Source organism: Cornus florida, unplaced genomic scaffold, assembly GCF_030987335.1.
Source record: "Cornus florida cultivar Cherokee Brave unplaced genomic scaffold, ASM3098733v1 CherokeeBrave_3.0.0_Hap2_Chr11, whole genome shotgun sequence".
NCBI lineage: Eukaryota > Viridiplantae > Streptophyta > Magnoliopsida > Cornales > Cornaceae > Cornus > Cornus florida.
In genome coordinates, this window is record NW_026775581.1 from 67,727,103 (window position 1) to 67,799,191 (window position 72,089).

Here is a 72,089-nt window from a genome sequence, read left to right on the forward strand (position 1 = left end):
AAAAAAAAATGCTACTTTGGACATCAAGACCAAAGACATTTGAAGGCCTGTTCAACACAACATATCAACACCACATTTACTTGTTATTGTTTTTGTTTGAGCGTTAAAAACATATTTTCCGTGTTTTATGTTGTTTGATTCTCATAATATTTTTATGAAGAAAAAAATAAAAAAATAAAAAAATAAATAAATAAATTATTCATCAATTTTCGGCAAACTATTATTTTACATGTCTCACGAATGGACTTGACTTTAACCTAAACCTTTACCAAACACCGAAAGATAAAAATAAAAAAAATATTTTACTTAAAAAAAATAAATATTTTCTAAAAAATATATTTTATGTTTGTTTACAGAGTCTATTTTTTTTTTTTTTTTCCCTAGTTGTCGGAGTTAGTTTTACATTCATTTCCCAATTAATGAAGTTAAGTACTTCAGTTCTTCAATTCAGTCTTTCAATACTGCTTTCATTATCTAATTCTTCATCCTTTGCGACAAGGCAAAAAGAGCCAGCGGAGAGTAGTCATTCTAGACTCTTAAAACAAACGAACAACATTCTGAAATAAAAAATAAAAAAAATTTGTAGCAAAACATAAAGATTTTCAAAATATCCACTCAACGTATTGTCCTTTTACGAAACTAATCAAACTAGATATAAATATTTACTTTATTGATTTGAAAATATTTTTGAAATCTAAGTACAATTTGACAAATTTATAATTATGTAACGGGTAATTTACACATAAGGATGGTAACGGGGCGGGTTTGGAGCGGGTTTTCCTAAATTCTGCCCCATCCCTTTTATTTTTTGGCAAGTCCATGCCCGCCCTGAGACCTTCGACGGGTTGGATTTTCATGTTCAGCCCCGTCCCGTTGGGAAATACTGTGCCCCTGTGCCCGCCCCACTAACAAATTTTTTTCCCACTTTTTGGAACTTAAGCTTCTGCTATTTGAATGTGGAAAGCCTGAGAATGGCACAACATAAATGAAATTATGTATCCCAACAAAAATAAAAAAAATAACATGCACATAATATAATTTAGATAACATAATAAACAAAAATAAAAGTTTAATATAACAAAATGACAAGAAGTTCTAAATTCCAACTTCCACCATAACCAAAACAAAAGCAAATTTAATACCAAATATATATATATATATATATATGCTTAGCGGGGCGGGGCGGGGCTCCTAGGATATGTATACTGAACCCTTACCTGCCACGTGACCCGCGACGGGTACAAAATTTGTATCCATGCCCGCCCCAACGGTATAAAACGTGTTTCCATATCCGTTATTAACGGGGTGGGACGAGACAGAGTTACGGCGGGGCGGTAAAAATTGACATCCCTATTTACACATACCTTTTTTTATAGTTTGCTATAATTACAGGAAGCATTTTTTTTGTTTCGAAAATTACGCGGACCTCCCATACTTTTGAAAATATCCTACACAGACCTCCCTTCCGTTAGAGTCAACGGCAGTCAACGACGGAAAATGATGATATCAGTTACTATTTTTTATGAAATGCCGAAAATAGCCTTGTCTATATAATTAGATATTATATTTAAAAGATATATATATGTATGTGTGCATATATATATATATGTGTGTGTGTGTCAAGCCTTCGTCTGGTTTAGTCAGTGGTGATGGCGGCGAGGATCTGTGATGGTGACGAGGATCTGTGACGGCGACGGGTTGTGGTGGTAGGTTTGAGATGGTAAGGCTGTAAGATGGCGACGGCGAGGCTGTGAGATAGCAACGGTGAGGATCTGTGACGGCGAGGTTGTGAGACGGCGACGGCGACGGCGACGACAAGGATCTGTGATCTGTGACGGCGAGGTTGTGAATGTATGATCCGGCCGGCATTAATGGTGATTGAATCGGCAGTGTGATTTTGGGATCTTTTGTTTTTCACTAAATAGGCATGATAGTATTCAACGTAGGATCTGTGATTTTGGGATCTTTTGTTTTACACGCAAATTTATTCCATGGTCATCATCAAGATGTAGACAACTATAACACCTTGATTCCAAGAGAAGTTCATTGGAATTAAGTCCTTGTAATATAATAAAGACTCAAACATGAATTAAGTCCAATGATATATTACTAATAGATTAAACAGAAGAAATTTACAAAAGGATATAATGGAAAATCCTTTAATAAATTAATAACAACGATCAGATGGTAATCTTATTTGAAAGTTTTGAAAAGATTCACATCTATATGTGTACTTTTAGTTTTGAATTTCAATCCCGGTCATCAATCTTACAATACCAAATTCCTCTCTGCCCTCTGCTCGGAAACACAATTCCCATGCTCACAGTCAGTTACAGCAAAAAATCCACTCCTGTCTTTCTCCACCTCACTCTCATACATAAATCATAATAGTTGCCCTGGATTGAATTTCAGGGATGAGAATTTGGTGCCAAATCAAGGTCTCTGTAACTATTTTTAGCCACCTGTAATACTCGGACTGAATCAAAAGCTCACCGGAGTTGGGCTTATATCCCATTGGAAACAATGGTTAGGTACATAAGTAAATTCATCTCATTTATATATATATATATATATATGTAAAATATATTATTTATATGGGTATTTTAGTCATTTATCATAGAAAATTGAGGGCATTTAAGTAAATTTGACGTGTCTGTTAGTGTATTTAACGGTCAGTTACACATAAGGAAGGTCCGTGTAGAATATTTTCAAAAGTATGGGAGGTCTGCGTAATTTTCGAAACATGAAATGTGCTGTCTGTAATTATGACAAACCATAGAGAAGGTCTGTATAAATTACCCTGTAACACCTTGTAAAATAAAATAAAGTGAATACTTATTCTCCATCAAGATTTACGAAATCTAATAAAAACAAAACATAAATATTTATTTAACTGATTTGAAAATATTTTCAAACTCTAAATACAATCAGGAAAGGTTAAAATTATGAAACACCTCAAAAATAGGAGAGTGAATTCTTATTCTCCAACATCTAAGAAAAACTACGAAATTTCTTTTTGGATGAAGGGAGAACAGAGTTTAAAGTAAATAAATTATTTTAATCATTCTCTTTTTAACGATCGTGTCTAAACTAAATTCACATAATGGCAATAAGATGAACTTAGAGCTCATGGATTTGTATCTAATTATTATATATGTTGTAGTAGACATCAGCGGCACCGGTGTGGTCCTACAAAATAAAGGGCTTACATCAATTCGTAGGGCACGATTGTGGTCCTACAAAAAATAAAGGGATTACATCACCTCTTAGGCACCGGTGTAGCGTCGGATGAAGACGTTTCCATAAAACTAGGAGTTATAGCTCATTAGGTCCGTTTGGTTAAGTAAGAAGTAGCAAGAAAGGAAAAAAAAGAAAAAATTTTAATTTTTTTCAGTAATTTGGTTAGTTGGAAAGTGAAGATTTTGGGGAATGTAAATTTCTCACATCTAAAAATTTTTCTTAAATTTTTTCAAGCATAAAACATACGAATATCAACTTTCTCAAGTTGTGCACTTCATTTTTTGTTTCTCCTATTTCACCCATATCTATTGTCTAAACTAGATAGACTTCATTGAAAATGAAAGATTTCCTAGTTCTGTAAATTACTTAATTTGTCTATTACTAATTTAATTGTTTGTAATTTTACGTGTGTCTGTAAAATTAATTTAATTTTTCCTTCCATTATTAAATTATTATTTTTCATTATTTTTCGATGATGGCGGCAATTGCTCAATTTTTGGCAATTGATAATACTATTATCTCATAAACCATGTCATCGCAAGACAACATATAATAATAATACATACATATATGTATATATTAGCTAGAGTGTTCCACTCATTAAAATACATCCAATGACTCGAGATTTTGTTAAAAATAGAACAGAGTTAGCATAATTTCTTCGTACTAATAATAATCAATATTTTTTCATAAACACAAGTTAAATTAGTCAATTATATTGATACTTAAAATTCGAGGGTTCTAGTCCTTGTAAAAAAATACAAAAAATTATATATGATATCACATATTATTTTATTTCATATTTCACTATTTGCTTACTAAAATAAATAATTAAGTATAAAGAATATTAGTCTAACTCAAATTTATTTATTTTATTATTATTTATAATTATAAGGGTATTTTTGATAATTAGAATCATTTTCTTTTTCTTTTCATGCGATCCAAACTAACAAAATAATATTTTCCTACAACTTTCTTCAAAAAATTTCTTGCTAACCAAATGCACGATAAAAACTTGATTTTCCTTTCTTTCACATCACTTTTTTTCACTTTCACTTTCTATTAAATTTCCCGTCTAACCAAACAAATTAATGTTCGGGAATGTGTTTTCACGTATCTCTTTTAACGGCCAGTCTCCTATCTATTGTAGTCTTGTGATCTCAGTCGGTTGTGAAGACGAAGGTAGAGAAAATGAATCTTATTTCTATACCAAAAAAAAAATTGTGATTCTCAATATTTTCTAGAGAAGTTATTTCATGTCACACGTCAATTATTGTTGGACACCTAAGCAATTATATTAGAAATATATAAATTTTTATATAAATTTTTATTGACAAGACTTGCCTACGTATTCTTATTGACAAAACTTGTTTATCCATTAATGACTACGTTATTTTTATTGATTGTTAATGCGGTGTGGTCCAATTACAAATGCACACAGTTCAATTACAAAATAAGAAAAATAATAAATAAAAAAATTAGAGAAGGTAACTGAATTTATTAAAAAAAATAAAAAAGAAGTTATTTTCCTTATTTAGCACTGATTTTGTAATTATAAGTTATTTGTGTAATCACATTAATTAATTACTAAATAAGTAAGTCTTGTCAAATTTTTATTAATTATTTTAATTACATATTCATTCATTCATTCATGATTAATCGGACCGGCCCATATAAAATTTATCATATTTACTACGCTCGAAGAATACAAAGAAGGTCAAGTGGGTGTCAATTGGGTGTGACTTTGTTATGTTGCTGAATAAAATAAAATAAAATAAATAAAGAACAAGGGCATTTTAGTCTTCTGGTGCCAATTAATAAAAGTCCGTTACGTTTCGGGTCTTCCCTTATATTAATTGTTAATTGCTGTTACAAAGTTTCAGTTGTTTGTTTGCAAAGAATCTCTCTATTACATGTTGTTGTTGGCAGATTTAGCTTCGAAGCTCGATCGATTTTTCAATCGAAATAGATCTATCTTGTTCCCAAAATTAACAAAATTCTACTACTCTCGTCGATCTTCCATGAAAATCACCTGAATTTCTCTACATCACCTCTTTCTCTCTCTAAATCGGAACCGCATCGGAGAAGAAATGCATAGCCGGGCATCGAATAATCAGCTCTCTGGTTCGGGTTTTCGATCTCGAATTTTCGCTCTATTGTTCTCTATGTTCGCAACCATGGCTTCCTTTTATGTCGCCGGCCGGTCAGTTCCCCCTCTCTACACATGCACTTGTGTGTCTGTGTGTGTATAGATATAAATCTCCATTTGCTTGAATAGTTTTTTTTTTTTTTTTTTTTTTTTTTAGGTTGTTTACTTATTATGCTTAATTTATCTGTTATCTGTAACTATCCCCTGGTCTAATCAGCCTCCACTACTCAGATTTGAAAATTTATGTGATTTTTGTTTTTTATTTTAAATTTTTTGTATAGTCAACTAAAGTTTTTTGGATGATATATGTACTGTTGGTAGGCTATGGCAGGATGCAGAGAACAGGGTTTATTTAATTAAAGAACTCGATAAGAGAACTGGTCAGGTACATTTTTTTATTTTTTTTTATTTTTAATTTTGGTATGATGTTACTATCCCTCATTTGTTTGCAAGTCTAGTGACATTTCCTTATAGCTTAGGTTTTATAATTAATATTGTGTAATCATTTTTGGTGCCAATGTCAAATACATATCTGTAGTAGTAATTTGCATTCAGTTGAGTTTGTTTTTATGTTTCCTTAATTTGATTGTCAAATTGCTATGCAAAAACCTAGGCTCTCACGCTGCTATTTTGAATATGCAAACCAATGCTGTGAAAAACTATCTATATGCCCATTGAATTTAACCCAATCCTTAAAAATTACCCAGATTTCAAAAAACCGATCCAATAGTTTAGTCTTTTAATCTTCACAATAAGACCCCGACTTAGCTTATGGAGGATAGCAAAGCAATAAGTTGTTCGATTCCTTGGTATGTGCAGCGTTTGATGTGAGGCCAATTTGATAGTTGTCATTTACTTATACATCTGTGCACCATTTCTTCCATATATCTGTAAGTTGATCTTGCCTTGGAAAATTCAAACATTTGATTTTCCATTTTCAGGGGCAATCTGCCATATCTGTTGATGACACACTGAAAATCATTACTTGCAGGTATGTTGAATCTGGTGCCTTTTTACTTTTTAACAATTATATGTTATCTTAGGGGAATAGTGATGCATCTTTTGTTTGCCAGGGAACAACAGAAGAAGTTATCGTCCCTTGAGATGGAGCTGGCTAAAGCTAGACAGGAAGGTTTCGTGTCAAAGTATTTATTAGGAGATAGTGGGACTCATACAAAGAAAAAGCTTCTAGCTGTTGTAGGAATTATTACAAATTTCGGCCGAAAGAACAACAGAGATGCGATCCGTAAGGCATGGATGCCTACTGGTAGAATACCCTTCCTTTTTGTGAGTTTCATCCTTTATTCCTTGCATGATTGCGTAGATAATGACCCATACTGCTACAATAGACATCGTTTATTTATTTATTTTTTCAAAACCATGTGTCGATTTTTTACTGGATTAATGAAGGGGTTATTTAAAATATGCCCATGGAAAAATGTAGTCTATTTGTCACGTCCACTTTAATGATATAAATCTCAAGTGGTACTAGTTAAGTATGAATAATGATACTATAATGCAATCATTCTTCTCTTGTTTTAGTGTTATTGGGAGACATTGTCGGTGCAGTGACGAAAGTTCGGATTATCAAATATGATTACACGGGTTCTTAGCATGAGGACACTCATTTGTTGCAAACAATGTGCAAAATGTTAGGTTTATACCAAAGGAAATAAGGATATCAGATGGTAAGCTATGATACCACTTGAGAGTAATGCCAACGGAAGCTTAGAGAACTAGAGGGGTGAATAGGTCTATTTTATCTTTTGATTGATTTTAAATTTTATTTTACCGAGTGGATAATTTTATTCAATTATTAAATCAATCAATCACACATGTAATGAAAACAATAAAGTAAAGAGTAAGAGAGAAATATACAGATCTTTTACGTGGAACACCTCAGCGAGAAAAAGAACACGGAGACCAGCCGTCTCAGTCAACCAGAGAACGAGTACAATGGGTTCTAGTGCCTTCGGATTTGCTATCCATGAGTTGCCGATTCCAGTGCTTTTGAAATCACCTGAAGCTGTATCTCCGTGCTCAGCTTCCTCCGACTTAAGTTCCTTTGGAATTATCAACGACACTGATCCACGCCAACACAACTACCTCACAATGATTCGCTTCTCTTAGTAATCAATTACCTTCTCTTTCCACAAGTACGTCTGAAGAATCTGAATGAACCTGCTACTTTGATTGCTCTAGATACGCTCCGTAGTATAGCTCGAATACTCACAATCAGGGATGAACAATACACCACTAGCACTCTTACGTAAAAGTTTGTGCTTCAATTGAAAGAAATAAATCTCAGAAAATTCAGCTCAAAAAGGTCTCTGATTTTCTCTTCTACTTTGAAAAACGTTTTAGCTGAGTTTCCACACATAGAGACTTCTCTTCCTTGTTGAAAACTCAAAAGTCTTCAAAAATAGATGGTAGATGTCTCTTAAGAGTTTGAATATTGGGTGCAAAGACATATTAGAATTCACAGTCCTAGTTGAAATGGGGGAGGTTCCACCAGTACAAGGTAATTTACTACAAGTACAAAAGCCTACTTGAACTAACAAATTCAACCAGAAGCTTGTTCTATCGGGACAAGATAAGGCCCAAGCGATACAACAGATTTCTGGACCAAAAATAATTCCAACAAAATCCTATTATACCTGTATAAGAATTCTCACTACTGGTACAACTGCTCTCTGAAATCAAACATACTTCTTGTTATCCAGTAGCCTTAACAGCAGGTACAAGAAATAAATAAACCAGTGCAACCTTTTACTGGTAAAACACTTGGTCAAATTTACACGATGAACAACTTCAACCAACTTTCACACTTTTTACAAACACACTCAACTTACCTGGCCTAATTATGTGCTCATATCTATGCATCTTCAGGTATGGCATCTTCGAAGATCTACCACTCTTTGACACTTGAATCAACTAATTCAAAACTTAAACAAAAATTACAACTTGATAACATGGTTTTTGGATACGAAATATGCAGACAAACAATTACATTCCTAACACAGACCGAGTCTATCCTCATGGAACCCTCAATCAATGTCGCCCATCGCTAGATAATGGCATTGTCTTAGTGTCATTAGTCAATTACGAGGTTGCTAAATGGGAGGTTCGTTAAAATAATATTGGTAACTGAAACTATATTTGTACTCAACTATATTGTGGGAATTCACATTAGAGTAACTCATATCCAGTCCCTTGCTATTCTGTTGAACAATTTGGAGGGAACTAGCTACTAGACGGTTCAATTAATCTTTCACCCATACACCTAAATTAAACAAATGATTTGCACATAAGTATAGTTGTGGGCCTCACAAGTATTTTCTCAGCTTCGCCCTTCTTTTGCATAGTTCACCATCTTTTGGGTAGTTACAAGAATGCTCTCAATTGAACTATCCTCAGAAGATAGGTTGGTTGGTGGTGCAAACCACAGGCAAGGTTATACGATTAGTAGTTTGAATGCTGCCTGGATGGCATGGTTAGTTTTAAAGGATCATGAGATCGTATTTTCTCGGGATTCTAACACCTTACAATTTACTTTGGTGTCAATATTCAATTGTGTATTATATATATATATATATATATATATATATATATATATATATTCATTTATTTATCAATTTAAGTCTCAATACCTGTAAACTGACTTGCGGAGGTTGGTTTCGTTTTGGATTTTCACAGTCTGCATAATTTTCTATATAAAGTTCCTTTAAATACTCAAATTTAATTACAGAAATGAGCTGTGATACCTAAAAATAAGTCTGATTAATATTCTGAAAAATGATCTCCTTGTCCTCTCTATCAGTTACTCAAATTTATAAATTGAGGGGTGTTTGTTGATTGTTTCTACTGCTAAAACTCTGTTTTAGACATTTTTAATTATATAGAGGATCTTGCTCCCTCTCTCTAATTTGTTTACTCAACATGGCTATCTTGAATCCAATATGTGCAGGTGCAGCTCTTAAAAAACTGGAGCATGAAAAGGGCATAATTGTACGATTTGTCATAGGAAAAAGGTTTTTATTTTGAAGAGTTAAAATTACATGTTAGCATTTTCGGTGGTTGTATTTTTATTAAGTTTATTTCTCTTGCAGTGCAAATAGTGGCGACAATTTGGACAGGGACATCGACAGTGAAAATCAGCGGACTAATGACTTCATTATACTTGTATGTTCCACTTTTAACAGTCATATTTTAAAAAGCTATGATTTCGTAGTAATATATTCTGGAAAAACCAAATGAAACTATTAATACCTTGCTTTTCTTGGAGAAAGTAATTGTTGTGAAAATATATCCAAGCATTTGAGATTGACTATTTGAATTTGGAAATATGAGGACCTACTACGCTAGGCCAATCCACAGCCTCCCACAAATCAAACTATCAGCGGCTCTCTCCTTTCTCCTGACATGTATATTTGCATGTATTCAGTGAACTTGCTATGTCTTTGATCGTATTGGCTACAAGTCAGAAATTTCAAAGTTATTCTTGTTCAAAGGATCAAATATATCACTTCCTTTTCTCTTTTCTTTTCGAACAGAATGATCATGTGGAGTCCCCTGAGGAGCAACCAAAAAAGTCAAAGTTGTTCTTTGCTCATGCTGTGGAGCACTGGGATGCTGAGTTTTATGCTAAGGTCAATGATGATGTTTATGTCACTATTGGTATGTGGTCCATCTTGTTAGATTAGTAGGAACAATATTGTGCCTCTGTGTTAATTTATTTCACCTCTGCATGAGTTTGTTTCGGTTTGAAGGAAAAGGAAAAAAAGGATAAATGTTTTGTAGCTTGAAACTGCATTGAATTTCTATCTATTTTCTGTGATTATCTTTTCTAGTTTTCTTAAGTCGTCTTGTATATGTGGCATATGAAACCATACTGCACTTCTTCTGCTCAATTTCTGATGATTCTGGAGACTTGCTTGCATAGATATATATAGGTTTTCATTATTTTATGAACGAGAAATCAACATTTCCTATCATGGGAAAAAAGTGTGGGTAAACTGCACTTGTAACAGGTTTTTTGTTTTTTTTTTTTTTTTTTTTTCATGAAATGAATCCCTTGTTTTGTTTTAGCCATTATATATATTAAAATACTAGTTGGACTTTTGGCCTCATTTTCCAAAAGGGCAGGATAGTTACCAGAGTTCCTCTAATGCTTCAGGCTTTTGACTAAAACTGAAATAGTCTAGAAACTCAAAAGCAGTTTCTCGAAATAACCCCATACTGTAGATAATTTAGTTCCTATTATACTTTGTTCATAGACAAATTGCTGTGATTACTCATTTATCTCCAACAAACGATACTATATATAATTGTGGCCTCTTGAAAGAGTCTTGGAAAAAAAAAACAGCTCTTGCAATTGTCCAACCCGTTATTTAATTGATTGTGTTTTTAACATTATAAGATAATTGATTTCCTATTATTTTTGTTTATAGGACCAAATAACCAATTGCTAGTGATGTCGAACAATAATATGGAGGCTATGAAAGGTAGTAAATCACAGTCCATTTCTCATCTATTTTAGTTGTTCTTTGTTATACAGATGCCTTGGGAGCGATGCTTACTTCACATCTGGATAAGCCTCGTCTTTATATTGGGTGTATGAAATCAGGCGAAGTTTTCTCTGAGCCGTGAGTCTAATTAGAATGTTTTATTTCATTACTTATTTTTATAAGTTTGCCACCTTTTTTAGAATTTCATTTATCATCTGTTTATTGCTTGAATTATACAGGACTCAGAAATGGTATGAACCAGACTGGTGGAAATTCGGTGATGGAAAATCGTGAGTATTCCTTCCTTTTATTCACCTTGTGGCTATGTTTAAAGATAGATGATCATCTGATCTATTTTCTTATGAAGTCAGTGGCGTAGCTGTAGCCTACTGTAAGTTAGAAGACGTATCATTCTGCAATAGTGCTATGCCCATTTCTTTTTGCTTTCTGATTGGAAAATCTCCACAGTACCATTACCTGTTATGAAAATGAACTTAGGCCCTAGAAGTTCCATATTTAAGTTGTTAAAATAAGGGTAATGTCCAGCCATAACTTAGAATGACACTTGATTGACTGAAATCAGTCCAATATTCATCTAGTAATAAAAGTTGGGCTTGATATATGCCTTTAAATAAGATAGATGAAATAATGCTCGAACTAGGAGTATAATTAATTATAAATTTAGCTCTGCAAATGATGTCCTTGGAAATACAGTCCTGCTTCAGTGTGCGGTTTTAGGCAGCAAGCAAGATGTCCTTGGAAATGCAGTCCTGGTTTGCTTAACAAATGACTTTATTGAATAATGAGTTGACATGTTCTTTCTAGGATAAAAGATGTAGATTATTCAATGTTGGTTATAAATTGTAGAACTAGTGTAAACCAGCAAATTTTATGAATGAATGTTATGTGGTTAGTTAAGAAGTCATTATTTTATTCTTGATTCTATAAAACTGAAGAACTACAAACAAGATGCACTATGCTGCCTTGTTTGAGACAAAGTTGTGCCATGCACAAATAGACACTCTGGTTCTGACCAACATAAACCTTAACTCAAAATCATGAAATTGGAATCATTACAAATCATGAAATTGGAATCATTACACGCATAGGTGAATCCCATTCACAGAGACAGAAGAGATTGGGGTGTTAGGTGTTGCACCATTTCTTTCCTACTAGTTATGAGCTGCACATTATTCCATTGCTGGCGTAACAAGAGAAAAATTATAATAGATTCATAAATGACAACTGAAGCTGTGACTGTTGTAAAAACCCTAACATAGAATCACAATATTACACCTTAGATACGCGCCGCGGTGGGGTGGGGTGGGGGGTTGAAATTCAACTCAACAAGTTTAATCTTTGCTTTCCCCAGTCGAGTCTCTGTAAAGCCACTGTGTAAAAATCAAGCGCAATCTACACGTCCTTCCCCATGTTCTTTTGGCACTTTCAACTTGGATCACCCACTCCTTTATACCATTTTATTTTCTCATGTGGACTCTTTGTAAAGCCATCATGGGTTAAATCAAGGGTAATGGACTTGTGTCAACTTGATTACTCCTTTTTATTATTGTGCTGATCTGTGTAGCACATGGCTAAAACATCTCACATGATTTCCATGTAGTTCTTATGAAACAAAAAGAATCGCAAGAGGAAAAGGCATAATGATTATTGTCAGGTTATTACTTGGAGAATTATTTAGATGGAACTGCAGGAAGTGAAAGTTTGGCAGGCGACGTTTTCTCATGATGATCTTCTGAAATGAGGAACTTTTGACACATGGACTTTTTGAAATAGATGGAGGTAGTTTAGGTTAGACCTTTCAACGGATTGGATTTGGGCCGGATCACAGTCGATCCGATTTGAATCCGATAAGCACAATAGGCGATCCAATCCGATAATCCAATGGATTTTGAATTAATGAATCCTTATCCGAAACACACTTTATCGGATGTCCGATCCGATCCGTTAAAATTATAATTTTGCACAAATCAAGCAATTGATTACAATTATCTCCCTCCTCTTACTAATCAAACAAAGTAAAAACCAAATCTAAGCCTGGCATGGTTTAACAAACCAACACTAATATTTTTCAGTTATAAGGTACTACAAAGAGGATAACAATTTTTTGTACTGGTGAGATAAAATCACCATAAAGAGACGTGATAAAATCACCATAAAGAGCCAAAAAGGAAAATGAGAGAGATGAGGGGGAGGGGGAGGGGGAAGAAGAAGAAGATGATGGGAAAAATTTGAAATAATGTGAAAGAAAGAAAGAAATTTAGGGCAAATAAAATTAAGGCTTCTAATGGAGAAGAAGAACAAGGAAGAAGAGAAAGAAAAGGAGAGGGTATGCAAACAAAATACTCACACGCGTGGGTTCCAGCAAGATTTTCAGTGGCCAATCGACGAGCTCTGCACTCTCCTCCCCTTCGTCGTTTTTCCGGAGCCTTTCTGTAACTTTCACTTTGCTGTGTATTGATTTTTGAAGGTAAAGGGTAAACATTAAGAGAATTATAACTATGCAGGTGAGAACACCGTGATTCTATACCCATCAGTCTCTTTCATTGAGTGTTAACAAATCAAGTGGTTGATATTTGAAAAATATAAAAAAAAAAGAATTATAATATGTAATTAATTGGATCGGATTGACCCTAAACCAAATCTGATTTGTTAAGTTATTGGATTATCGGATTCGGATCCTTATTGGGTTTTCGAATTTGCTACTCCATCCATATCCGACTAAATGGATCGGATTCGGATCAGAATCCGATCCATTGACAGGGCTGGTTTAGGTGCCATATTACAATGTCAGAACAGTTGACATATAGGCATCTTGCTTTAATGATAATTAATTATAGATGGATTTAGAAATTATGAACACAATCCCTAACACAATTTTTACTTTTGATTCCCAATTTTAGAAATTGACAGCAGAAATCAGGAATCCATTGACAGGGCTGGTTTAGGTGCCATATTACAATGTCAGAACAGTTGACATATAGGCATCTTGCTTTAATGATAATTAATTATAGTTGGATTTAGAAATTATGAACACAATCCCTAAAGGATTCGTTTATTTTCATATTGTTCTTGGAACACAGTAACAATTTGAGTTCTAAAAATCATTTTGGAAATATACTTCTCCCCATAACAAAAATTATGAACACAATCCCTAAAAAATTTGTTTATTTTCATATTGTTCTTGGAACACAGTAACAATGTGAGTTCTAAAAATCATTTTGGAAATATACTTCTCCCCATAACAAACGTCATCGATAAGTGTTAGAGCAGCTTGTCATAAAGGTGCCATATTGCAATGTCCATCTTGCTCTAACGATATACAATTATTGATGGATTCAGAAATTATGAACACAATCCCTAAAGGATTTGTTTATTTTCATATCTGCTTGAAACACAGTAGAATAAAAGTTCTGGAAATCATTTTGGAGATGCACTTTTTCCCAAAAAAACGTGACAGTAAGTGTCCACTGTTCACTCTACAGAAGTCATAAATCAATCTGCATCGTCATATACAACTGCCTTCTTGCAGCTCCTTGTTCTCTAAATATAAGTTCTTATGCGTATCTTGCCACCGGTATACAAAAGTGACTTTTTCAATGCGCAGATACTTCCGACATGCTTCTGGTGAAATATATGCCATATCAAGAGCGCTAGCTCAATTTGTTTCAATGAACAGGTCACCTTTCTCTTTGTTTAATAATAATTTTCTTTTTGCTTTCAACATAAAATTACAGACATACAAAGCAGTTAATGGGTTGACTGTCTCTTCCATTTGCAGATTAATGCTTCGAACATATGCCCATGATGATGTCAGTGCTGGATCATGGTTTGTTGGGCTTGATGTGAAATATGTCAATGAAGGGAAATTTTGCTGCAATTCGTGGTCGCCAGGTCTCTCTCTCTCTCTCACACGCTGATTGATTTTCACTCTAAAAATAATAAAGAGCGGTCATAGGGCCTTTTTTATTTACAGCATGCTGTGTCTTCTGTTTAAGATGAGGTGAACATAAACGTGATTGCTAAAGTGGGGATGTGCAAGGGGTCCACATTTTACCCACCCACCTCAATCCCCCCACCACCACAAGTTTTTCTTGCCCAACTGATCTCCACCAGTCTCGTTTACTTAAATCCAATTTACAGGGATGTATAAGCAGTTCTGGGAAGAAGAAAAATGATATTATCACTCTCTTTTGTACTACTTTCTTCCACACTATTCCGGTGACACTTGTCAAATTTCTTTATGCCGACTTCTCAGTTTTTTAATGCCCATATGATTCCCTCAGTAAAAGCCATCCCACAGTAAAAATTTCACTTAATGTCATGGCACCTTTCGTCTCCTAGGGGGTCTACAGCAGTTGAGTGGCAGGGTCTGTATTAGAATGATTGAAGAAGCATCTCCTAGTTTGGTTTTAAGGTGGTGAACTAATTCATTCAATAAACATCAATGATAATCGTAAAAGACTAAACGTGGGGTATATGTGCCTGCACAAATACTATGTCCTTCCTCTATCTGCTAGAAATTAACACCATAATAATATTAATCTTCTAATTACGTCAACTGAATGCCCAACTCATGGCAGATTCCTTCTCAGAAATGGAAAACAAACCTCCTTTAAATTTTTCTTAGTGACTTCAGGTGAAGAGGGGAGAAACCAAGATTGATAATAATTGGGATTGCGAAGAAGTTCTGTTGTTCTATTGCCCATTTGGGTGACAGACTACTCATTTATACGTGAAAGTCTACTCATTCATACAATGACAGAAGTGCCTGTTCTTGCCCCTCCTCGGCATGATAATTTATTCTCGTGTACAAGGTCGGGTCAAACTGAATTTATTTTATTTTTTAAATTTCAGGGGCTATATGTGCAGCTGCATGATTTGGCTCATCTCAATAATAAATGTCAAGATAACAGGTATGTATATAGCTGTAGAAGCCATTCTTTACCTGCACCATCTGAGACGCTAGTTTGATGTAAACTCGGGAAGAGTTCAGCGGTGTTTCTTCTGAAAATTGATACTGGCTGCCTCAGAAAGTTTTGATGATTGAAGAGGTTTGTGCTGTAGATGCTTACAAACTAGTCAGAATTTAACCAAACGCTCTGGTTGCAGGCAACATTTTATAAGTCATTCACATAGATTTTGAAAGATCGCTTGGGGAGTTTCCCTCCATTTTATGATGTATTCTGATCAGCAATATAATCCATTTTCCCTTGTCATGCCATTGATATTTTTTCTTCTATTGTGAAATCAATGAATTGTGATTCTTTTGGTTCATGGAAATACAGAAGATCTGATTCAAGCTTGAAGGTTACTGTAGTTTCACATGGTTCCTTATTGTTCTGTGATGTTAGATACATGATCGTTTGAATTTTTATTTTATTTTTTATTTTCCCAGTCATATACAAACATGAAGACACCCACCTATACAAAGGGCATCTCAGTATTTTGTAACAAAGTAATGCTACAAAAATCGATCGGTTTTTTAGTTACTCCAGTAAATAGAGTCCAACACTATGACTCTTGTCGGCTTTTAAAACAACAAAATTTCATTTCTAGATACTTATCTCAATTGCTAACTGCCGCATCAAGACAGTGTAGTCGGTAAAATAAGGAGAATATTTAGCTGTTTGCCAGTGAGTAGCTTCAACCTACTCACCTCTAACGTGTTCTAATAACAATATAACACGTCATTTTTTATAACAAAATTAACAAAATAATAAACAAAGAAAAAGAAAGTCGGATCGACCCGTTTTAATTGGGTAACTCTTTTCTTTCTCCTCTTTCATCGATTCCCAACCCACGTCCACATCTCTCTCTAGGGCTCTTCGCAAATCCACACCCTCCTCTCTCTCCACTCTTCTTCTCACCTTCATGGAACATCATCAATCAATGAGCAAACATATCTAATTCGTGTTTGGATTATTTTTCTTTTTCCTCTCGTGCTCCACTGAACATCATCACTCAACACGCATTCAAGAATTGTGGGTTCAACTAGGTCTTGTAGTGGAGGTATGATTTAATTATTTGTTTTGCGCATTTATGGAGTTCAAGCATCTAATATTTTGACTCAAGTAAAACACTCTTACTAAATTACTAGTTTTTATTATAATTATTTAGAGTAAAAATACTAGCTGATGTTTTAATTAATGTATATAGGAATCTTCAATTTTTGGAGGCAGTTTACAACAACCAATCGAAATGGAGAAAGATTTTAGTACCTTGATACCAAATCATGTATAGAAAATCCTTAATGTTCCTTTTTATTTACTCAAAATGATTTTTCAGTGTTGAATTACCATCTTATTTACATTTAACAGTAAATCTATTTTGAGAAAGGAACTCAAGCTCGAATTTTAAATCCTGCGACGATGATCTCTATGCATGACAATTTGGGTGTGAAAACAAATTGGCAGAGCAATATGTATTTTACTCAACTACTTCAGGTAATCATGCATACAGTTTAACTTTTAGTTGTTTATTTGTGCCAAGTTTGTCATAACAATAGCTAAATATTTTGTAGGAGGCACATTCTACCCACCCCACACAAAGTGCAGAAGGCAAAAGGCGTCGAGATTAAGCATCCTTTTGATATGGTCGGAGATATTTTTAGGCCCTGGTAGTTGGATGAAAGTATAAAAGTTTGACTTGATTTTTTTTTTTTATTCTTTTTAATGGGTCGTTAGTATTTACTTTTGGTTATCACAAAACTGAATTATTTTTATTAAGATATGCTTTTGAGAGAATGGTGGTTTTTGCTCTATTTTTAATACTGTTTGGATTTTTGGGTGTAACTTGTGGTGGGTTTTGCTTATTTAGTGAAGTTGTGGTTTTGATGACTTGTATTTTTTTATGGGTATACTCCAAAAAGAATGAATCAGTCATTCTAAATTTTCTTGATCGACTCTCCCCGTCGATGTTCCTTTTGTTGTTATTAAGCAGTTTATTCACTCTGTAGCCACTCAGGCCGAATGAAAGTATGATAGGGGATTGAGAAACTTCAAGTGGCAGGTCTGGCCCATAAAGGGAGGCAGGCGCTCGAAATCTGTTGTTGGGAACATGCATTTCCTCTGTTGGTGGATTGGAAAAATCATAGAATGAATGAGCAATTATGTGAATCGGAGTCTAGAGGCAACTCCGCTTTGCTTTGGGCACCGCCCTCACCTTCGCTCTTGCTTGGACTTAAGTCCTTAGCCCTTCTTACATGGTATCGTTGCAGACTTGATTCCATTTGATATCACACCTAATCTTCCCTCTATTATAAAACTCAACCTGAGCCATCAAGAACAGAAATTAAAAACCAAAAATAATAATAATAATAATAAAGGAAAAAAGTGAAAATTTTGAGAATATTTATTGAATGATGATTGAAAGCCTCTTTCTAAATATTAAAATCCTAAATGCGCAAAGCAAAGAATTAAATCATACCTTCACTACAAGACCTAGTTGAACCCACAATTCTTGCTTACCTGTTGAGTGATGATGTTAAAATACAGGGAAAAAAAAACAAAAGTAGAAATTGATATGAACATTATAGTACAAAAAGCCACAAGGGCATGCCTTATAAAGCAAAATAGAATAGAGAAAATTCTTTTTCTTTTTTTTTCCTGAGGTAAAGTAGAACATTACAGTACAGAAAGGCACAAGGGTGTGCCTTATAAAACTCAACCTGGGCATTAAGACCAGAAATTAAAACCCCCCCCCCCCCCCCCCCCCAAAAAAAAAAAGAACAGAAATTAAAACCAAAAAAAAAAAAAAAAAAAAAAAAGTGAAAAATTTAGGAATATTTATTGAATGATGATTGAAAGCCCCTTTCTAAAAAATAAACCCTAGATGTGCAAAACAAAGAATTAAATCATACCTCCATTACAAGATCTAGTTGAACCCACAATTCTTACTTGCCTGTTGAGTGATAATGTTCAATGGAGCACGAGAGGAAAAAGAAAAATAACCCAAACACGAATCAGACATGTTTGCTCATTGATTGATGATATCCCATACAAGAGGAGAAGAAGAAGAAGAAGAAGAAGAGTGGCGAGAGAGGAGGGCGTGGGTTTTGGAAGGGATGAAAAAGAGAAATAAAAGAGAAAGGATGAAGAAGAAGAAGAATCGTGGAGAGAGAGAAGAGTATTTTTTTTTTTTTGAAGTTGAGAGAGAAAAGAGTTACCTAATCGATCAAAGAGTTACCTAATCGATCAAAGAGGAGAGAAAAGAGTTACCCAATTAAAACGGGTTGATCAAACTTTTTATTTATTTATTTATTATTTTGCTAATTTTGTTATTAAAGAGTACGTGTTATAATGTTATTGGATACATCAAAGGTGAGTCGGTTGAAGCTACTCACTAGTGAGTAGCTAAGTATTGTCAGTAAAATAATAGTCTATAATTATATTATTTTCCTTTGTAACACCACCACACTAGAATTACCACAAATACTCGCAATGCCTTCTTAGTTCTTAGTGGGATTCAAACTCTGAAGCTCTATCCGGATCGAAAAGATACTTATCATTTGGTAGGGTTGCAAGTTGGGCGGGCCCAACCCAGCCTAACCCTAACCCAACCTCAATTTGAATCGGGTTGGGTTAGGTCAACCCAAACTATACCCAACGTGGGTTGTGGTCATAACGCGGATCAAATATTTTCGGGTCGGTTGGGTCGGGTTGACGGGTTGAGTTTTTTTTTTTTAATATTAAATTTTTTTTTCAATAATTTATATATATTATATATATTTGATTATATTATTATTAAAAATATATATATTTTTAGGGCAAAACACTTCAGCCTCCCCAATGGCCTCCATCTCTATTCTCCTTCTCAACTTTGAAATTGCCCCGCCCCCCCCCCCCCCCCTCTCTCTCTCTGCCACTGCAAACTACAAAATCAACAAGAATCAGAACTTCAAAACCGATATATTTCAGTTTATCTTTCTGTCTGCAAGAATCAAAAGTTCAAAACCTATTACCTATATCAAAACCCATATCGGCATATCATTTCAGATTGTTTAAAAATTTAAAACCCATATCTTTCAGTTTCCATCGCTCTGTTCCAGTTCGGGTTCGTCGTTTGCAAGCTTCAGTTGCTATCTCTCAACTCTCAAGCTTGCCCCCCTCTCCCTCTCTGCAATTGCTAATTTGTATGTATGGGTTTTGTTTTAATTTTTTTTCTTTCTAAATCAACTAATCAAGGTCTGTAATTCTTGTTTTGCAAACTAAATCCTATTTGGTGAAATTTTTTATGATCTTTTTAAATATATATATATATATATATATATATATATATATATATATATATATTACAATATAAAGTAACAAAATTTGCATTGCATTTTGAGGTAATCACCGTAATCTACATTTTATTTCAACAAAACAAATATATTTTTTTATTTGTATAACTTCTATTTCTGTTTATTATTATTATTATTTTGTTGTTGTTGTCAATCATGATTACAAGAAAATGTGAATCTGGGCATGAAAAAAGAAAAACAAAGAATCTGAATTGGATTAGAAATCTGCAGAGATTGAATCTGAAACAATTTTTATCAACATGCCAAGCTTTTTGGAAGATGGAAATCTTTTCAGAACAAAAAAAAAAAAAAAAAAAAAAAAAAAAAAAAAAAAAAAAATCTCATAACAAGAACTTTGACAAGCAAAAGTACTTAATATAGAGTAAAGCTCTAAAGTTACTTCTTGAAAATTAAAATACTTACAAAAAACATGCTTTTGAGTGAATTCCATAGTGTTGGAAGGGGCTTGCCATGAACTACCTCACACTCTGCTTCCACTAGTAGATTCTCAAATAGGATTAGTAAATTGGTCAAAAGAAGAGGTAGGGTACTGAGTGGTGAATTGTTCAAAAATAAATTGCTAATTTTTTTTTTTTTATTAATTACCCAAATAGGATTTTCTATGCTTAATTAGTCAATTGTCTAAAGAAACATTGTTAGTTAACTAAAATTGAATTAAATAACAGTTGATTTTGGTTGATATATTTTGATTTAGCCCACAACATTGAGAAATCCTGGATGTTTTGTTTCACATGGATATATTCAATCTTTCTGCCATATTTTTATTTTCAACTTTTGGTTTTTGATTTTCTTTTGTTATTAGAATGCAGAATATCATGATATTGATTTGTTAATTTTGAAGATTATTCCTAAACTGATGCATTGTACTTTGTAATTGGATTAATTTAATATAAGAGCTGAGTATAATATGTGCTAATCACACCTATCCGTAATCACACCTCTTTTACAGATAGGCGTCTGGTGCGACCATGCGTGTGCACAAAATAATGCACAACACTTTAGGTTTAGAAATAATGTCAAGTGGGCACCATATTTTAAAATTTATAAAACTACTAAACACTTATACTATGGAGTATGAAGTGAGCAGGGATCGTCCCAAGAGATCTAAACAATTATAGGTTTTTCAGAATTGAATTATACTTTAGTGCTTATGTGATTACTAAAAAGGTTTGGTTTTGTGATTAAACTAATTTTAAACTTAATAATGCAAATAAAGAGTAGAGTATAAAAGATTGGAAAGAGACTTAGGGTGTAGGATTCACCACTAAGCACATTCCTTAACTCACTCACTTTCAACTAATTGGGGAAATAATTAAATGTAATTCTAATGTAGCTAATACTTGCAAAGAAAAGTATGAAGTATCAATTTCAAGCTTGAATTGCATACCTAATGACAAATAAACTAAGTGTAGTGCAATTCACCAATCCAAAGAATGGTCCATCAATTTAAGTTACAATTCTAGCTTACATTAATCTAGAAGATAATGCAATTGTGACAAAAAGTATAGGATTCAAACATAAGTATGGATGGTCTACTTATCTAATAATTGAATTGCAATTAAATTAATTAATCTTAAATTAAACTAATTAAATATGAATTTAAAACTAATTAGACAATAAATTAACCTAAACATGTATTGCCATCCATCAAATAAAAGTAATTTTCCATCAATTTGAACACGATTACAACTAATTAACCACATGCATAGACATCACAAGAATCAATTTACAAGGAATTCAAGTGTTTAGCTTGTTTATTCATCAATAACACATAAGACAACATGAGATTAATACGAATAAACAATTGAAAGAATTAAATCATGTTATTCAAGCCTATACATCAATTACATAAATAAATTCCCAAAAAGTATGAAAAGAGAGAGAGAATAGGTTACATGCTTAGGGTTTATCCAACCATAAATAGGAGAATTAGCCATTCATGGTTGATGTAGTTGAAGACAGAATAATCTCCATCCTTGGATTCATCATCTCTGAGCTTTTTCTCAAAACCCTAGACTGTTCTTGCTTTTTCTCCTCTTTCCCGTGTTTTTCCAGAGAGAAAAAAAATATACAATACAGAATATTAAAACTTAATAAAACTTTTTTTCTAAAAAAAATAATAAAACTCTCTCCTAAATAAAATAAAAACTAACCCTAAACTAAGGGCTCACTGGGCCATAAGTAATAACCCTATTAAAGCCCAATAGTTCACAAAATAAGCCCAAACAATAAGAAAATCCTATAATGTTGCCAAGTCCTGGGGGATTGATCCCCCACCCTAGGGATCGATCGCCCAAAAGTTGGAAATTTTCTTTAAGCCTTATTTAGCTCCATTTTGGCTCCAGGCTCGTTGGTTTACTTCTTCATCTTTGAGAACATCATTAAAGACCCGAGATTGACCATTTTTGAATAATAAACACACTATACGAGCAATGGGCTACGACCTTTTTTTGCCATTTTTTTAAACTTTTTCTGAATGTCTTTGCTTGACTCCAAAGAGGCTTTAATGGACCATTCTTAGCTCATTTTAACTTTATTGCCCTGAAATACACATAAACATAAATTAGGACTAAAATATGAAATTAAGATAGATGCAAAGACTGAAATACCCTAGCTTAGGTGCTGAAATGTGTAACATTTAAGCACTTATCACGCCCCCAAACTTAGATATTGCTAGTCCCTAGCAATGAACTACAACATGGAAATGAAACAAACATATATACAACAATGAACTAATAAAACAAATAAAGATAACACCACTTTCGTAGGGATCACGGTTGCATTTAGAATATGCAACAAGCCTTTTAAACCTCTAGGTTACCCCTAGTGGACGAGTGAAGTCTCGTGAGGGTTTCCAGAAATGGTACCCATAAACATCAACAACTCTTTCTTACTTGAGAAGCAACGACACATATTAAACAAGTGTTAAAAGTAGACTACCTCAAGTATGCAAATTTCTGCCATTTCTAAGCTATTATCAACATTTCAACATCATGTAAGCAAAAATGGTCCTCCACACATCAATCAATTAATCATGCAAATTGAATCAATTATATCATCCTTTTTTAGTGAACCGGCATCAAAATGTGTTGCTATCCTAGCAAATCAAAGTAATGGCATAGCCTTACCCTCAAACTAGCATACAGATATAGTACCAGACATCAAGACATTGAATGAACCTTATTATTCAATCATACATTCTTTTTTTTTTTATTTTTTTTTATTTTTTCATTTATTTATTTATTTATTTTTTTATTTATGTATGACCATGTGCAATGTCTAAGTTCCTTAAGCTCTCTAATCACCCCAAGTAACAAGCGTTAAGCCAATGACTCCCAAACCAGATGGTCTTAGGGCATTAAGTGTAAAGACACTCCTAAGGGCGTAATGACTCGGAATGGCTAGGCTACGAACTCAAACTAATCATACATCTTACATTCTTTCCTTTTCTTCCTTTTTAATCAGTTGACATGTTGAAAGAATGCAGTTTTATTTTATTTTATTTTATTTTATTTTTTATTTTTTATTCCTCACCTTTGGTGAGTGCTTTTATTTCTTTTCTTTACAAGGTCATTTTATCAAGAATGAAAGCTTTTAAAGCATACTAGCTCAATTGGGATAAAGCAAGACAATAATCAACTAAGCATGTACCCCACAAATTGAATGCTAGTGTGCGCAAGTGCAAGTGTAGAATTTTAGAATCAACTTGTAATACCCTTAGTTTTTAAAAGGATAAAATGGGAATATTTTGGTTTGTTTTTCATTTTTATTTAAAATATTGGACTTATTTGTTATTTGGTTAAATTAGTTGATTTATTATTATTTGTGTGTATTTAATTTAATTGTTATATAATGAATTGGTTTGTTTAATTGATTAAGTGTGAATTATTTGTTTTAGATTAATTGATTTATTTTAATTATTTATTGATTTTAAATTAATTGTTTAATTGAATTGGTGTTTTAAATTAATTATTTATTTATTTTAATTTAATTGGTTTTAACTGACGTGTCTTGTTTATGGCTTATATGGTTTATATTTTAGGGTTATTTTAATTTAAGTTAGGGTTTCATTTATTCATGGTGTAGCCGACTTGTAAATTTAATTGAATTAAACATAGGTTAAATAATAACCTATATATATATAAAATTGTATGGTCTGCTAGGGTTGGAGAAACAAAAACAAAACCCTATTCACGGAATAGTATTTTGAGAGGAAAACAGAGAGGGTTCTTGAGAGAATCTGTGAGGCTAATGGAGGAAGGATAGAGGACGAGCAGAGGAGTTGCTCATGGGTAAGTCAAGAAGCAACAGAGGAATATAAGGTTTATCAAAGGAGGAAAACAATCTGGGGAATTCTGAAACGTAGAGACGGCGTAGAGGTTTTAATTCAAAATCTTATAGGCAAGTTTCAGACTATCTCTTTCCCCATAAACTTGTGTTCTGTGCATCTTATATAGACTCCAGGAACTTAATTAAACTATTAAAAACGGATTTTATGCATTGCTAGATGATTTCTGAAATCTGTTCTATGTTTTTAAAGTTTAAACCCGTTGTTGCTTAAACTATTCTGTTGTGAGTTTAATTTCTGTCGTTTGATTTACACTGGAGTATGAGAGGTTCTAGGACTATAAGAACTTAAATAGAATCCAAAGAATGCTACAAAAATTTGGGATATGACACTGGACTTTGCCGGAAGCGAAGAAGAATTGAATTGGTTGTTTGCATAAACTGTTTTTGTCTTCAAATTAGATTTTTGCCAAACTATTCTTAGGGAAATCAAAGGAGTTTCTAGGAGTATTAGGGCTTAAATTGAACTCTTAAAATCCTTAAGAAACTTAGGACAAACAGTTGGAACTTCTGTCGGAAGCAAAGACGAAGCAGTGAAGCAGAGAGGGGCTCTCAGGGGTGAGAGCCGGCTCCTAAATGGTGGGAGCCGGCTCCCATGAAGAGAGAGCTGGCTCTCCATGAGGGAGAGCCGGCTCTAGAAGCCTAGGAGCCGGCTCCAATAAAGGGGAGCCGGCTCCCATGGAAAAGAAACCCCTACGGGTGTTTTCTGTAATTTTTCTGAAGTTCAGAGGCTTAAAGGTAATTACTGGAAAGTGATGGGGGGTTTTAAATGATTAAAATTAACTTGTTAAAGCCTTCAAATAGTTGGTTTATGCTAAGGTGCTAAACCTAAATGCATGTCATAAAACATAAGCTTATAATAGGCCTACTGTCAAGGAAGGAGGAATGCTTGTTTTGCTAAGTTGTTTTGACAACTTAATTTGGACTGACATTATAATTATTATTAGAATTTATATCAATGATATATTTAGCATAGTTCAGTTCCAGGAATGTTGGTTATGACGTCATGTACTCGTATCTAATAAGTTGTATATTGTCGGGAGTAGTGGAAGGTTAGTTGCTAGTTTCGTGTTAGCAAATTAAATGAAACTGGTATAAAATACTTTTGAAGTTTCATATGATGTACTTAAACTTTAGAGTGTCATTATATCCGACACAGAATTTATAATGGGGAATTACATAGATGCCATGAGATTTAATTATAGATTTGCATGCGGTAAAGGATTTGGGAGGATGTGAATGCTAGTCATTATTTTAACATTTAAAACGAACTAGTATGGATGTGTTAATTTGGAATTCTAGTATAATGTGCAGTTTAAAATTCTGATATTCATTATATTATGTTATGGAGGATAATTGCTGAACTATCTTAATTTTGATTCTGTCAATTACATGGAAATGGATGGTTTAAATTGTTTATTCTTATTTTAACAATTTAAAAGGAGGATCTATGATTATAAACATATACTGGATGCATGATAGGATCTTATCAATATCTGATTTCTATTATGTTGGTTCTGGATATACTTGATGTTCATTTTGAGTGTGCATCATGTGTGGATTATATGCATTATATGTACCGGTATGGGACGGTGACATATTAGGGATGGATTAGATCAAAAAGCTAAGTCCTACCCCTTTCATACATACGGAATGTATTAACTAAAATAGTTAAATCCTACATGGATGCATGTCCAGTCAACTAAAACAGTTGAACGATATAACGGATGTTTGTTTTATTTTTCTGCATTAGGAAAGAATTTATATATATATTTATGGTACCGTGATACGAGCTTGAGTCTCCTGATCACAGTTAGGGTGCGTATATTGCAAAGGTTGAGTAGCTAGATATAGCTAATGTTCCCTGGTAGGTCTAGGTACTTGGCCGCTGAAAAGCGTGTTTTATATGTCACCTTCTACCCAGGCTGAACTATGTTATAAGCTAGTGAGCATCCTATAGTGTGTATTTATATATCTATGGACTATTGTAGATATTACCGAGCTATCTAGGATGTATCTGCGTATCGGGTTTATGTACGGATTGTAGTAGGATGGAACTTGCATGTGGGCCTGACCCACCTTTATTTTTCAGGCGTTCGCGAGTACCAGGCTTAGGGTTTGATCGTGGTGATGCAGATATAGTCACTCACTCTTCCGACTAAATAGGATTTTTCTTTCTGGTTTTAGTTTTGGATTTTATTCTGTAAAGTTTTATCAGTTGAGATTATTAGGGGTCCACTAGTTGGATTCCCGAGTTGTACGGATTGGAAAGTTTAATTTATATTAAAACTTTTATTTTTGGAGGTTTTACAATTAGAATTCTTTTCAGCATATCATTATTTTATTCTTAATTCAGTTTTATTCCTGCTTGTTTATATATTGATTGTCTGGTATCCTTCGGATCTGTGCCCGGACTTGATCACCCGTGGTTCTAGAATCGAGGGGTATCACACAACTCTCAAAGCATTTTCAACCAATAAAATGATGTGTACCACAAGAGCAAACATGATATCAAAAATTAAAAATTTACTCCTAAATAGCATCCTAGAGCATACAAGAAGTATTAGACCCTAACAACTTGCTTTTCAAAGGAAATATACTTCAAAAGTTCGAAATCATTGCCAAACACATCTCAAATCTCATCGTGCATTTAAAGCTTAACTTAAATAGAATGAATCATGATGACCTTATCCCCAAACTTAAATTGTACATTGTCCTCAATGTGCAACGAGAACAATGAAAAATAATGGAAAGAGTATACCGTGATGGTAAAGATTATGAAATCCGGCAATGATCCAGTAGGAAAGATGTCTCCCCCAAACTTGGATGCAAAAACCTATCTGTATAACCATACTAGCAAACTCACATCAAATATCACATGGGATAAGCAATTCATACAATTCAAAATAATATATAATACATTGCAAAGAGATATAAGATGAAACCCTTGATAAAATTTGAAAACATTCCTAACCAATCAGAAGGGCATACTGGAAACACATATTTTTGATATTTTTATTTATTTATTTATTTCAAGAACGGATTGATCTCCCAGATGTTTTTTTTTTTTTTTTTTTTTTTTTTTTTTTAACACAGAAAAATATGCTAAACTAGAAAGAAAAATATATACTAAAATAATATATATATATATACACACACATAATAATAAATGGAAAGAAAATTAAGTTTTTTTTTTTTAAAAAAAGAAAAAGAATATATATAGACAACCTATAAAATAAATAAATAAAATGAGCTAAGTTTAGAGACCGAATGCTACTGATTTTTTTTTTTTTTAATATTTAAAATAAATCAATTCAAAATTTTATATTATTATTTGTTTATTATTATTTTTATATTTATTTATTTTAATTTTCTTTTATTTAATTTTTTCCTTTTCTTTTTTCTTTTTTTATTTATTTATTTTTATTTATTTAATTTTTTCCTTCCTTTTTTTTTCTTTCTTTTTTTTTTTTTTTTTAAACATCACAAGCTCGCCGGAGAAGACAACCGGCAACGCTGGGTAAACCCAGTCCAAGAATCGTCGGCGAGACCCAGCAACCAAGCCGCGACGCCGGAGAAGAACTACAAACAGCCGCGAGAAGAGCCCAGCCGCGTTCGTTGGAGAGAGAGCAGTCGCGATGGCGATCAGAGAAGAACCCGGCGATTCACAAGCTCACCGGAAGAAAACGGCAATTCAGAAATTCGCCGGTAGGAAACGCAACCCAGAAAAATCAGCGAAGAACAGCGACCCATCGCGACCCAACCGAGATCTGAAGCAGAACCAGTCGAAATCCAGCCAAAATCGCTGGAAAGAATCCAGCCGGTGTCGGAAATCAAGAAGAGAAGAACCCAAATCGTCGGAAATCGCGGCCGGAGAAGAACCAGCCTTGATTGCCGTTGGAAAAAGCAGCCGTAATTTAAATCGCCGGAAAGAACAGCGAACAGCCGCGACGCCAGAAAGACGAACAGCCGCGATCGCTAGAGAAAACCAAATAAAAATAGCCGAAAGGAAAACGGCGATTCACAAACTCAAACCGCCGGCCAAATCAAAATCGCTGAAAGAACAGCCGATTCGCGAACAGCCGCGAATCGCTGGGAAGCTCGCCGGAAGAACCCAGCTGCGACCGAAGAAGAACTTAAACGTCGGCGCTGCTGTTTTTCAGGAACGGCAACCCCACCCTTGTAATCACACCCAACAGCGTTTTACAAAGGAAAACAAAGCCGCCAGAATTGAAGGCCTGCCACACCGCGAAAGAGAAGAGCGAACCGTGAGGGTTGGACAATGAAATTGGGTTTAGAGATTTTTGGGGGAAGAAGTTGAATTTCAAGGAACAGAGAAGATAAGAGGAATGTATTCATGGTTTCAAGGCCTAAGGGGCGATCTGCTTTGACGGGGGATTGACAATTTTAGGCAAAAAAATATCCGGAGAAATATAAGTAAAATGGGATGGATCCCTTTGGATAGGGGATCAATCCACTTGGCTTATTTTTTTTTTTTTTTTTGCTCTCTGTCAAGTAAATGGGATCGATCTCCTACCCATTTTGGGAATCGATATATTTTTTTTTTTAATTTTTTTTTCAAAAAAAGTAAAAACAAAACAAAACTAAAAAGAATATATACACTAAAATAAAAAATAGATAAAAAAATAAAAATAAAAATAATAATAAATAAAATTAAAATAAAATCACTTATCAACCTATACTAACTAATACTTTTTTTAAATTTTTTTATTTTTTTATTTTTTATATTTTTGAATAAATCAAAACTAACATGAAATATATATATAATAATAATAATAATAATAATAAAATAGAAATAAAATCAAACACCAACCTACATTACTCATTTACAAATTTTTTTTTTTTTTTTAATTTAAAAATGCATAAATGTACAAAAGGAAAAATAAGAATAAAATAATAATAAAATGGAAATTAAAATGCAACGAAAGAGAAACTCGATACAACTAGTGTTTAACGTCGCTAGAAATACGTGAGATGTTCTCAATCTTCAAAGTAAATGGGATCTACCAAGAGGGCAGATTCCACATTTCTTTAAAAAGTTTGTCCATCAATTTATGGTTTAAGCCTTTGACCATTAACTTTGAAGGTCCCTTCATCTTTTAGATTTTTAAGTTCAACCGCCCCATGAGGTGAGACGGAGATAATTTGATAAGGGCCTTCCCATATGGTTCGAAACTTTCCAGGAAAAAAATTGAGTCTAGAGTTGAATAACCAAGCCTTTTGACCGGCTTCAAAGGACTTTTTCACAATATGTTTATCATGAAATTCTTTTGTCCTTGCCTTGTAAAATTTTGAACTATCATAGGCATCATTTCTCAATTCCTCTAGCTCATTGAGTTGGAGTAAACGGTCCTAGCCTTATCAAGATCCAAGTTGAGCCTTTTTATTGCCCAAAGTGCTTTGTATTCTAGCTCAACCGGAAGATGACAAGGCTTCCCGTAAACAAGTCTATATGGAGACATGCCTATTGGAGTCTTGTAAGCTGTCCGGTAAGCCCACAAAGTATCGTTCAATTTTCTTGACCAATCTTTTCGGGTCGGATTGACAGTTTTCTCAAGAATATGCTTGATTTCCCTATTTGACACCTCGACTTGCCCACTTGTTTGGGGATGGTAGGGAGTGGCTATTTTATATGTGACGGAGTATTTCAAGAAAAGTTGTTTCAAGAATTGATTACAGAAATGTTTTCCTCCATCACTTATCATAGCCCTTGGCATACCAAAACGAGCAAAGATATTTGATTTAACGAATGCAATTACTACGGAGTGGTCATTCATTTTGGTAACACAAGCCTCAACCCATTTTGAAACATAATCAACGGCAACGAGGATGTATTGAAAGCCATAAGACATTGGGAATGGTCCCATAAAGTCTATGCCCTATATATCGAAGATTTCAACAACGAAGACTGAAGTTAAGGGCATCATATCTCTCTTTGACATTGATCCCAACTTTTGGCACCGAACACACACCTTGCAAAAGTTATAGGCATCTCGGTGATAGTGGGCCAGAAGAGCCCACTCTGAAGAACCTTTAAAGCGGTCTTTTTTTCACTGAAATGCCCACCACAAGCAAGTGTGTGACAAAACACAAGGACGCTCGGAACTTCACTTTCCGGCACAAATCTTCTTATGATTTGATCCGGGCAATAACGAAACAGAATGGGATCTTCCCAATAGTATTTCCGGATGGTAGCAAAGAATCGGTCCTTTTCTTGTTTTGACTAAGTAATGGGAAGTTTGCCGGTTACAAGACAATTAACAATGTCGGCGAACCAAGGTAACATCCCATTTGAGATTTGAAAGAATTGTTCATCCAGAAATGATTCATGAATTTCAAGATTTGGAGAAGATTCAACCATTAATCTAGACAGATGATCGGCAACGACATTGTCGGAGCCCTTTTTATCATTGATTTCAAAGTCAAATTCTTGAAGAAGTAGGATCCATCTTATCAAGCGAGGTTTGGTTTCCTTTTTCATTAAAAGATGCCTAAGAGCGGCATGATCGGAAAACATAATAACCTTGGATCCTAAGAGATATGACCGAAATTTATCAAGGGCATATATTACGGCAAGTAATTCTTTCTCGATGGTAGAATAGTTCAATTGGGCACCTGAGAAAGTCTTACTCGCATAGTATATAGCATATGGTAGTTTACCTACCCTTTGCCTCAAAACAGCACCAATTACGAAGTCGGAAGCATCACACATAATCTCAAATGGTAATGACCAATTTGGAGGTTGCATGATGGGAGCGGATGATAAAAAAGTGCGAAGTTGATAAAAAACATTTAGGCATGCTTCATCAAAGACAAATGGAGTCTCCTTGGCAAGAAGGTTGCACAAGGGTCTAGCAATTTTGCTAAAGTCTTTGATGAACCGGCGATAAAAACTGGCATGTCCTAGAAAGGAGCGGATTTCTCTCACCGTAGTAGGTGGAGACATTTCAGAAATTAGCTCAACTTTCGCTCTATCTATTTCTATTCCTCTTTTAGAGATAACACGTCCAAGCACAATTCCTTCTTGAACCATGAAATGGCTTTTTTCCCAATTTAACACAAAATTAGTCTTACGACATCTTTGAAGCACTTTTTTGAGATTTTGGAGACACGAATCAAATGAGGACCCAAAAACTGAGAAGTCATCCATGAAGACTTCTAAATACTTCTCCACCATATTTGAAAAAATTGACATCATACACTTTTGGAAAGTGGCAGGAGTATTGTACAATCCAAAAGGCATCCGTCGATAAGCAAATGTACCGAAAGGACATGTGAATGTGGTCTTTTCTTGATCTAATGGATCTAGGGCCACTTGATTGTACCCCGAATAACCATCTAGGAAGCAATAGTATTGTTGCCCAGCCAGTCTTTCCAAGATTTGGTCAATGAAAGGCAATGGAAAATGGTCCTTCTTAGTGGCAGAATTCAGCTTTCGGTAATCTATGCAAACACGCCATGAAGTGGCGGTGCGTTTCAAGATGAGATCACCCTTAGCATTTTCAACAACTGTGATTCCCGACTTTTTGGGAACCACTTAAGTTGGACTAACCCACTTGGGATCAGAGATAGGATAAATGATTCCCGCATTTAGAAGTTTCACAACCTCCTTCATGACAACTTCCTTCATATTTGGGTTCAATCTCTTTTGAGCATCCCTAAATGGCTTTTCATCCTCTTCCATATGTATGCGATGCATACAAATAGAAGTGTCAATGCCTTTTAAGTCAGCCACACTCCATCCAATGGCTTCTTTGTTAGCTTTAAGCACTTCCAAAAGATCATTCTCTTGGTCATTTTCAAGATTGGAAGCAATGATGACCGGAAGAGTCTCTTTTGGGCCTAAGAAGGCGTATTTTAGATTTGATGGAAGGGGCTTAAGCTCAAGAATAGGAGGAGAAATGAGAGATGGAATTGGTGGAGTACTAGAGAGTAAAGGAAAAGGTTCTTTCTTGCTTTTCCAAGGTGGGTAATCCAAAGTGGCCACAGAGTCCATTAAATCATTCACCTCACTTATGGATCATTCTGTGTCAAAACCACAACTTTCAAACATTTCGCAAAGGCACGCCTCAAGAGGGTCCTTAGATAAAATAGAGGGAAGAGTCTCCTCTATGGTTTCATCCAAGGCATCTACTAGGAAACACTCGTCTTCATCTATGAGATGTTGACTTGCATTGAATACATTAAGCTTAACCATCGTGTTGCCAAAAGAGATGTCCATAATGCCGGATCTACAATTAATGGTGCCATTGGCAGTGGCAAGGAATGGCCTTCCTAGGATGACTGGAATGTGATTGGTGAGATTAGGGACTGGCTCAGTATCTAGTACCACAAAATCAACCGGGAAATAAAATTTATCAACCTTAATTAGAATATCCTCAACAATTCCCCTTGGTTTCTTAATTGATCTATCGGCTAGTTGGATTACTACCGATGTTGGCTTCAAGTTCCCTAATCCTAACTGCAAGTAAACAGAGTATGGAATGAGATTGATACTTGCACCTAAATCAAGGAGAGCTCTACGAACCTCTTGGTTTCCAATAACTTGCATTGAATACATTAAGCACTTATCAGCGTCCAACATTTTGATTGAAAGCATAGTTGAGTTGGGTAGATAAATGATACAGATACAGATAGTACTTAGATGGTGGTGTTTTAATTGTTATGAGTGAGATTGTAAAATCTCTTCCTCACAACTTGAGTGTTTTTTTATATTTAGGGTTAGCATCAGGCTTAACATTTAACAAGAACAAGATTCAAGAAACATGCCTTCTCAGTCATCCGGTAAGAAACTCTTACTTTTTCTAAAATTTTAATTGTCATTTTTAGCTATTGGTTACGTTTATTTATTCGTGTTTTACATACTAATTTTTTGTTTTTGTTTCTACATACATTAATATAGGTCTCTTTTCTGAAAGAAGAGAGTTGATTGGGAATGGGTGGAGTTGACAAAAATAAGTATGTTTTTTTTGCTTAGCTAATTGAATTATATAAATCCCCTTATCGTTGTAGCAGTAATGTTGGTTTTAAAATGACCAATTATGATGGGAAGTCTCTTTTCAGTTTATCTTAATCAAATGTATATCTATGCAAGATGATTATGTGATTCTAGATGAGGATGTTTATATTAACGTTAACGTTATGAGGATGTTGATGTCAGCGTTGACTCTAGTGATGACGACTAATGATGTTGATAATATGTTGATGCACTCAAATTAAGTCAAGACACTTAGAATTGAAGGAAATTTAGAGTTGAAGACATACTATTGAGCATAGTGTCTAATTCTTTTAGTTACAAGAATCTTTGGTTACTTTACACACGATTTTTCAATTCCTAAAATTTTGAAACAATGGTGTGTAATATGATTCATCTAGTTGGGCTCTCTTCTTTTTCATCTCCCTAAACTCTAATTTTATTTGTGAAAAAGAAAAAGAAGACTCTAGGGTTTACCGTAAATGATTTTAGATGCATATAGACCCAAAAAAAAAAAAAAAAAAAGTGGAAGGTTTTTTAAATTTTGGGTTGGGCTCGAAAAAAAAGTTTTGGGTTTTGGGTTGGGTTCGGGTCGAGTCCGAGCCCAACTCGAACGCGTCTGGGCTTTGAAAATTTCCAACTCGATTTGAGCCCAATTTGTTAATTTAAAGGCCCAAATTTCAAAATTTTCAGGTTGGGCTGGGTTAGCCCGCCAAGTTGCACCCCTATTTAAATGTGTTTTGTTAATATTGGAGGCCTAGTCCATTTAGAAATGGGCCTCAAACATGTCTTTTAATTCAACTTGTTTAATAATCTTACAACTTTCTATGTGGTTCTTGAGTTTGGTCGTGGAGATCTTATATGCTGCTCTGGAGTATGTTGCTAAGGACTCAAATAAGATAATATTCAGCAGCCTAGCTTTTAGATTTTCGTTCCTGTCTCTATGGATTGACTGAATATGTATTGAGGGTTCGTGGTGAGCACGCAGCATAGACACGGACTGAATTCAAGTATCGCGCTATTGAGGGTCAGGAGAGGCTCCACCACAGATCATTGATACAGTATTTAGGCATCTTCTTTGCTGCTGTGAGGTGTCTTCGGCAGACTTGATATTGAAGGTTCTAAGGATAAAGACTCTGTGTCACTTTTCAGTATGATCTTTGTGGTTGGTGTTACAGTACACATGGTTCTTGTGACTCTCAGTCACGGTGGTAGCCACTATGTTCGTTTTGATATCAGAGGGGACGTTCGTGTTTGCGGAGATCATCGCCACTATGTTTGTTCTGATATCAGAGGGGACGCTCGTGTTTGTGGAGATCATCGCCATGGGGGTTTTGTTTTTTTCTTGTTTTACGTGTAAGCTAGTGCGCATTGGATTCATCCATGCATCCACTTTACTTGGTTTAATTAGTTGTTGTTTATGTACGTACGCGCGCTCTTTGAAGCTAGCTAGCTATTTCGATCTTTTGAAACTTCCGTCCTAAAATAGTCGAGTACTTTGGGAACTGTGACTCACAATTTTGTGATTCACAATTCCCAAAGTGCCCAAATATTTTGGGACATAGGGAGTATATGTCTACTTTCTTTAGTTGTTTATGTACATTACTCTTTGAAACTCTTATATGTTCGAAGCTATTTCTTTAATTTGGTACACTTTTGAAACTCTTATATGCATGCAACTATGATATATTATTATAGTTGTGTGTGTGTGTTTTTTTTTTCTTTTTCTTTTTCCCTATTTAAAGCTCTCTCATTGCCATACATATATGTGTGTGTGTTTTTTTTTTTCTTTTTCTTTTTCCCTATTTAAAGCTCTCTCATTGCCATACATATATACATATCATGGTTTTCAACTAACATATATATATATATATACTATGATATATTATTATGTTGTAAATGTGTGTGTGTGTTTTTTTTTTTCTTTTTCTTTTTCCACATAGTATGGCAATGAGAGAGCTTTAAATAGGGAAAAAGAAAAAGAAAAAAAAAAACACACACACACATTTACAACATAATAATATATCATAGTATATATATATATATATGTTAGTTGAAAACCATGATATGTATATATGTATGGCAATGAGAGAGCTTTAAATAGGGAAAAAGAAAAAGAAAAAAAAAAACACACACACATATATGTATGGCAATGAGAGAGCTTTAAATAGGGAAAAAGAAAAAGAAAAAAAAAAACACACACACACATTTACAACATAATAATATATCATAGTATATATATATATATATATATATGTTAGTTGAAAACCATGATATGTATATATGTATGGCAATGAGAGAGCTTTAAATAGGGAAAAAGAAAAAGAAAAAAAAAACACACACACATATTTACAACATAATTATATATATATATATATATATATATATATATATATATATTTAGTTGAAAACCATGATATGAAGAAAATATTAGCTCATTTTGAGTTTATCATTAATTAATAAGACTTTTGGTAAGTATCAAATGATATGAAATCAAGTATTGAATTCAAGGGCACCAATCTCTATCGGTATAATTCAACCTCAATACATGCAATTTGGATAATTTTTCAATATCTCCATTTATCAAAATTTTTGTAGATTTGCAAGACTACGGCGGCACCCATGCATGTTTTTGCCATTGTACCAAGTGATTAGAATTTCTAAACTCGAGGGAAGCTTTGGCAGATGATTATCGCAATCTCCCCAGTATTAAGCCCTTGAACCTTTTCCTTGCAAAATTCAATGCTAGATATTATACATTCAATAAGCATCCTAGTAGCAGTACATTTTGAAACTCCAAGGTTTAAGCCCAAAAGGAGCAAAGTGAGAGTGTTTCTTTTTAATGGAAAAAAAAAAGTTAAAAAAATGCAATAAGAATTATTAATACTTTTTTATCTTTCAAAATAAAAAGTTTGAAGATTTAAATTCTAAAGAAGCAAAATGTGTACGTGAATATGTTTATTTTTACTAATAATAAAAAATATATCTATAATTAGGTTTATAATATATATATATATATATATATATATATATATATATATATATGTCCAAATAGATCGATTTTGTAATTGGCACTTTAGTTTTTTTTTTTTTTTTTGTTTTAAATATTAGGATTCTGCCATTAGATTAGCTCAATTCTTTTACGAGTGTGAAAAATAGTTCTAATTTAAAGAGTTAGAAAGTTGTAATTTAATAAGAGTCCTAATTCATCCAAGAAAACTCATTCATTTTGTGTGTCTAAAGAATAACACAGAGAAATAAGTGGGCACCATAAAGAACTACAACATAATGAGATAGGGGCGACTCAATATAATTTGAGGCCTTAGGCAAAAATTATAAAAATATACTTTTAATATTTAATATATTAATAATAAACAATAATAAATAATATTTATTTAATTAAATTTTTTTTTTTTCTCTTGTGACGGATCATTCAAGCCAAAACTGTACAAACAAGAAAAGCTTGAAATAAAAAATAAAAAAAAAACATGGGCATGCGCTCAATACATGCATGACAAGGCCTTGAGAAAACATATGTGAAACGAAAATTGTCATTGAGAATTAAACAAACTTAAAAACATTTAGTTTTGAACTCTATCAAAACCCATACCGACATATCATTTCAGATTGTTCAAAAATTTAAAACCCATATCTTTCAGTTTCCATCGCCCGTTGTTCCAGTTCGGGTTCGCCGTTCGCAAGCTTCAGACGCTGTCTCTCAACTCTCAAGCTTGCCCCCCCTCTTTCTGCAACTGGTAACTTGTATATGTATGGGTTTTGTTTTAGTTTTTGGAAGTGACGGCGGTGGAGGGATGGCGGCAGAGGCTAAGGGACGGCGGATAAGCGGCTAAGGCGAGGGACGCCGGCAGAGAGAGAAAGAGAGAGAAAGAGAAGACAGAGAAAGAGAAAGAGAAAGAAGAGAAAGAGAAAGAAGAGAAAGGAAAGAGAAAGAAGAATTTTTTTTTTTTTTTTTTTTCAGTTTTGGGTTGAGTTTGGGTTGAGCCCGAGCCTAACCCGAATGTGTTTATGTTTTGACAAAACCCAACCCGAACATGACCCCGATTTGTGAATTTTAAGCCCTAATTTTAAAATTTCTGGGCTGGGGTAGGGTTGGGCTGGGTTAGCCTGCCCAAGTTGCAGCCCTACCATTTGGATAAGAAACAATACTTCAATCCTCATGTTATTTTGATGATATGGTTGTTGGGACATGCGTGCCCTAGCATAGCAAATTCTTATTTTGATTGTAAAAGTCATGGTGCCTTATTTGAATATTATTATTAAGGCATTATACAATTGGTGAATGTAATGTATTATTTTTTCGATTCATTATGGAATTGATTGTGTCCACTTGAGTACAAGATATATTTATATATGTATGCAATGACAATTAATACTAAGTTATAAATTAGTAATCATAAATGGTTTGAAGTCGGTAATTATGGATGGACATTTAATTAATTAAGACTTGAACCGAGTCCACGATAGGTTGAGATATATTGTGAGATCCGTCGTATGCAATTGTTCTCCGTCACAGTCATGGCTTTTGACTCTCAAACATGAGAGAAGTATAGACTCTTTTATTAATTAATAATTACTTTGATTTGTTCGGCGGATACTTCGGGATCCTTAGATCGGCACTTTGGGTAGTTATATAATTAAGAGTTAGAGGGTTATATTCCTAATATTTGCATCAGTGCTACTTGTATTTATTTTGTATTGATTATGGTTGATCACAAATTAAATTCAAAGGCCTTCGTATGTTTTAGACAAAATATTTTCTATATATATTTATTTAGTAAATTATTATTTTTGTCAAATAAATATTTTATTGTGATCAAGCTGGATATAATCAAAGGTAACAAAATAATTATATTAATTATGTTGTTGGATTGATGGCTTTATAATCTGATAAATAATTATGCATAGAGAGATCAAAGTACAATATTGACTTAAATGTTATTTACTATTTAATTGGAGTGCAATTAATTTCTTTTAGTTGAGTAGAAATTAATTTATAAATTAATTAAATTGGGTCCATGGTTTAATGGACCAGACCAATTATTAATTTATAGTAGCCAAGAAAATAGTAAGTCCAAATGATTCTCACCTATAGCCCAAGTTGATATTAGAGTCCTATTAGAATTGAGATATTTGAATTAGAGATTGAGAAGGATTTATTGTTTCCTTTTCTTATCTTTATGTTGCCTATATATACATGAGTCCATGTATGTTTTAGGTTAGACTTTTGAGCAAGAAAAAAGAATATATTTTCTCTCTCTAGTTTTAAGGGTTTGCTATCTCTTCTAAAGGAGACTACCACAAGCCTTGACTTTAATGTCATTCATGGAGGCATATTGGTGATTCCTAAAGAGAAAATTATCATCAAGATGAAGGAGAAATGATCTTACTAAGTGATCTACAATAAGTGAGAACTTTCACTTTAGATGAAAGATTTAAAGGTTTACTCAGACCTTTAATGTAAGTTTTCACTCTATTAATTGAATAATACATCATATTTTATTTTTGCATAAAACTTGTCTCTATGTAATGAATCAAGATCTATGTATGAAAATCTCTCAATTTTTTTTTTTAAACTTGCACGTTTCCCAACAATGGTATCAACTAATTGAATACTAACACATAGTAAAAGCTACATGCAGTACCAGACTAATACGCCCCAGGTCTTTTTTTTATATTTTTTTTCTAAGCATGGAAATTCCAGGACCAGAAGTAGTAGGAATAAATAAAAATATGCCGAAATTTTTTGCAAAAATTATTGAATTCAAAATCAATGCAGAGCATCTCCAGTAGTATGTTAAAAGACCATTTTTATCTCCAGAAGTATATTAAAATATATTACTACCTCACCAATGAATAAAATTGTTGTGTATTTTGCAAACACTTTTACATAGCCACATCGACATGCTTTCTCATTCCATTAACAAATCAACCATATGTTAAGTAGGTTTGTAAAAGTTATGTGGGGTTTTGACCATAACACATGGTTAATTGTTATTGGTAGATATATTTTTACGCAAAGGGTGTAAAATAATGGCTGAAGTTAAAAATAATTAGTAATTTTATTATTATTTTTTTTTTACAAATTTACTATGACACATTAGATTTACAAAAAAATAAAAATATAGACAACCATTGGAGATGCTCTTACATGACAAGATATAAGTAGTTAATAACAGTGATGACGTGTGTAACGACCCGAACCCCTGGGTCCGAATCGCTAACCTGGTCTTTACCCTAACCCGATGACACACTAGGGGTAAAATGGTCATTTTACAATAAGAGAGGGTAATTTGCCTTTAGACTAGTCAAATGAAGATTAAAATAACCATTCTAGTCGTTCCATGATGTTTGATGAGGTTCTACGGTCATTGAATATGATTTCCTAAAAGCGCCCTTATACGGTTAAAGGGAAATTCCGACATTGTTTCATTAAAATAGCTATAACTCTCAACATGAATGGAATTTGAGGATGAGGTTGGTCTCATTGGAAAGCTAACTCAAAATCCTTGAAAATGGACTCAAGAATGACCCTATTTGGGTTTGGAACAAAGAAGTTATAACCAAACGAAATTAAGTTATCAGAGCTGATAAAACTATGAAGGCAAAAATATACACGGGAGGTCTGGAACCGGTTCCCAAATCTTGGTACCAATTCTACATGGGCAGAATGCTCAAAACGTGAACCAAGTACCCCTTGAACCGGTTCCCGAATGAGGTACCGGTTCCCCAAGTCCAGAAACTAAAAAAATGCCCTGTAAAGCCTAAGGTTAAACATTTACACACTTAGGTACCCCATTGGTCCCATTGTGACCTTAATCCAAGCCCAAACCTGTCCCAACATAATGCAAAAATAACGTATATAACATCCCATCAATTACAATTCATCCAAAACATAGAGTTACAAATCCTTACTTATTTACAAAGATTAAGCTTTAGATACATAAAGTTAAAATCCATGAATATGGTGATAGTCACAAGTTCCTTAGTTACACAACCATCCAAAATACACTAAGGCTATACAAAATGACATGATTCTATACAAAAGAGTATGGCTCCATATACAAAAGACTACAAAACAAAGGCCTCAAATTCGATCTAAGCATGTGGTGGATCATCGTCCGCCATTTCTCATCGGTGTCCTGAAAAATGTTAATATAAAGGGGTGAGCAAATTGCTCAGTAAGTGGTGCTTAAGACATACCTCTTGCCCGTGAATACAAATAATGAATAGAAATAAAGGGAATGGGATCATGCTATATCGAGGAAGAATACAATATAATTTCAAGGCTAAAAAAAAATAATGTCGTGCCATGAAATGCAATGCCGTGCTATGTCGCTCCCCATTTTCAAAATTTCTTCCATTTCTTCACTTTTCAAACCGTTAACGTAACCCATCCCTCGGTGACCCCTTGGCGACACGAGAGAAGGATTCGCCACTGTCCCTGACCCTTAGTAACCCCATGGCGTCATTTGGGGTCCAGATAGCTCAACCATGCTAGGGGGTTTCCCTAGTTCCCTCTAGGTTACATTAACACCACGGACCCTCGGTACCCCCTCAACGTTCGAGTTTTCTCAAAACCTTTGTAAACTTTTTCCCAAAGCCCACTTTTCATTCTTTTTCAAAACCAATTTCGCATTTCCTTTCCCAATGCTTATGCATGAATATATCATGCCATTTCATGCCATGTCAATACTCATAATCATACATTTAATTCAAGTCTAAACTTGTGATACCCCTCAGATCCGAGACACGGGTTGATCAGGCTCAGGCCCAAACCAGAGGGAATATCAAACAATTTAAGTATTTTAAAGCGAACACAGATGACAAAAAGAAACAATAAAAGTAGAATAAAATTGAAAGGAATAATAATAATAAAATCCTCCATGTATAACTGAAAAATGAAACTCCAATCCTCCAAAACTTCAAGGTTACAACTTGGGAATCCACTGGTGGACCCTAACCAAAAGTTCAACTGAAACTAAAAACTGAAAATAGATAATGCTAAAAACATCGAGAGAAGTTCTACGTAATCAGATGAATGTGAAACTGTCCTCGACAAGCACGATCAAGCTCTAAGGCTGGAACCGTCCTGTACCTGAAAAGAATAATAAAGGAGTGGGTCAGACCCATGAGCAAGTTCTAATCTAACTGCAATCCATACAGTGACCCGATACGCAGATACACCATAGACACCTCACAATATCTATCTAGTCCATACGTATAAATATATCCACACTAAGGGACATTCACTAGTCTATAATAGGGGTCTCAACCTGAATAGAAGGCAATATGTGAATGCGCACCCAAAGGTGGGTATGAGTACCTAGACCTAACAGGGTACACCTCAACCTATTATAACCAGCTACGCATCCACCGCATATACGCACCCTAACCAACGAGTCTGAGACTCAAGCTCAGCTCGTGGTACCATAAACATATATATAAAGTCCGTCCAAATCCAGGGTATGTAGTTTTTAATAAACTGACACACAACAAACCAACTAGTTAGTCATTCAACTTATTCAGTTGATGTGACTTAACTACCGTCCATTAGTCCAGGAAGCCATTCAACTTAGTTGCAGTTGATATGTCTTAACCAAAATTAGGATTCAATATTTATAAATCCATTCCTTTAATCCATTAGGTTAGGTTTAGGCGTTTTGAGCTAAACCGTTCTTAGTATGTCACCGTCCCATACCAGTACATACAATCCTCCACATCCAGGTAAATTATAATGTATACATAATGAACAAGTAATCTACAGTCCAAAACCACTATCCAAATAATTGCAGAAAAGTATTTAAAGTTTCAGCAATTTAAATCCAAAAATTTAACCATATAGTTGCAGGAGATGATTTAATAAATCAACAACTAACATCCAGAGCATTCATAGACCAAATTTAATATGTCAAGGACTCCATCATGCATGTGAATAGGTTAAATAATCCTATTATTATCCAATAAATTACTAAAACAATTTCAAAAGATTGTTTAATGTTTCAGCAATTTAAATCCAAGCATTAACCATATAGTTGCAGGAAACGATTTAATAATTCAGCAACTAGCCTCCTAAGTATGCATAGATCAAAATTAATAATTAAATGTCCTTATCATGCATTTGAATGCATTTTAAAACAAGTTTTATAAACACATTACATTCCATCAACTTGCTGAAATTTAATTCAACAATTAATTTATCTTCCATTTGTTAACAACATAGGAAGTGCCTTAAATTTTACACTGTTTGTCACGACAATTTAGAATTAAACCTTAATCAATTTAAGGTCTTAATAACACCCAAAATTCATTCCTTAATCATTCTGTAAAGTTTCAGATTCACTCAAATAGTCTCCATGCTCCAACAGTATTAAACAGTACGTACAAAGCTAAAAAAAAACAAACAGAAAACAAAAATTGAAGATGGAGCCTGCTCCAAATTTTGGGAGCAGGCTTTTTCAGCCTAGAGCTTCTGTCCCCGTTGCTTCGTTTCAGTCCGTCTGCTCCATCTCTGATCAATTCCTACCACTCTATTGGTTTCTAAAACTAATCTTAGGAGTCTTAATTGAGTCTAGAAGCATTCCCAAGGTTGCTTACAATAAATTTGAAAACAATTACAGAGTTTAAACAAAACCATTAAACTAACATGCTTGGAAAACAACACTGGAACATGTTTAAGAAAATTTCAGTTCTCTTCCAAACCCTCTGTTCCTCTTCACCACTGAACCTAAGGATCTTATATCAATCCCAATAACATTCCCATGGTTCATTTACAGAGATTAAAAACAATTCCAAAGACTAGAGTTACAACAGAGCAATATGCTTAAAAACAGAAAACTATAACGAGCCATGCATGAACTGTAACAGAATGGTTTTCAACATAAACAAATCATTCATATGACATATATTAAACATATATCTTCCAGTTATTGATTGATTAAACCCTAGAGATTATCTAGGTGCACAGAACACGAGCCAAAGAGAAGGAGAAAGAGAAGAACTTGCCTGTGATTTAAATTATGAAATCCCTGCGTCGTCTCTAAGTTTTCCGGCAATTCTGAACGCCGTCAAGCTTCCTATAACTCCGTCTCTAATCCTTACTCAACCTCCTTGCACCTCTCTGTACAATTCCTCTTAAGCCTCACTCTGTTTTCCCACAACTGCTCTCTGTTTCTCTCTCTGTATCTTTGGTACATGAATAGGGTTTTTCCAACCCTTGATACAGATTATAACCGTGTATATATAGGCGTAAAAAATCCTAAACCCTAATCCTTGTTCAATTAGAGACAGAGCCCTAATTCTAAGCCTAGTCGGCCCATGAACCTATCTCTATTACCATATTACGGCTTATCTATACGTGAATTGCAACCCAGAGCTAATTATAACTTAAACCATAATTAAATTCAAAAAAATCCAATTAAATAGTTAAATACACTTAACCAATTAATTCTAATTAAATAACTCAATTAAACAATTAAAAACACTTAAACAATAAATGCCAATTAAATAATAAAAGATTGATTACTTAATTCAATTTAAATACATGTCACATAGGTAAACAATTAAATCAAATTAATAAATAAAAATAATTAAACCAAATAATCACGCAAAAATACAATAAAAATAATAAATAAATGCCGAGACTATCCTTTTAAAATTAGGGGTATTACAAAACCACTTAGCATGCTTTACAAGAATTTCCAAAAAATACAATATGCTTACATTCAACAATAATCAAGCATAGTAAGCATTTAGAATATAAAATTAATTCATACAAGTATGCTATTTGATGTAATTTCAACTAAACACATAGTCACATACTTTGTTTACAATAATTTAATCATTTTAAAAGAAAGATCAACACAATTAACATGCTAGACAATAATTCAAGAAGGAAAATTCACAAAGGAGTAAGAAATTGCGCATTAGAAACCCCTACCTCTTATGATGCAAAACCCCCGATTCCAAGCCCTAGATTTCTAAAATCCTAGGGTGGCCAAAAGTGTGAATTGCTCCTATCAATGTGTAGATCTCGACGAGGTCTCCATTTTGCCGAAAAAGGCACCCAAAAATTCCAAAATATGAGGGAGAAATTGAAGATTGAAGTTTTGAAGAAAAGAAAAAGAAACAGAGAAGGGAAATAGAGAAAGAGAGGGCTTACGGGAGAGAGAGAGAGCTTACGGGAGAGAGAGAGAAAGAGAGAGAGAGAGAGAGAGAAGAATGAGGCCAAAATGGCCTCTTTGGCCACTAAATCATATAGGTGGAGGGTCCTATCAAAAAATATCCCACCATTTATTTTTGAAATATATATATATATATATTTAATCCAATTAAATCTCAACCACATAAAATAACACACCACCATATAAATATGCACAAAATAATTATGTAGGAAATGCAATGGACCCAAAATATAGTCTCCGTACACAACAGTCCCGGCAGCGGGTCCCACTTGGGACCCTCTAGCTCGAAAAACGGAAAAAAGCCGAAATGACAACTCTTACATTTCAAAGAGTCCTGAACTTAATGAAATGCCTCAGCTAACTCTCGGATACACTCGACACACTCCATGGTGTGCCGGCATGCAAAACGAGAAAAAATGAAAATATTCTCGAAAAATCAAAAAATTCTAAAAAAATGAAAAATGGCGAAAATCGGAAACATTATAACGTGGTGTCACCAGTGTAGGGAAGTCATTCTCGACTAGAGGTGAGGTGATAATAATTACACATTGTTGCGCGAGTCAAAATGTATATATATATATATATATATATATATATATATATATATATATATAAGAGCAAATAAAATTGAAATGATAGCAAATAGAGAAATTTGAGTAAGAGAAAATTTCTTTCACATTTATGTTCTAATAATCATGAGATAAAATAAAGTAATAAATAAACTCAAGGGAAAAAAAAAGAAGGTAAAATACACTTACATACTTTGAGATTTGGACAAATTACACATGGGTAGGCCATTCAACGTTTATTACTTTGACGAAGTAAGAAACGCTGAATGGTCTATCCATGTATAATTTGCGCAAACTTCAGGGAGGTCAATATAATTTATCTCCAAAAAAAAGTAAAAAAAGGAAAAAGAATAAAAATAAATAAAAATGAGGCCAAGCAAGTAATTCACATTGTCGCATAGCTTGACATTATCTGGTGGGCTAGTTAGTAAAGTGCCTACCTCATTTAGCTGGTTATTAAAAAAACCTCATTATATTTTTCAAATTGAGCAAATAAAGATAATTCTTCAATTTGAAGATTGAAATACCTAAAATGTGCTTTAGACAAAATAAAGAAAAATTAAAATAAATACATAAAAAATAAGGGCATTTTTTATTTTTTTGTAAAAATTCCAAAAAAAAAAAAAATAATATTTATTTTTTGTTTTGTTTTTTTATTTTTACAAAATACATATAATTGTCCAGTGCGATTTCTATTGTTTTTGTTTTTTATTTTTGCTTTTTCTATTTTTAATTTACTTTATTTTTTATTATTTGTTTATAAAAAAAAAAAAAATTCCCTTAAAATTGGTCAAAATTGACAAATAGGGGCAATTTGCTATAATTTTTTAAAATACAAAGATTTATATGCACTTTATAAAAATCCGGAGTGCATATAAATACAAATCTCTCTATATGTAGACATTTTTTTTTTTTTTTTTTTTTTGCAGTTTACCCATATTAATATATATAGAAATACATTTAGGAAAAATGTATATAGAAATACCAAAAACCAAGTAAGCCCGTGACAAGAGCCAAGATACACCAGATCAGCTAATGATATACCAAACGTACGGTTAAAAAGAAGCCACGTGATAAAGTATTAACTACACGTCACTGCCAACTCACCTACTCTCCGACCCCTCAGTGTCCCTCAGTGTTAAACACTGTTCCACACATCAACACGCGTCGCCTGACGTGGCCATTTCTTCTCTTTCTCTCTGTGTGAAAGGTGAAAACTCACATTTCCTGTGATTCGTGAGAGAGAGTGCAGAGCTAGAAAGGGCAAATGCTGAAAGTGACGAATTAGGGTTAGGTTTTCGCATTTTGAAGTTCTAAAAATCGTTACGGCTAAAGCATTTTGTCTACGTACATATATATTTATGTATGTCTATGGGCGTTCGTTTTGGAGGTGAAAAGGAGGGAAAATTGGGGATATTTAAGAGGTATGTTCAATTTTACGCCTTTGATTTGTTGATCTTTTGGTTTAATTATTATTTATTTTGATGAAAACTTGAAATTTGACTGTTGAGATGTTTGATACGATGCAATTGTAGAGTATGAAGTTGTAATCTCTGTAATTTCACATTGTTTAGAACAATTTGGGTACATTATATGAATAAAAACTCAACTTCCAATTAACCCTAAACTTAGATTAATGACAAAAAGTTGTTTCTGATGAGAGAATATCTAGTGGCATGCTAAGGGGCTCGGAAAGCGTGAGGATGAGTTTTCGACTCTGAGAGCAGCCATTGGTGTGAAATAATGTCAAAGGTTATGTTAATAATGGCCTTTGGTACATCTCATGTCATTGGAAGATTTCAATGGCATGATAGACCAACTTCATAGTCAAACAGTTGCATGCCTCATTCAGTGCATATTAAGTGTGGCGGTGTTGCCCGAGTGGTAAAGGGCCCGGCCTTAATTGCCCCCACCCTATCCTCCTAAGTTCGAATCCCCTTCCCCGTAACCCCACTAAGTCACTACTAACTCTAACTCTCTAACCATTGCCAGGTGCAAAAAAAAAAAAAAAAATTTCAGTGCATGTTTCTTATTTTTTTTCCCATTTGAAACAAAGTGAAGTTATTTTTGGTTCTGATGTGCCGGGGGATGGTGCGAGTGTACGTTTTTATCTCTAAAGTAATTAAAGATATAAGATAAGAAATGGAAGAGAATTATACACCTCAACTCAATTCACCAAGGCTTAGTTGCTACTAGTTGGGATTTATTACATGAGCCCATCTTCTCCGGTACTCTGATTGAAATGCATATTATTGACGATTATCCAACTCAATGGAGTCATGCATTATTCTCTGGTACGCCATTTATAGTCATTTTTCAACTTCTCCCCTATATTTGGATTATTCTCCCCTTTATTAGCAAATTTATTGTCAACTTTTCTTGAGAAATTCGTTCTTTCTATTGAGCAAGCCTTTTACAAGTCAAATCACTTTGTACTCATATCTATGCCCTTTCCCATAATGTATGCCTGGTTCTGCATTAAGATGCTCAAGTTTGAGACTTAGAGTAGTCACTTTGTGAAATATCAAAGGTTAGGTCTTTCTCAAGTCCTCCCTCTTTAAAGACTCTCCCGAGACCAGATTTGGTAATGCCTTACCCATGGTGTATGATGACTACACTGAATGCCTTAACCTTCAAGGAATTATTTGCACCTAGTAAGAATTGATCCTGAGACTTGATGCTTCATGAGGCACCAGGGCCCAAGTCTTTTCCAACTAGGCCAACCCCTTGGGGTTAGAAGAAGTAGAAGAAAATCCACTAGTCAATTCTAGAATCCTTTAGGCTTCACATTGCATCACATTATTCCAAATGGCTTTAGAAGTTGTGAAAATTCTCTGGAATGATCCCTATTGAATTTGAAGGATCACACATGTATATGTAAGGTTAATAGATATGCCTGCATTTTAATAGGAACATAAAAGTTGAAACTTGAGACTTGTATTATTGAATTTGAAGGATTACATAAAACCAGCAGCAAACTGAACTGAAGAATTATAAAGTAAGACCAACTAAGAGGTCTGAGGTCCTAAGAGGGCTTACCATGAAGTCTAACCAATTCCTAAAGATTCAACTCCTTTAAATTTGCTATTTCTTGATTTTCTTATGTACTGCATCACCATCTTTGAACTTTTGTACTCTTAACTTCCAAAACTGAACAAGTCGATTTTTGAGGCTCTTTGAAAGTTAATAAATGGTTTGTTAGGATGAATTGGTAAAGAAATTTGCTTTACCCGGTTAGAGAGAACCTGTGCCTGAAGCTGATGTGATATAAGTATGCTTGTGACCACAACCCCTGTGCTGTATGTGTGCTGCCAGAGAAACAATGAGACTATAATGTTTGATCTCTTGAGCATTCTTTATTGGTGCATATCTTTTTTTTGTTATTCTTTTTAATTGCAGTCTTATGCATCCCAGTGTCCTATTACTTTTACAGTTTTATGTTTATTTTATATTTATTCTCTTTGATGTTGATTATTTTATTTTTTCTTTTTGGAAAAAGGAATAAGTAAGGTACTGCACTGTGAGATCTGCATCCGCTTCGTAGCAGTTCATCTTTTTTGGAATTTGAAAATGGGAAGTGGTGAAGACAATAAATCTTCAAAATCTGAGAAAGCATCTCCATCTGCACAGGTTAGCTCTTCATGACGTGGTGAAGTATATATAATACATTTATTGTGTATTTTTAACAACTGCAGATGACTTTCTTTTTTTATAATAACAATTCCAAATGAATAATTATCCTGTCCCAACACCACGCGTAGGTGGGACCAGCACTTGGTAATGGCCTTTTAAGTCCAAATGAATTATGATGGTTGTATGTCAGGGGAGGGATGATCTATACTTCAACCTATTTACTGCACACATTTATTTTTGTGCGGTAATGGCCTTTTAGTTCCAAATTAGTTATGACGGTTGTATGCCAGGGATAGTTGATCTATACTTCAACCTATTTACTGCATGCATGTAGTTTGTGTTTTTGTGTGTGTGTGTGAGAGAGAGATGGGGGAGGGGTGGGGGATGGAGGGGAAGAGAAATAGAGAGAGAGCACATCATTGTTCTTCTGGGTCTGATTCCATCCATTGCCATTGGCAGGAACAGACTAACATCCATCTCTACCCTAATTGGGCATCTATCCAGGTTATTCTTTTTATACATGCATCTTTCTTTCTGCACGTGCCATCAAGTTCATTGGACCTTTTGAACATCAGAAAGCTGTATTATTATCAATTGCTTGAAATTATTCTTAATACAATAAATTTGCTTCACCTTCAGGCATATTATGGGCCTGGAGTCCCTTTACCACCACAGTATTTCAACTCTCCAGTCACAGAAGGTCAGCTTCCTCAATCGCATATGTGGGCTTCGCCACAGGTATTCCATAATCCTCTGTTTCCATGAGCCTCCCCTGCCTTCCCCTTTTGTTTTTTCTATCGTAGGCCTGAGTTGTAGCTATGTACCAATTGGAGTATCTGATGAACTCATTCTCTATTTGACACAATAATGTCTCAGCAACTGATGTCACCTTATGGAGTGCCTTATCCAACAATTTACTCTCATGGTGTTGTTTATGCTCATCCTGCAGTTCCTCTTGTAAGTCGTTATTGCTCTTACAACTTCAGTTTCCTAGTTGCAAACTTCTATTGGCAGGTTGCAAGTAATAAATAGCTCAGAAGAACTTCCTTTATTTTAGTTCAAGAAAAATTATATATTAGCTTGACTGTTACAACTGGGCATTACCTAGTGGCCTAGTTGGTAGAGCGCCCAGCTCCTCGAGCAGGTGTGTCCGTGTTCAAGTCCCCCCTCCCCCTAGTTTGCCAGGGAAAAATAAAGAAGAAGAAGCTTAACTGCTACAACTTAGTTCCATATGATTGTCAAAACTAGTGAACTGTTCCAACTGATTACTCAACCCCACTTCCCCTCTCTCTCTCTCTCTCCTGACAATTCTTTCAATTCCACTGGTTAGATTCATCTTTAACCATTTCCCATCTTATTCTTGAATTTTTTACACACTGCCTCATATATTCCCAGTGTTCTGGATGTTGTAAACTGTTTGAATACCACAAGAGGTTACATCCACAGTTAACTTAATGTTTTAGTGCCTGAGGGAAAAAACTGGTATTAGAATTACAGTAGTCTTTTATTTTAATCATTTATGAATTGTTTTTGTTTTGGATGAGTTATTGGAAGCATAAATTTACTCTTCAACTTAAAACATATTCACCATTCCGCAGGTTGCAACTCCTGTAAGTACAGAAATGCATACTAAATTACCAGATAGTACGGACCAAGGGTTAGAAAAGAAATTGAAAAGGTTGGATGGACTTGGTGTGCCAGTCGGCAAAGACACTGCTGAGGCTGATGCTGTGGGAACAGTCCATGAGACATCGCAGAGGTTTGCTAACCTAGAGCTATTTTTTGATCCACTTGTTTCTTTCCAGTGAGCAAACTGGGTGAGCTTGTAAACTTGCTTCTCTTCCTGCACTGTGCCATTGCTGCTTGGTTCAAAAATTGAAGTCATGCTCTATTTAATAGATTTCAGTTAGTAGAATTTTTTGGTTGTAAAGTTTTTACGTTTAATGGATTTCTCTCTGGACATAACCAAGATTCCTGTTTTTTTGATCATTTGCAGTGTTGAACGTGGTAGTGACGCTTCTAGTGATGGAAGTGATGTAAATACAAGAGTGAGGATTCTTCTTTATGTTACCTTTTTTTATTCGTTGTTTTCCTTAGACAAGTATAAGACACAGAACATGAAGTTAAAAGTAATGATGTTCTCTATATTTTAGGCACACCAAAGCAAGAGGAGAAGTAATTCAATGAGCATGTTATTAACTGGTACGATTAAGCCCCTAATAGAATTATCAAGGGAGTATTGTGGCATGTGCATTGGACTGGAGTCTGGCTTTGACAGGGTTAGCCCTTTAGTGGCCATCCTTCTGAAATAAAAATCTCTAGCTCTCCCTCTCCTAATGATATTGGCTTTGACAGTGTATATTGTGTTTTTGGCGTAAAACTGACATAAATCATGGAACAGGATATACATTCCTGTCTTGTATACTTGGAGAAAGACTATTCATTTTTTCCTGGCTTATTTGTTCCTTTACTTTTTGTGTAATAGAGAACAATGTTAAAGACCATACACAGGACAGCCCCATACCTAAAGGGGAAGCACACATGAATTCCACTAGGGTTTCAAGGATTACAGTAGCTCCTGAAAATGTTTCAGTAAATCCAGAACATCCATTTGGGACAGAAGCTATTGCAGCTTGTGCTGCTTCCACAGCTGCCGTAGGGCTGCCTTTTGAAGTTCCGGTACAGGTCTGATATGCAATATTTATTTATTTATTTTTTCTGTTTGGTGGTTGCTATGTTATCATGCTTTAAATTTTCTACTCGTATTAATATACTTCTGTTTGTCCTTAAATAAGTTGAGACAGTTTGATGTAATCTGTACCCATATACCCTTCTTGTTTCTTTAAACGAGCACTACGTTACTCATAAACATAATTAAATAAACAGACACTACATTACTATTGAACCACATGAATGGTGAAAAACACAGACATGGGCTGTCCTCAAGTTTTTTGTTCAATTAGCCAAAAAAGTTGAGACATTGCCAGCTTTAAGGCCTAGCTCGGTAGTGCATTTTTCTTGAAGCTTGTTGATTTGCTTATTTTTTGAAAAGTTATTCGAGTGAAGTTATATTCAAATTTCATTTGCCTTCTTTGCTTGTTTACCCAGGATGAGCGACAGCTGAAACGAGAGAGGAGGAAACAGGCTAACAGAGAATCTGCTAGGAGGTCTAGGCTACGGAAGCAGGTATTTTAATATCAGGGGTTCTGACTTTTGACGGAGCTGTATGAACTAGTTTGTCATTCTGGTTTATTCTGTTCTTGTTCTCCAGGCTGAAACTGAGGAACTGATGATGAGATATGAATCCCTGAAAGTGGAAAATTTGAATCTCAAATCTGAAATAAAACAACTAACAGAGGAATCTGAGAAAGTGAGGCTTGAAAATGCTGCATTAATGGTATTTTCAACCCTATGTAATTCTTTTTGTTTTACTATGTTCTGGGTCAGGTTGGCATATTACAATTGGATTAGACTATATATGATTAGCGTAGCAAGCTTAAAACCTCACCATATATGAGCCAGGATCGCGTGATGACTGCACTAATTCAGACTGTATGTGCATTTTTAATGACTGCACTTACATGTGCATGATCTTGCAGGAAAAGTTAGATAATTCGCAACTAGAACAGCCCGGAAAAATAGTTCCAGATCAGAACTCATCCAACTTGGCACTACTTAATATTGCCGATGACTCACTTATAGCAGCTAACTCAGACTCTGTTGGCATAATAAGTTAGGGCAGAGAATACAAGAACATCCCTGAGAACTCTAGTTCTGGGACCGAACTCCAAATGATCAAATCAAGACAGATACTGTTGCTAGAGGCCAATTGAGCTCGCGATGGTCTGCAACCGTACTTTCCACCTGTTTTTTAGATAGATCTGTGATTTTGACCCACAACTGAAAGCCAAATTTACTTGTATGATAAGTTGTTAGTTGGCAGCACAGGTAATTAGGTAGGTAAAACAGGATGGAAAGTAATTGTTGAATGCAAAGCTTCATTTTTTGAGTCTTGACTCCTAATGATGTGGTTAACCAATGCACTATTGGTTTTGTTGCAGTAATTGGGTAGTAGTTAGAGGTAAACAGTAGTGTATTGTATTATCTTTGCAGTTCTTCTCTGTTGTCTGTACAACTGCAAGTTAAATGTCAAAATATGTGCAGCTAATTTTTATTTGAACTCTTCCATAATGTTATTAACTTGTTTTTTTGTTCTGTTGGCCAAGATTTCCTTGTAAACTAACTTTGTGATTCCTGGAAGTTGGAACCACAAACGGTGAGAGTGTAAGGTACTTAAACGTGGTACTTCCGCCCAATGTACATGAAAATTCTTAATTTGACTTGATAGACGGGAAATGGACAATTTTTAATTAAAAAATTATAACTGTGCATTGGGCGGGAAATTCCACTTGTATAATACCCTTAGAGTATTATATACTTTCTCGCTGGTCCTCCCACAATGCTATGAATTGGCATAAGCAAATTCGAGTTATATAACTCCTTTTTTAATTATCTTATATAGAGGGTATCCCCATAAGTAAATGTTTGTTTCCTTGAGTGTTTGGATGAGTTGGATTTTTTTTTTTTTCCTTGAAAAAAAAAAAAAAAATTCAAACTCATAAGAGCCTAATTGCTTTCTATGGTAGGGCGAGTAATGGAATTGTACTAGTCCCTCTTTTTTTTTTTTTTGGTTATACCATCGTGCTAAAGAAATATTATTAGACACCTTTATCGTCAAAATTTCATAAAGAGAAGTGTTAAAATAACATTATAGGAGTCTAAAAATTAACATCATCATTACCCCTCACTACTTAGAAAGTAAAGGTTGTTGACAGCCAAATACCTTATAATCTCCTTTAAAATCCTCTTTAAATTAACACTGATTATTTTTTTGGATGTTCTATTTTTTATGATAAAATTTAACTTAAAATATATATAAATAATATGTTGAATTGAGTTAGATTTATGTGTGACTATTAGTTTTTCAATACTATGTGAATAATTTTTGTGACAATTAATATTAAATTTTGTCAATTTTTTCTCAAAGATATGTTAAATAATTTATGTGTATGGTTTTTTTTTTTTTTTTTTTTTTTTTTTTTTTTTTTTTTTAATATTTGGAAGAAAAAAAAAAAGATGTCTCTTTTCATTATTTTTGGAAATATCAAGTGTTTTGTTTGTTGTCTAAAGTTAATCCAAGTGACTTTAATTTTGGTTTAAATTCTTTAAATTAACATGTTAAAGTGTTTTAAAAATACTTCAATTTCAAATAATAACATAAATGATATGTTGAATTGAGTTACGTTTATAGGTGATATTACTTAGTCTCTATTGTGTGCATACCTTATTTTGACGATTAAAATGGTCTATTTTGTTAATTTAAAGAGGATTTTGAAGGAGATTATGAGATATTTGGCTGTCAACAACCTTTACTTTTTAAGTAGCTATGTTATCTCTTACAAATAGTGATATTACCTTTTAGACTCCTCTAATGTTATTTATAATGGTAGTGTAATTGTCAAACGCGGTCTCAATGTCTGAAAAAAAACGTGACTAAATATAGATCACAAACTCACCGCAGGGACCGTATGAGAATCTCACTTTAGAGAATTCGCGTCCCTAGACTACATCTTCTTTCGTACTAATTGGACCAAGTTAGAACATTCTGGACAAATCTAAGAACGATTTCCTTATGGGTCAAAATTCACTTTTATGGGGCAAAAATTTTGTTACATCATTTTGCATGTGGGCCGAACGTTGAAAACATTGTTAAAGAAAAGATATAAAGAAAAAATATTGTAACATGTGATTTCACTAATAGTATATTATCAAATAGAGCAAAATGATTTATATTTTATTCATGTAATTGTTTCAAATAATTGCAAAATGGTTGAGTTGAGTGGAATTTGAGCTAAACAGGCACTTGTGGGACACATAAAATTACATAATGTTGTTTGAATGGGGCGCATCTATTCAACATGAGTATGCTCTCAAGAAATTTAAAGGGTGGTCTAATTTTGAAATTTTTTTATGCTTAAAATAATTAAACAATGTTGTTTCAACTTTTCAGATGTCAATTACATTATTGACTTCTGTTTTGGTACTTACTATAAAGAATGGTTTTACGATACCTTCAAAATTTACGTTTCACCCCCTCTTCTAATGACTTTTTACCTAAGGTAACTTTTGAGGTTAACACCATCTTACTATTGTGATGTTTAGACTGGGAAGGTTAAATTCCTTAAAAATGTTATGTTCATACTTGGTTGACAGTTGACACTTATTACTATTCACTACTAGTTGTGATTAATGAAAAGAAAAATGATACTTAGACACAAGGGCGAATCTAGGAATTGTCAATGGGAGCCTAATATTAAATAAGGGGAATTGGGAATCGAAAGATTAAAGAATTGAAAAATTTTAAAGGAAATAGGGTTAAACGTTAGAGGAAGAGAAGAAGTGAGTTATCTGATTTGTGAAAGATTAGGAATTTAGGAATTCTCTGCGCTTTGGCTTAGTGATTCTTTAGGGCTTGCTTGGACCTATTTGGCTGGGCCTTTGTTTTAAAATTGTGACTTAGGGTGTGTTTGGTAGGGTTGATTTGGAGGGATAGGGAGAGAAAAGAAAAGAGATGATAGTGTAAGAGCGTATTTGGGTAACTTAATTGGAGAGAAAAGAAAGGATTGGGAGAGAAAGGGAGGGATAGCTATCCCTCCTTATTCTTTATAAGCTTTCTTTCATAATTTGAGAAGATAGGGAGAGATAGGGAGTTGTAAAATCTTAATACCAAAAATACCCTCTACAAATTATTATAAAGAAAAGTTATTCCATTTATATCCTAATTTTGTTTTCATCCATTATTTTTATTTTTTTCTTTTTTCTTTTTTACTTTTGTTTTTACCCATTGCATTGAACTGTTACAAAGAAATATTCCAAATATCCTATGTGAGATTTTGGAAATGGATAATATGTGAAGTGGTTATGAAAGAGTAAGAAAGTAATTTGGTCACTATTCTTTATTTTCTTTTCTCTCCTTTGTCTTATTCAAACAAGAATAATTATTCTTTTTTTTCTTTTCTCCCCTATCTATCGAAACACGAATTAAAATTATTACTATCCTTTCTTTTCTTTCCTAACTAATACTATTTTTTCTTTTCTTTTCTTTTCTCCCCTGTCTATCGAGGGGGCTAATACTATTACTAATTTTTTTTTTTTTAAATATTGGGCTAAATATACCTATACTTAAAAAAAAAAAAGAAGAAAAAAAATTTTGGGGAGAGGGGGGCTCAAGCCCACCCAAGCCTCCCTTGGATCCGCCACTGCTTAGACAGAAGACTTTAATCGTTTACCGAAACGTTTATATCTCATAGATGATGCAAAATCATTAGCAACCGATTTCGTTGTAATAAGGATGGAGCTGAATATCCACATTCCGCACTCATGGTTCTTCAACCTTTGTTTTAATTGTTATTATTATATTTATTTTTATTTATTTTTTCTCCTATCAGAGATAAACCAGGACACTCTTTGGGGGGACCAGAAGTGGAATATAAGAAATTTTGAGGGGTCAAATATCTAACTCTCGTTCAGTGGGCGTTAGTTCAGGTAATCTTGGTCGCATGTTCAGAATCGAGAACGCTGCTGATTTTGCCAACTCATACACAATAATATATATATATATATATATAGAAATATCTGTGTGTTCCCACGTGGTATTACGAGTCAATCACACTCCAAAACACATATGAGGTAATATCATCGTCTCTAGAAAGGTGTACTTGACCCTAACCATATATCTATTGTTTATGCTCATTTCTTGACATATAACTGTATTTCACGACTATTTTGTTTGGATTTGTGTTTTGAACATTCAGTTGAAACTTATGATTGTCTGGTCTTATTTTGAACACTTCTTTTTGTTGAAAATTTTGTATAATATTGAAATTTCTGGGTTTTAGGGGATAGAGTCTGACTTGTGAAAGTTAGGTTTTGAGGGTCATTGAATATTTGCAAATTTCAAGGTTGAGCAAAGACTAAGGTAGTTAAAATGTTGGTTGGATTTTCGGTTTCTGTTCACGAGAAAATATAGGTGTTTTTTTCACAAGAAAGGTGACAAAAAAGTGTAGGAAGAAGTTCAGATTCTCAACTGCTTCATTGATTGATGAGCTTTTAATACAGCTCAATAATAGTTGTTCCTCTCAGTTTTTGGGTAGTAAGTAGAAAGTTCTGTTTGGGGTTATGAGAGACACAGAGTTTTGTCTTCTTGTTTCTTCCAATTTGTGTTCCCTTTCGTGTGTTTGAAATGAATCCTTCTGCAGCAGCCGGGGATCCGAGAGCAATTGTCGAGATTACCAAGGACAAGAATGGAATTGATCAGGTTGTGCTTCGAAATCCACGGGGTGCTTCGGTGCAGGTTATAACCTTCAATCTCCCTTCTGCACTGTTTCTTTGCTGCAGTTGAATTTCGTCTGTTTTTAAAGTTATATAGCAGAATTAAGCTCACAATATATTGATGATTTGTGTGTGTGTGTGTGTGTGTGTGTGTGTGTGTGTGTGTGTGAGATTCAACCAGGTTAGCTTGCATGGAGGGCAAGTTCTTTCATGGAAGACTGACCGGGGAGAAGAGTTATTATTCACAAGTAGTAAGGTGAACTTTTCAATTAGATTCTGATTGTCCTGCACTTTTTTTTTTTATGTTATCTTTTGCAATAAAATTCTTCAGTGTGTGAGATATTCTTGAATTTTTTATACTCAATAAATTTAAATGAATTCCCATATTTAGTAAGTGCTATTTGGCAATAATTAAAATTTCATGAAGTTCTCATGTGTCATGAATGATCCCCAAATAAATCTTTTTGGAGAATTTCAGTACAAGACCATCATAAACTTTTTATTTTTATTTTAAGATGCAATAATATTCTCTCCGAGTCATTTTTTTCAAGAATTGAATTATGAAACCATCTATATGTTGTTCCAGTATGCCAAAGTGTCACTATGATATTAATCAATTCATCATCATCATCATCCTTGCCTTTATCCCATACAGATGGGGTCGGCCACTTGAATTGTCTTTTTCCATTCTTTCCCATTATACACAATGTCCTCTCTTATATTTAGATTTTTCAAGCCGTTTTTAATTACTTCATTCCACGTGAATTTTGGTCAGCCTCTTTGTACCTTCTACACAAACAACTCTTCCTTTTTTATAGGTGCATCATATGATATTAATCAATTGTTTGGATCAATGTGGCATTTCTTTGATTATTGTAGAATAACCAATTTCATTTTTTCTCTCTTTGGGTTCATCGACTGTCAGGCAATCTTCAAGCCACCAGCAGCTGTGAGAGGAGGAATTCCTATTTGTTTTCCTCAGGTATTATTTTACTTGTTGAGATTAGGATAAGTAACGATTTTACAAACGACTAATTTGTTTGCTCCAATATATGTGTAAAGTTCGGAAACCGTGGGTCACTAGAGCAACATGGGTTCGCCAGGAACAAGATCTGGGTCATTGATGATAATCCTCCTCCTCTGCACCCAAATGATTCCGGTGGCAAAGCTTATACTGACTTGCTACTAAAATCATCTGAAGAAGACCTGAAGGCCTGGCCTCATAGGTATGAGCTTCAATGTTTTAATACCTTCTTGATGTTTTCACTTAAAGTTTTATATAGAGGCATTGATGTATGACACCGAAACTTTTGCCCATGTGAATCAAATTAGAATATATTAGGAAAGACTAGTTAATCCTATTAGGACCATCATAGGAACATATTATAGGCATGTTTCACATATCAATATCTTTGCATATTTTGGCCGCCGAGACAGGATGCAATTCATATTTAGTAAAGATCAATCAACGACTTCCCTTTGGATGCTGAATTAATAACATGGACAGTCTTTTTCAGGTTTGAATTTCGTCTCAGGGTGTCTCTGTCAGCCGATGGTTATCTCACCATGATATCTCGCATTAGGAATATCAACTGCAAGCCATTTAGTTTCTCAATTGCATATCATACCTACTTCGCTGTTTCTGATATCAGGTAAAGTTCAGAAGATCCTTGTTGAGATGAGACTCAATTATTATTTACCATCTCTGATGGATGCTTTCTATGTACTATGAAGCTGGTTATTATTTCTCACTTTTTCCTGCTGTTTAAAGAAACAAATTAATCTAATGTCCAATATAATAGCAATAGTACCTACTAGATTGGCCATCTTACAACATTTAGTAGTTGAATATATTTTCTTTTGCTTAATAGGGGGAACGTAACCTTCCCACTCTCTGAGGAATGATAAGAATATCCCCATCGTAGGAAGACATACAAACGTGAAGCATCCTTACCTTAATCAATCAAAGGCAGCAAAGTGAGGAATGTAGTGATTTGGCGGTGGCGCCACATCACCAATGTCTTTAACACTGACAAACAAGAGCGATTGATCTATATTCTTATACCTTTTTACCTAATCTGATACAGTATTCTGTATTCAACCAACAGTTAAAAGAGGCAAGTTGAATGTTACCGGTATTGGCCTTCGGCCTTTCTTGCGTAGCTTAGGTGGAGCGAAAAGAAGGCCTCCTTTTGGGAGTCCGAGCTATCCATTCATGAGGTGAAGGGGAGAATCCCCCTGACCATTTTCTGGTGTATAGGGTAAAACAAGAGGCAGATGGTCTGCCACAGGCCCACAAGGAATGAGGACGAAAAGAAAGTGAAAAATTTTAGGACAAAATGACGATAATGTTTTTCTTGTCTTACCACAAACCTTATTTTGTGGGGGCATTTTAATGGAAGACTGTATGACATCCTAATCCTTCCCCTTGGTTGGCAGCAAGGTTACTTCTTGTCATTTACTTATGAATTAAAAATTATAGTATGTAAATTGCTCAATTTGTATCTAAAATGTCTGCTTTTGCAGTTTGCACTTGCATGAATCAGACCCACCCACGTGAGAGGGGCTGTGGCAATACCATTTTGACTGTGAACCTAGAAGCCCCTTATATATATATCTTCCCCTTGTCCATTTGGGAGTTTTCTAACTTATCTGCCAAGAACAAACAGCCTTGTTAACTCTGGAAACTCTAAGAAAATGCTATGAGACTTCATGACATTATATAAAGTATTTTAGAAAGCAACAGGTTGTAGGTATGATTATGATCAACAATCAGTTCAAAACAGGGAAGAAAAACATGTTGTACTATAGTTTCTGTTATATCTGGGGTAGAAATGATGAACTTTTCTTTGTCTACCATACATTCTATTAGTCCTGCTTTTAGTAAAGTTATATATAGCTTCACCATGGCCTGAACTTTAGATCATAAACTTGTATTGACAGTGAGGTCAGAGTAGAGGGGCTGGAGACTCTTGACTACCTTGACAACCTATGCCAGAAAGAGCGCTTTACAGAACAAGGAGATGCCTTAACATTTGAATCTGAGGTAAATTAACTCCCTACCGTTACAAGCTGCGTAGTCTTTAGATGACATTGGGAAGTTTTTCACGTACCTGTCTTAAAACACTAAGGTTGTAGCTATTCTGAATCTAAATTACTGGTTTAGAGATGCTTGATGGGTGTGTTATGTAGCGCAGAGGCATGTTTTCTTGTATGCGTTTTCAAAGAAAAATAGAACTTGTTTACTTGTGGGAAAATTTAATTTTCTGAAATTCGAGTTTCCTTCTTTGTATTTTATTTATTTATTCTCTTTTTCCCTTTCCTTTCTGCTAGATTTTGTTGGTATTGTGATATTTTCTTTTACATAATGTGGAAATAACAAGGTGAAAGAAAATCTAAAATTTACATTTATGCTCCTCCCTTTTATCCTTATAGATCAGGAAGAGATGCAATTATGCTGCTGTTTCCATATGGTTATCTTCGATTGTCCTTAAAATTGTGGCTTGAGTTGAGGCACTTTCTTATGACGGGTTGTCTTAATTTTAGGTGGATCGCATTTATCTTAGTTCTTCAGATGTAATTGGAGTTTTTGACCACGAGAAAAAGCGGACCTTTGTGATACGGAAGGAAGGACTACCAGACGTAGGTAAGCTTTCATTTTCTCAATTCTGGTAAACTCAGGACTTCCATAATTCCTTATACTTGACAAACCTGAGTTATCCAAAAGTCTCTTTTTTTTGTTGTTGGGGGGGGGGGGGGGGGGGGGGGGTGGGGATGGGGGTGGAGATTAACATATAAGTAACTATATGATCGTATAACATCAGCTGCTTTGAGGACATGAAGACCTCCATAACTCATTAAGTAAATGTCTCAATTGATAGAACTTGAATCTAGTTGAATTTGGAGTGATATGGTTATGCTCTTTGAGAAAAGATTATGAGCTGGGAAAATTGACCCTAATAGAGAAACTGAGAAGCTTAGATGTCCATGTGTTCAGCTAATAGAGAATTTGTAAGTTTCTGTTCAAGAATGATTATCTTGTAAATTCTTAGCTATCAGCATAAACAAAGTACCTTGTGAGTTTCTGTTGAGGATTCTTCCTCTCCACGCAGTAAGAAACATATTCACTCTATCCTGGAAACCTTCATCCTGTCGGTTATTCCCCTCGGTGCAGCAAATGACTCCAACTTGTAACACATCGTTCACTCGTATTTTGTTTAAATGTCTCTCTCAGCATAATATTGTGAATTTGTAATATGTCTGGAAGATGCCAAGATACTTGAGCGAAGTGATAACAAATATCTCTGCTACATTTTACAAACACTTCGTTGGATCATAAGCCAACTTACCTTTGTGACCAGAGCATAGCATTTAACATAGTCCACAATAACTCGTTTGCATTTTTGCAGTGGTCTGGAATCCGTGGGAGAGGAAATCCAAATCCCTGATAGATTTCGGGGATGAAGAGTACAAGCAGATGCTTTGCGTTGATGGGGCAGCAATTGAGAAGCCGATCACCTTGAAGCCAGGCGAGGAATGGACAGGTAGGCTGGAGCTGTCTGTCGTGCCTACACTTTAGTGAAGCAATCATCTTTATCCCCTTCAAGTGAGAGGGATATGAGGATTGAAGTGCCTACCAATACTAATAAACCACTGGATATTGCAATATACTAGCGGCAATATCAATATCATTATGTCGAACCATATTCGAAGTGCAGAAATGAATAAAAATATGGTCACTTTGTAGTTTACTTGACCCCGATGATTGAAATATATTCAGTGGAAGTGGAGATCTATGTAATTTTTTATTTATTTTATTTCTACTGTTGAATTTGGGAAAAGCGTTCCAATGTATTTTAAGCACTGTAATCTAAAGTGTACAAAGATGATATTAACTCCCAAAATTGTACATGGTTTATTTGATACATCAAAATATAAATGTAAGGATTTCTGGTGTATTTCTCTGAGATGCTTCCTATTTTCTACAGATTGTTCTTTTCACAAGATGAAAATTGGATATGATCATTTAACATGGTAGGTGTCTTCATGCACAAATGTGTGACTGCAAATCATAAGAAAATGAACTTATTGATAAATAAAACACACAAAATAAAGTCAATAATGGTCAATTAATTTTAAACACAGAACAAAAGAGTGTATTGAAATGTAAGGATGTATTTTTCTTGGATTAGGAGACACATAAGGATGAGGTCTTTGCATTATGCTATTGAGTCAAAGAGTAGGTTTTGTCAATAATGTGGATGAGCTTCACATGGAAACATGTTCATGGTACAACTGGATATGTTTAAAAAGAGTCTCAGTAAGCTTATGGATGCTCATGCTGGACATCAGCTGGAAAACCATTAGCATCAGAACATGGCTTTCTATGATGAATGAAAAGTTGCAAACTGTTTTTGCAAACATTTAATAATAAAATTTCCTCACAGTTTTTTTTGGGGGCACAAAGGTAAAATTGTGTAAATAACGGAGTGCAACCTAAGTGAGGTTTTGATCTAAAAACTTAGGTTGTTAGATAGTATTGCTCCATATAAGTCTATATAAGTTTGTAACTTTTTTATCAGAATATTATACTGGGATAAAAATTTCTATTTTTATTTTTTTCTCCCTAAACTTGAAATGTTACACTGTAATGCCGATATTTAATTTGATATGGATTAAGAACTTAGTCTGAATTTGATACGACCACTTTCTGACTCTAAATTTAAGTTAGTGGACAATGATTCATATTACTCATGCAAGCCCTTGACCTTACCCTATTCCGATGAGATACGGGACAAGAACGTACAACACTCCGGCATTCTTGATATTTCACATTTCGTGACCGGATGACCGGTTGACCAGGTTTGACAATAAAGGAAGTGACGACGAGTCACAGGTAAACAAAATTTTAAATTTATTTCTATACCGTGGGACCAACAGGTAATGGAACGGCTGAGCACTACCAAGTCATGAGTGATCTATCTGATCCTATATATATGTATACACACCCACATTCATTTCCAAAAAGACGCTAATTTCTCCCATCTCAGGCACCAATAATCGGAGGAGGATCTGGGGCTCAAGGGGTACGTTTCTCTCTCCTATATCATCAATCATTTCGTCTCTCTTATTCTCTATCTATATGTCCACTTGTATATAGATGTAGGTGTGTATATAACTATATATATATATATATATATATATATATATAGCTGATTTTTCTTATATCTCGAAAGCTAGGGTTTCGTCATGGCTTCCAAGCGGATCTTGAAGGAACTCAAGGATCTCCAGAAAGATCCTCCTACCTCTTGCAGCGCAGGTACGATCTGTTCTTATTCTACATAGCATAAACTCGATCCTATTCGTCCTGGATTGTTTTCCTCTCGACTAATGCGGCCTTGTGTAGTTTTGTTGAAATTTGTGAATTTCGTCTGATGTTGTGATGATTTTTTCGGAAATGAGTTGTTCTTTGTGGCACTTTGGGGGTTGATTGAGTGGTAATTTGGGCGTCTCTGAACCGATTTGGATTTTGAAATTTGTTTGGAACACACGAATTATTTGGCAAAATGGATTCTTTTTGGGCCATGGGAGCTCAGAATTTGTGTCATATATGCATGTAGATGCATATGCAATTGAATTACATATCCCTATACTGGTGCACGTTCTTGAGTAACTAATGTTCAATTTTGATCTGAAATTTGAGGTCCAGCTTGATTGAATTATGTGTTTCTGTTAATGAGCTAATGACGTACTATTTACTTGTGACTTTGTGTGCCATCCTTCTGAGCCACACCTATCCTAGTTGGAACAAAATTGTAAGTTCTATTGTATTTTTATTTTTTGCTTTAATATTGTCTTGATGATTTGTTATGCTGGCAGAGAATTGTTCTATCTGGAGGAAAAATTTCTTAAGTTGATCAATTTCTGAATTGTATTTGGTTTTACCATGGAAATTAAATTGTCTCATTATTGCTTAGTACTGTAGCAAATTCTACTCGACTAAACAGAGACTTAATTGGGCTAAAATCAGCTCCAAATAATACCATATTTCTGGTTAAATCTTAGGCTTTCATTTATGCCCTCAGTAGCTCATTCGACTTTTTAGTCTTCGTCTTGTCTTCAACTTGACTGTCTAGGATTTTGTACCATATGTTATAAGCAACTAGCTTTATAATTGTCTTGTCCACTAAATTTGTTTATTTAGCTTAATTGGTACTTAATAATCACACAGCACTTAAAAAGTATTTTTTCATATTCTTTTAGGAATTATGGTGTGTTGCTCGGTTACTTGAGATCATACGTAAGTCTTTTGATTTGGTAAATATATTCTTAAGAAAATATATACAATAGGAGAGATGACTTATGATAGAAGAGAATGAAAATAAAGAATTCATGTGGCCAATGCTATTCAAATGGGACTAAGGCAAGGAGGATGATCGTTTGGTAAATATCTAGAAGGGTACCAACATGATATGCTGATCACATTTAGCAACAATAGGTTATGATATGCATTTATGACTCTTTGGAAGTGCAATGGTCACCCTACAAGTTGGTTAAATGAAAAAGACGTCACTCTACAGTTGATGATAAAAGCTCAAGTTAATCTTTTTTGTATACATTTTAACTTTTTGATTGTTTCCTGTTTATGAGAGTTGGATTTCTTGCTTTCCATCACGTTGGTGGTTGTGGAATTTATACCTGCTCGAAATGAGCTGTGTCTGTGCACACAAGTATTCACTATTGATTATAAATGATGAACATTGGTCTTCTCTAATGTTTTGAAATGAGAGGTTTTGACATGGGACACATTTTGGTGATCTTGTACTTGAGTAGAACATATACTTCGCATGCAATTAAATTTGAACTTAGTTTCTTATCTCATTTGATTAGGTCATATGGCGACACAAAATACCTAGGCAAAGTAAAAATGAGAATATATTATTTAGTATGTGGAAAAAAGGTTTGCCGGATCATAGATATAGCAATTTATTCATTTTGATGTCTTGCATTTGAATATATATTATAGGTCCAGTTGCCGAGGACATGTTTCACTGGCAAGCAACAATTATGGGTCCCTCCGACAGTCCTTATGCAGGTGGAGTGTTTCTAGTTACCATACATTTCCCTCCAGATTATCCGTTTAAGCCACCTAAGGTACTGCATTATCTGCTGTTAGTATTATGAAAGATGGGTGTAATGTCTTATGGTGCTTCATTTTAAATAAGAAGAGGCTAAAAGTTTGTATGATGTTAATCATTTTAAAATATGCTATAGCCTTTTGTGGTATAATAATCTATGCATGAAAGAAGATTGGTGAGAATTTGAAGTATAGAAGGTGGACGTATCTAATGGAATATCCTGTAGACTTGGTTTGAGAGAGAGGGGCAGAGTAAGCAGGGATACACATGATTGCATACGAGGTAGACTTTAGGATCATGTTGTATGTAGCATGCTCTTGTTTCTCCTAGTATGGCTCAAAAGAATTTTTATGTTTCCCCTTATTTTCACCTCTTGTACTCACACACTCCTGAGTTGTGGCATATTTGATTCATACCACCTCATAACGCTGAAACCAAGATGCATTGGAGAGCCCCGAAACCATGACCAAAACAGCATTGAAAACCATATTCTTCATAAGAGTACTTAAAAAAAACTATATTCTTCATAAGAAGTGTTCACATTAAAACTAGTGTCTTTCTCCCAGTCTTGGAATCTTGGACACGGGATATATGAAACTATTTTCTACTTAATCATATGGAATTTGGCACTTTGTTGATCTTAACTATACATGCTTAACTAATGGCTAATTTTGCCATGCTTTTTTTATGGATGAAAATTTATTGAAAATGTTTTCAGATAGTTTCCCCTTGTAGTTCTATTTACTTTGGATGGCTTTTGCAGGTTGCATTCAGAACAAAGGTCTTTCACCCTAATATCAACAGTAATGGCAGTATTTGCCTTGATATATTGAAGGAACAGTGGAGCCCTGCCCTTACTATTTCCAAGGTTATTATTCTGTTACTTCAAACCACTTTACGAAGGAAGATTTACATGTTTTAAAATAAAATACAGTGTGGTTGAATAAACTCTCCTACTCATGGCATCTGGTTCTATCGTTTCAGATGCTATGAACCACAAAACTCGACCCAATTGAGCAGTGGCACTTAGTTTTATGATCTGAAAATAATTACAATTGAATATGGGAGGTGATATTTGCACTTTACTTTTTCATAATTGAACTCCATTTTTAAAGTGAAATGACATCATTGTCTCTATTAATGAATAAGACAATAACGTATTAGGGGTGTTATTTGTCATTTAATTTGAGGAAAAACAAAAAAGGAGTGCATTTATAAAAGAGAAGCGTGAACCTCCCTTGAAAATTAGACTTGAAAATTCTTGGAAGTTGGTCATTTGGGTTATCGATCTGCTTTTGTATCCCCAGGTCTTGAGGGTTTGTGTGTGGGTGTTTTGGGAGGCTGTGGACTGTGGGTCAATCATGCATGTCCTCCAAAACTATTAGGAGTGGAAATTCATTTTTGGCGAAGTAAGTGCATGATTTCATATGGATGTTAAAGTGGATTCGTGTTCATCTTCAGGTATTGCTCTCCATCTGTTCTCTATTAACGGACCCGAATCCTGATGACCCTCTGGTGCCCGAGATTGCTCACATGTACAAGACAGACAGGAGCAAGTATGAGACAACTGCCAGGAGCTGGACCCAGAAGTATGCAATGGGTTAGCGGATGTTGCCATTTGTGATAGGAGGGCTCCTTTACCTTGCGCTTTGGTCTTTTATCTGTAATTTATGAATGAAGACGTACGATCTGTCTGCTGTAAGATGGACCGAGAGAGGGAAAGGTTTGAATCCTGCCCTTCTTAAAAAAACACAGGTGCTGCTTTTGAATTGTCTGTATGGTAAATTGTATGTGTAACTAAGAAGTATGCTTCTTAATGTTTGAAGGTCTTCACTCTTCATCACTTTGGTAGTTCTAATTCGAAATTCGAAAGCAAAAGATAAGAAGCGTACTACTGCAACTACATGTTCCTGCTGGTTCTTCACTTAAGCCTCAAGTTCACACTTCATTTTCCTTCCATTTCTAAGTGAAAGCCTATATAGGTGACTTTCAACTACTCATGCAAGCCATAGGAGTTTGTACTGATCAATTCTTGTGACCCCAATTCTCGTGACCACTCTCAATTAACCATAAACGTAATTAACAATGGTTGTAACAGTTATTATGGTTGCAATATCCCATATGGTTATTGTTCCTGCACATTAGGTCAGAAAAACTTGCATGTGAGTGGGAATTTACTTGTCATTAACATTTATGATGTCACGATGATATCAATCTCTATTCACATCAAATTAGTCGGAGAAAGATATTAAATGCAGCCACACTATATTTACCTAGTAGCACTTGTACCCAGGCACGGACCCATTAAGAGCTCAGTGGGGCAGCTACCTCCATTGAAAATTTATTTTATTTGCAAAATTATTTATAAATTTCATAAAAATCTTCAAAATGCCCTCAGTCAATTTCTAATGGTACCTCATTATATAATATTGTTGTTCAAGATCGCCCCCTCTCATACAATTCTCTGAGTCCGTCACTGTCTGTATCAAGTTTACTCAATTTTTTTCTTATTAGAAAAAAAATTGATTTCATAACTAATAGTGAACTTTTCTCCTTCTTCTTCTTCAGAAAAATAGGACCATTTCAAGGATGTAAGAATAAAGCTAAATGGGACAATAAAATTCAACCAGCGTCATGAGGAGGAGTTTCCAAAATTCAAAAGGCCAGCTAAAATAATCCAACCATGTCATGCCTAGACAAGGTTGGTTGATTGGCAAAAGAAGAATAGTGAAGTAAAACATACACCAAACTTTTAAGCAAATCAGGATAAATAACAGAATGCTCCAAACCAAACATACAGCTAAAGCTATAAAGAGATTCACAGTGAGATTTTCATATGTACAATTATATCAATAGTTTCAACTATCAACTATTTGCAACAATCTTTAAATATTTCTAAAAATAAAATAATTTTGAGGAGAATGGGAGGAACAAAAATGTATGAGGCTGTCCACTTGTCGACACAAAGTTTTTGGAAGGACATTCCTGAATGACCCAAATGAATTGAATGCTTCATTTCTATTTTCAAAGTAGCTTTTCATTTTATACCTTGAGCCTTTGTTGTTTTTTTCCTCCAAAAGTTCAAGCAAATATATACATGTCCAAATGCAAAATACTGCAATTTCTAAAATGCATAAAGACTATGCTTTGAATTACATAAAGTGTAGTGATAGGAAGTTAATAGTCGGACAAATCCGACTAATTTATATGAATAGTAGGAGTTGATGTCATTATAACATCAGAGATATTAATAACTTCGACCGCCGTACATATAAACCAATTAGAATTGTTTGACTTTTGTACTTCAAATCATTATCTTTATATAAAACATGCAAAACACACCCTTCAAGCAAAATTTATATTTATCTAAAATGCAAGTACTTTTGGGTATAAAATTTTCAAAATTGAAAAGTAAATTTTCTGCGACTCCAATTCTAAGACGTCCATGGATAGAGTATAACATGCTAATTAAATACGGATACATAAGTAAGAATACATCTATTTTAATTTGTCCTATTAATATGTGTCGGTGTTTAATTAAAGCATTATTCCATATCTTCAATACCATTAGCATTTAAGTTTTTCTCTTCCATTTGGTTCTCTTTTTAAAAAACAAAACAAACAAATACATATCGTGCACTTCATACCTCTTGCATTTGTATGAAACCTAAAAGCCACTGCTAGTTTTGGGAAACCAAAACCAGGGGAAAAAAAAAAAAAAAAAAAAAGAGAAGAAGAAAGAAAATGAAATGCTCAGAACTGTTTTTTTTTCATACATTTTCTGGGAAACAAAATAGAGCATAGAATGGAGAATAAAGTTTACCATTGCTGGTTGGAGTTGGAGTTGGAGTTGGAGTTAGAGCTGGAGAAGGAACCAAAGATTTAGCTTCAATTGCGTGCAAAATGATAGCAACAATTAGTGATAAAGCTGCATTGATACCAAAAGAAACCCTAGAAATCGCCATTTTTGCTTGTTCTGCTTTCTCTTGTTAATTGATCTTTAGTGTTTTTTTTTTTTTTTTTTTTGTACTCTCTCTATATGCGCGAGAGGCGCCTAGAGAGAGAGGGGCGAAGAACGATTCGTTTGAGAACAGGAAGCGGCCCAGAGATTCTGATGGATGCTAATGTTGTGGTTTCTTACCAGCAAGAGGAACAAAAACCGGTAGATTTGGTAACCGGTAAAGAGAAACTCAAATAACCAGTCTGTTCCCTTCTTGGCGCCAGAATCTACATTCTTTTTCTATTATTACCATTTTTTTTTTTTTTTTTTTGATATCATGCTTAGTTTTGGTCGTCCCAAAACACTCAAAACTGTTTTTTTTTTTTTTTTTTTTTTTTATTAACAAAAAAAGGTTGGGGCCCATATGGACTTACATTGCTATAAGTCCAATATAAAGCCTTCTGTTGGCCTAAGTCCTTTATAAGACCAACTACACAATTAACTATCTAACGAACCACCATCAAGACACAGGTGGGAAACATCAACAATCCATGGCTTCTAATAAAGCAGAAGAACAAATTGCATCAAAGAATGATCTAGGGAGGTTCCAATCAACTGCAATGGATGGCGCAAGGGGACATTTGCATCGTTTAACGGAGAAGAAAGGAAGCCGAACAGATTCAACAATGAAGTCCGGAGTTCATTCCAACTCTTGGGGTTTGTGTGGAAGCCATATTTAGCTTGCAAATTGTTCTAAATAACAGTAGAATATGAACAATGATGAAAGAGATGGTTGTGATCCTCTGCTACACTAAGCTTAAGGCAGAGAGCATATACATTCTACTGCATTAGATAGCCGAGTGTTGGTTTGTCTTGAGTGGGTAATTTGTCTTGTATGGCTAGTCATCAGCAAAAAGAGTGGTTGGTGAGATGGCCTTAAGGGTATATTTATTTGAGAGAATAGGTTTTGTTTGGGGATGGGAGCCATTAGAGGAGGTCATTTGTTTGTATTAAGGTTAGGTGGAGGAAAAGTGGTTGTGTCACCAACTGGGATTACATTATTTTGAATGAGCTTAGGCCATGCATGCCCATTGCTCCTTAGATATAAATGAATATATACCTTCATGTATTTAGTACCTGGTAGAGAGGTCCACAAGGTAACCAGTTGTCAAGAAACGCTGCGGTAGAAGTTCCACTATTGATTTTGTGTAGTAGCTTCCTCCAAAACCAAGAACAACTGTTTGGAATCTTCAGTTCCCACAGACTTTTGTGCTTGATTAGATGCTTTTGAAGTCCATTTTTTTTTCACATACTGTTAGAGTCAGAACACAATAACCAAATGTTTCTTAAGATAACTGCTTAATTTGTTCCACATTTGGAGATTAGGGATGCTCAGGCATCTGCCTCTTTTGGTCTGCACACAAGTTCCCATGGAACTTTGGCTCCGAGCTTAGACATGACAGGACTTGACCACAAAAACTTTTGAAGAATTTGGTTCATCCAAGTAATCATATTATAGGGTAAGATAAACTTGTTAGTCCAGAAAACGTGTATGCTGTATAAAGTGGCATAACTAGGGGAAAAAAATGTGCCTTGGATAAGATGCACCTGTAAAGGAGAGTGCTCTTGCTATCCAATTAATAATTCTAACAAGTATATAATCTATTAGTGTTTGGTAGTCTTTTGCACTTAATCTTGTAGTTATTAATGGAATAACCAAGTATCTGTCACGCCCCGGATTCCAAAATCCGAATCTTGATTAAAGAAAAAAAAAAATTTAAATATAAAATTAACAAACACATCCTTTAATTAGAACCCACCAATCCTCTTTTTAAATTGAAGTCATTATATTTTATTAACTAGCAGTGTTTCGGTTTTAATCCTATAATAATTCGTGAAGTTAACCCAACTTGAAGATGCATACCACTAAAAACTATCCATTTGAAATTTGAAAAAAAAAATTATTATTTAAAGTTCAACGTGTATGTGTGCGCACAATGTAGCATGTTCCCTAAGCTCAACTGTGCAGCTTGGTTCCACAACTCCTCTAGGCACATTCTGACAACCTGCCACATGGTATCAACCACCCTCCAATCATAGTATATAATTATGTAAATAGTTGTAATTTGTACTGTACAATAAAGGGTGTACAAGATGACAAATAAAGTTTGTTTACATAACCCATGACCTGATTTTACATAAAAAAAAAAAAAAAAAAAAAAAAAAAAAAAAAAAAAACCCTGATACTAAACTGAAGTACTCAATTTAATTTATTAAAATCTCTGTAAATCATAATGTTAGACCCAACAAGTAATAAATAACTAAAAATAACTCAAATAACAAATCCAACCCCACCCTTGAATCATAGGATTAAAATAAACAATTCTGGCACAATTAAAATCTTGGCAGCTATGCTAAATTAGAAGTGACATTATCAATTTGTGTCCAACTAAACAAAATAATCATATAAATATTGTTTCTTCAAAGCAAGTCACGTAGATGTGGTCTTTTCCAAGTCAGTTAATTATTTCCAGTAACATTTCCTTCATTTGCAAAATTGTTGGGGGTGAGCAAAGCCCGCTAAACTAATCAATTATTACCAAAATCAATTAACAAGTAAGCACACAGGAATGAATGATAAATTGAATGAGCATGGC

The 72,089-nt window shown here is 34.4% G+C and overlaps 4 protein-coding genes across 6 annotated transcripts; all 4 read left to right on the forward strand.

Annotated features, from left to right (window-relative positions):
* The first annotated feature begins 5,110 nt into the window (after positions 1-5,110).
* Positions 5,111-16,228, forward strand: LOC132283990 (hydroxyproline O-galactosyltransferase HPGT1-like). The gene is made up of 12 exons (XM_059786055.1): positions 5,111-5,443; positions 5,711-5,774; positions 6,331-6,380; positions 6,463-6,656; positions 9,357-9,420; positions 9,499-9,571; positions 9,943-10,066; positions 10,947-11,034; positions 11,136-11,186; positions 14,522-14,593; positions 14,696-14,808; positions 15,772-16,228. The coding sequence occupies exons 1-12, from the start codon at positions 5,331-5,333 to the stop codon at positions 15,792-15,794; spliced, it is 1,029 nt and encodes a 342-aa protein (XP_059642038.1). The 5' UTR covers positions 5,111-5,330; the 3' UTR covers positions 15,795-16,228.
* Positions 16,229-46,514: 30,286 nt separating this feature from the next.
* Positions 46,515-53,143, forward strand: LOC132285536 (common plant regulatory factor 1-like). 2 transcript variants are annotated; one of them, XM_059787723.1, is made up of 12 exons: positions 46,515-46,754; positions 48,830-48,960; positions 49,423-49,467; positions 49,603-49,701; positions 49,840-49,920; positions 50,562-50,722; positions 50,960-51,011; positions 51,117-51,165; positions 51,449-51,648; positions 52,072-52,149; positions 52,235-52,360; positions 52,563-53,143. In XM_059787723.1, the coding sequence occupies exons 2-12, from the start codon at positions 48,901-48,903 to the stop codon at positions 52,698-52,700; spliced, it is 1,089 nt and encodes a 362-aa protein (XP_059643706.1). In that variant the 5' UTR covers positions 46,515-46,754; positions 48,830-48,900; the 3' UTR covers positions 52,701-53,143. The 2 variants fall into 2 exon arrangements, with proteins under 2 accessions (XP_059643706.1, XP_059643707.1); XM_059787724.1 differs by lacking the exon at positions 49,423-49,467.
* Positions 53,144-56,720: 3,577 nt separating this feature from the next.
* Positions 56,721-62,321, forward strand: LOC132283480 (putative glucose-6-phosphate 1-epimerase). Its single transcript, XM_059785427.1, has 8 exons — positions 56,721-57,376; positions 57,536-57,610; positions 58,280-58,336; positions 58,417-58,580; positions 58,872-59,006; positions 60,298-60,400; positions 60,901-61,000; positions 61,764-62,321. The coding sequence occupies exons 1-8, from the start codon at positions 57,266-57,268 to the stop codon at positions 61,931-61,933; spliced, it is 915 nt and encodes a 304-aa protein (XP_059641410.1). The 5' UTR covers positions 56,721-57,265; the 3' UTR covers positions 61,934-62,321.
* Positions 62,322-63,288: 967 nt separating this feature from the next.
* LOC132282430 (ubiquitin-conjugating enzyme E2-17 kDa) lies at positions 63,289-67,335 on the forward strand. 2 transcript variants are annotated; one of them, XM_059784104.1, is made up of 5 exons: positions 63,289-63,440; positions 63,595-63,673; positions 65,381-65,508; positions 66,256-66,360; positions 66,954-67,335. In XM_059784104.1, exons 2-5 carry the CDS (start codon positions 63,604-63,606, stop codon positions 67,095-67,097), a joined length of 447 nt encoding a protein of 148 aa, XP_059640087.1. In that variant the 5' UTR covers positions 63,289-63,440; positions 63,595-63,603; the 3' UTR covers positions 67,098-67,335. The 2 variants fall into 2 exon arrangements, with proteins under 2 accessions (XP_059640087.1, XP_059640088.1); XM_059784105.1 differs by having other exon boundaries at positions 63,305-63,440; positions 63,591-63,673.
* The last annotated feature ends 4,754 nt before the right edge of the window (positions 67,336-72,089 follow it).

Coding starts and splice junctions, on each gene's coding strand:
- LOC132283990 (XM_059786055.1), top strand. CDS start 5,331: ATGCATAGCCGGGCATCGAATAATCAGCTCTCTGGTTCGGGTTTTCGA. Junction 6,657..9,356: donor TAAGGCATGGATGCCTACTG/GTAGAATACCCT, acceptor CAATATGTGCAG/GTGCAGCTCTTAAAAAACTG. Junction 11,187..14,521: donor AAATTCGGTGATGGAAAATC/GTGAGTATTCCT, acceptor TTCAATGCGCAG/ATACTTCCGACATGCTTCTG.
- LOC132285536 (XM_059787723.1), top strand. CDS start 48,901: ATGGGAAGTGGTGAAGACAATAAATCTTCAAAATCTGAGAAAGCATCT. Junction 49,702..49,839: donor ATATGTGGGCTTCGCCACAG/GTATTCCATAAT, acceptor ATAATGTCTCAG/CAACTGATGTCACCTTATGG. Junction 49,921..50,561: donor CTCATCCTGCAGTTCCTCTT/GTAAGTCGTTAT, acceptor ACCATTCCGCAG/GTTGCAACTCCTGTAAGTAC.
- LOC132283480 (XM_059785427.1), top strand. CDS start 57,266: ATGAATCCTTCTGCAGCAGCCGGGGATCCGAGAGCAATTGTCGAGATT. Junction 57,611..58,279: donor TATTATTCACAAGTAGTAAG/GTGAACTTTTCA, acceptor ATCGACTGTCAG/GCAATCTTCAAGCCACCAGC. Junction 59,007..60,297: donor TTCGCTGTTTCTGATATCAG/GTAAAGTTCAGA, acceptor TTGTATTGACAG/TGAGGTCAGAGTAGAGGGGC.
- LOC132282430 (XM_059784104.1), top strand. CDS start 63,604: ATGGCTTCCAAGCGGATCTTGAAGGAACTCAAGGATCTCCAGAAAGAT. Junction 63,674..65,380: donor TCCTACCTCTTGCAGCGCAG/GTACGATCTGTT, acceptor TATATATTATAG/GTCCAGTTGCCGAGGACATG. Junction 66,361..66,953: donor CTGCCCTTACTATTTCCAAG/GTTATTATTCTG, acceptor GTTCATCTTCAG/GTATTGCTCTCCATCTGTTC.